General features: G+C 38.9%; 2 protein-coding genes across 3 annotated transcripts; both read left to right on the plus strand.

Moving 5' to 3' along the window:
* Nucleotides 1-5,289: 5,289 nt before the first annotated feature.
* On the plus strand, nt 5,290-32,621 carry LOC311069478 (cytosolic 5'-nucleotidase 1A-like; the record flags this gene model as incomplete). The annotated part of the gene is made up of 7 exons (XM_084092657.1): nt 5,290-5,496; nt 22,037-22,100; nt 22,256-22,350; nt 22,643-22,769; nt 23,197-23,310; nt 24,276-24,463; nt 31,650-32,621. 7 exons carry the CDS (start codon nt 5,290-5,292, stop codon nt 31,968-31,970), a joined length of 1,116 nt encoding a protein of 371 aa, XP_083948783.1. The 3' UTR covers nt 31,971-32,621.
* A 4,685-nt stretch (nt 32,622-37,306) lies between these two features.
* On the plus strand, nt 37,307-45,705 carry LOC311069949 (cytosolic 5'-nucleotidase 1A-like). 2 transcript variants are annotated; one of them, XM_084093569.1, is made up of 6 exons: nt 37,307-37,528; nt 37,803-37,970; nt 38,729-38,858; nt 39,252-39,374; nt 39,510-39,694; nt 41,682-42,987. In XM_084093569.1, the coding sequence occupies exons 1-6, from the start codon at nt 37,406-37,408 to the stop codon at nt 42,054-42,056; spliced, it is 1,104 nt and encodes a 367-aa protein (XP_083949695.1). In that variant the 5' UTR covers nt 37,307-37,405; the 3' UTR covers nt 42,057-42,987. The 2 variants fall into 2 exon arrangements, with proteins under 2 accessions (XP_083949695.1, XP_083949696.1); XM_084093570.1 differs by lacking the exon at nt 41,682-42,987 and adding an exon at nt 45,002-45,705 and having other exon boundaries at nt 37,325-37,528.
* The last annotated feature ends 26,384 nt before the right edge of the window (nt 45,706-72,089 follow it).

A 72,089-nucleotide genomic window follows, 5' to 3' on the forward strand; every position in this document is an offset into this window, starting at 1 on the left:
TGGAGGTTTCTCTTGAAATCTTTTATCCTTCATCTTTTAAATAAAGCCCAGACAAGCAAAAAATGTATGCTGCAGCTCAATCCTTTCATATCCCATGATGAGAGGAAAGCAAGGAAAAGCAAAGAATTAAGTCCCTGGATTCATCATGATACTGTTTCTACATATGGTCATTTGTTCTATCTGCAATTGACCCTTTGCAGGGAGTTTGATTGACAGGCGATCTGACCAATCATAATCCACCATGCGCCATTTTTGTCGTTGGAGAATTTGCACTTGAGTCTTTCCACGGTTAAAACAACATTCCTTCTTATGTTCATTCATGTTTATTTGATGTTATAAATTAACTAGAAGGAAGAGAGTTCACAAGCAGCTTTAACTGAGGCTCTATGGCGATCTGTCAGACACATTAAAGAGCCACAAAACGGTATTTATTGTCTAAATTTCTTTAAAAAATGACCAAATTTGAAAAATTTGAACTTTGTTTCATATCAAAACCTGCTCTGTCCTGTCTTTCAGCGCATTGTCAGTGTCCTCTCTCCTCCGCAATGTATTTTTCACTGTGTGAGAACATGGAGTGGCGTGAGAGCGGCGTAGCTTGTCGGACATAGCAACAGTAACTAAAGGTGGCGGGTCTTTGCGAACGGTCAATTGCGACAGAACAATACATGATGGGTAAAGACCACTGTCAGTTCTCAGTCAGCTTCACCTGAGATTCTGAAGTGCAATGAGCCGAAGCCAGTGCTTCTCAAAGTGTGGGATGACCCAGCTCTTAAATCTTGTTCACTTTCTCATTTTCAAATGTGTCACATTGACAATAAACTTTGCTTTATTCATGCATCTGTAACAAGAGCTCCCTCACTCCCCTGGCATCAAGAGGCATGCTAGGGACTGACGCTAGAGGTTGCGATCTTTAGTGTTATTTTTATCGTGGCCACCTCCCATGCCAGAAACGTTGGTTTGAATCCCGCTCAGAGTGGTGCGAGTACAATCGGAGGGGTTACATTGGTGCTGTGAATCGGATGGGAGTGAGGTTTAGGGGGGTGTAACGGAGGCCAGCTAGTAAGAGCTGTGTGAGTAAACCTCACTCCCCTGGCCTCAAGAGGCTACAGCCTGTGGCTTTAGTGTCCTTGTCAGCGCGCCTGCCTCCCATGTCCAGTCGAATCCTGCTTGGAGCAGCATGAGTAGAACTGGAAGGGGTTCCACATTTATTTTTAAATACTTAAAAAAAAAAATAATAATAATTCTATAATTAAAACATTTTTCAACTCGCATTGTTTGATTTAGGTTTCCTCAGTGAAGAACAGTGAAAACTGCACATTTATTCCAACCTCATCACATGAGAAAATTACATTTTTACAAGGTGGCATTTTCGTATGAACTCAAAATATGATTTTTAGAAAAGGGGGGGGGGGGGCATGAAGGTAAACCCTAAACTAATGGAACATTTACAGTTTTCACTGTCACTTTAAAATACATTTATTCAGGGAAAAACAAAGCCAAATGAAAAAAAAAACAATCACAGCTGTTTTTTTTTTGTTTTTTTTTAATAAAATCATTTAACAATTTCAAATACTGAGAATTTGTTAAATTGCTTGTGTTTTTCTTCCTTTTACATCGCTTTAGACAAAGACATTGTAATTATGTTTTTCCCATCATTAATTTAACATTTGGCAATACTGATTAAGGTGGTGACAAAATCTGAGAATCCACCTCCATCTTGCATAAAACTTAAATTCTGGAACGTTCTGCCCAATAATCTACTTCCAACTGCCCTTTCCGGAAAAAAGCTACCAAGTGCTGAACACGCTCTGTGGTTTAAACTCTATTTCTGTATGTCTTCAGCTGACCAACACATCAGCGTAACACCTGTACAACAACTCAGACTGAATAAACAGTCCCAAAATGGTTGTTTTAGACTTTGCGCCATTAAACCATGTACTTAATTCCTCTAAAAGTTTGGCAAGGAGAATGACATGGAACGTGAATGAGCATTTGTCAGAGTTAAATGCACGGGTCCTGCTCCAAAGAAAACAAATGCAAAGCAAGGTGAATCTACTCACAGCAAAATAGAGGAGGGGAAATGTCCGTGTCTGCATATTTCACCTCAGAAATCCTCTGAGCCTGGGCGTCTACCCAAAAATCTCATGAAGACATGGTGAAAACTAACTCTGAATTCAGATTGGGCACCTACTTGACCATCTGTCCATCATAAGGGCTTAAATCTGTTACTTAATGCAACCATTCAGAGTTATTGAGTAGTCATTCTTGACTAAATATTAAATATGAAGACTAATATCAATTTAAAAATGTTTTTCCGGAATACTCTAACTGAGCTCTTATATGCAAAAATGATATAACCCAACTGAGCCCAATGGCATGGATCTGATCCGGTCTTTCCAAAGGAAAATCCTTTAATGAAATTCTGAGGTAAGCTGTACTGCACTACATCATACTGTCAATTACATAATTTAACCACAGAAACCACCACCAACATCGCATTTGCTTCTTACACAAGCAGTTTAACAAATACAGTTTTCTTTAAAAAAAGCAACTCGCCGGTCAGAAGTCAGACATAAAAATAAATGGTGTGGTCACATGTAATCAATTAGATTGCATAAAAGGCAGTGATAGGTGCTTGGGGCCTGTTGAAGGCCGTGGGGTTAAGAGAAGCAAAACCCAACCGGAAAACCCCAAGTCTCGCGGCCTGCCAGCATCAGGACAGGATTATGGAAGGTTTGGTTACTCTTTGGCTCGTCTTTCTTATTTCATCAACTAACCTTGTCAATTCTCTCTCTCCTACTTGATCTCACACTTTCCGTTGGAATTTCCATTTGCTAATCTGACACATTACTACCGAGATCACCGGGCCTGACCGCCAGTACTTTTCCCCGCCTCACGAAGCCATGGCAGATTTAGTTTGTGCCACACTTTCAATCACTGAAATGCCTAGTAAAAGAGCATACTGTATACGCTAGATGGATAAACATGTACTGCTCAGTTTTAGATGTTTTCTGCGTATTTGTAATGTTTCAGATGCAGTTTTTTGAAGCTGACAGGGAGAGTGCTCCGTGAGGAGGGGGTCGGTCTTAAACAGGAAATGCTAGTGCATGGCAGCTGTATTTGACATGGATGAATCACAGAAGTGTGTAGAGGAAAAGGGTTATTTCTGTTTGTCCAGCCCTTCTTCTTGTTATGAAAGATTTTATTGCTGGTATGATATTTGTATATATAAGTTGACTTCATGTATAACTAACAGAAAACGTTATTTTAAAAAATGTCCTTAAGACAATGCCACAGAGAGTATTTTGCTTTATTCAATGGGATTTGATGTCCACATGACGTTCAAGTTACAATTATTAACATAGGACGTCTATAATTTCATGTTGTGAGCTTTACATATAGTAGGCTTCCATTAAGAACAAAATAAGCCAAGCAACATGATGAACTCTGCAATGATAAAAAAACTATATTATTAAAGCTGCAGTCGGCAAGATTTTTTTTATCATATTCACTGAAACCGACCCTATGCTCCAACAGAACAACATAAATCAGCCGGTTTTAGAACAAAACACGCGCTTCTACCTCCACCTAGAGCCTGTTATTTGTTTTGCAAAAATCCATCGCTCTCGGTTCTTCTGGTCCAATCAGCGCAGGGCTGTGTGAGATCTTACTTTCAATCACAGTTCATGCACACGCCACAGATCCCCCCTCCCCCCTAGCGCACGTTACAATATCACATGCACTTGCTGAAGTTCGCAGGTGTGTTGGGTTGTACGAAGCGTGATGGCGGAGAGAAAATCTATTAACAAGCTTCCAATTCCTCGGTTACTGCTATCTATGGGTAGATTAGCCAGGGCAGAGTCGTAAACATTAAAAACTTTGGCTAAGTCCCCTCAATCTGCCAGACTTGCCGACTGCAGCTTTAATATGAAGCTAAGATCAGGTTATCACAACCATGTACAGATTGATGGAGGGTGTGGACCAATGACAAGATGAGTACACCAAAGTCCAGGGGTCTCATTTATAAAACTGTGCGTAGGAACCTTACTAAAAGTGTACGTGCGCCCGAAAGCCAAAAATGGCGTACGCAAAAAAATATTCAGACTTATAAAACCATTCGTACGCCAGAAACTGCGCAGAATTCACTTTATAAATCCCAGTCAGCGGAAGATTGTGCGCAGATGCGTCTCCACCCCGAAATAACCATATATGGAGCTTACAACGCCTAGTTTTACTATGCAGATCCTCATCTGCATATCATTTGCATATGATTATTCATCCACGTGATAACGTTTAACAGTACAAGACACATTACATTAATAAAAATCATGTAGTTGTCTATCCTTGCCTTGTTTTTGAATACATAAATCAAATAGTGTATAAAATACATTTCAGAGAAAGTTTTTCTCAATCTTTTCCACTGGCCGAATTGTATTTTTAATTGATTTATATTTTTAATGGAAACAGATAGGCCTTGGGCATTATTTGCACGAAACTATTTTCTCAGAAATTTGTGTTCAAAAACATCGCATCCACAACAAATATTTCTATTGATTGAATTTGAATATAAAAAATGTTGTAACTTCAGTAATGATTTCATGTTTAAGTGTTTAACTCCATTAATTTGAATGGCATATTTAATCTAAATGTTTATATTAGAAGTAAAACATAGTTTAAATCATTATTTTATTTATTTAAACTGTTATTTGCGTCAGTTTCACTAAACGGCCCCACGCGCTCACTGGCGCGGACATTTAAGAAGGGATGGATATTTGCTTCAGGTGACAGGCTTGGTGAGTGAAATTATATTTGTATTATCTTTCTGTATATGTTTAATTTTCTTTAGATTTTCTGTCTAAAAGTGACCAAAAAGACACTTAACTCCAGCTCACCATCGGTGTCGCCAAACTGCTCCATCTCCAAAACGTTCGTACGCATGGGTCAGAGTTTGCGTGCAGGTGCGCAAATTTTCTCGTCAAGTTTGTTTTTATAAATCACAACATATGCGTCGGAAGGGGCGTACGCACATTTTCAGCCCCGTTTTGTGCGTACACCACATTTATAAATGAGACCCCAGGTCTACAAGGCTTGTGTGGAGAGCAAGCTCTTCTACGGCAGCGAGTCATGGACTCTGCATACTCAACAAGAAAGTAGACAAAACACCTTTCACTTGCTTTGCCCTTATCCTGGGCATTACCTGGCAAGATTCTCAACTGCACCGTCCTTGAGGGAGCAGGGATCTTTTTCATGTTCACCCTTCTCAAGCAATGGCAGGGTCATGTTGTACGAATGGATGCTGTCCGAATGGATCTCTTGTATGGCGAGCCATCACAAGGAACGCGACCAACAGGCAGACCCCACCTGAAGTACAAAGAAGTTTGCAAAAGAGATCTCAAAGCCTTTGGAATTGACCCAGATTCTTGGGAAGCTACCGCCTCAGACAGACCTCAGTGGAGACTCTCCAACTTCGATGAGACCTTTAATCACCAGTCTGAGGCAAAGCAACTACGGAGGAAAGCCAGGAGCCAAACTATCCAACCTGCCTCAGAGTTCACCTGTTAGGTTCTGCGGCAGAGACTGCCACTCCCAAATTGGACTTTCAAGTCACAACCGACGTTGCACCAGTGACCCTCATCCGACGTGATCCATGGTCTCCCAAAACTGGCGGGTGCCTTAGGTCTGAAGAGCTCCAAAGCAATTTTTTCTGCAATCGCAGTAAGATCAATAATATTTAGAAAATAGATATAATTTATTTTTAATATAAATATTTTTAACTAATGTTAATGCTTCTAACCATATTGTTAAATAGATGTTAAATCACAAAGTCTGTGAATTTCTTTTTTTTCCTATACAAATAGATATTTCTGTCCACACCATCTACTGAATGTATATCATCTATTATTCATCTATGATGTTTGAGTTTGTCTATCTTCTATGGGGAATGAAAGAGTCTTGTCTTTTTAAACATGTGAGGTATGCATGTAATTTCTGTCATGGGTGTGCAGTGGTTTGGGTCCGCTGGCTGACAGGCCTCCACGTGTCTCTTGTATGACTGAATGTTTAATTTGGTTCGTATACATCCTTGAAACATCTACTTCAGTGTTTCCCGTCTCAAATATAATCCAGGTGCTGTGCCATACCAGGAGAGCACAACAACCCTGCACTCATTCACCAACATAACCAACTCTCATGCTCCTCGCACACACACGCAAGCAGCTGCAGATGGGTCAGGGGGTGGAGGCTAAAAGATAAAACATTTAGTGTTTATTATGAGAAGAGAGATGGAGAGCGGGAGAAGGAAAAGACGAGAGGGCAAGATAAAAGATGTGAGGATTGACAACAGAGAAAACGCTCACTTTGAGGTTTTAGAATGTATAGGGAATGAGCAATGGTGAAAAGACATAAATGTACAGTAGGGTAAATAAAGTTCCCTGTACACTAAGTCCGAAATTCTCGTCCGATATTTTCGCACATTAAAAAATAAATACAACCTCACATTGTGTCAATCACGTTTACACACTGCCTCCGAATCTTTCGTCCGTCATTAAAAAATTCTGATAGGGTTCGATTTTCTGCGTTTTTTTTTAATTGTAAATACTTTAGGGTTTTTTTATATTAATTATTAAAATATTAATATTAAAAGTTGTTTTTAATATTTAAATGTGTTTGCTTTCAAAACAGCATTGAGCTGCATGAAGTTTGTGTAAAACCTGATGATCATGTTATGCAGCATGATTTGAGAATGTGGAGTTCACATGGTCATGGTCACCTTGTTTACAATTTGTCAAAACCAAAACTCAATCAAAATCAATTCAAACTCAGAATGTGAAACGTTTCAAATTTTTGTTTATTGTCAGGTTTAAATTAGATTTTTAAGATGTTCAATGTGGCCTCAGATTTTGGAGCCCACTGTATATGTGTGTGAGAGACCAATCTGGAAAAGAAAAGAGCAGAAAGAAAGAGGCAAACAATCTGTGAAGTGTCTGTCGAGAGACAGATGGTGTAAAGCAATGTCTTATTTCTGACCTCTGACCTCTAAGCCTCTGCTGTACCCTACTGACGTGAATCTCTTAATTATAACACTCCTGTACTCAATTGAGCCTTTGACCTCAGCAGATCTGTTATCTTTCATCATGCACATGCATCTTTACATATGCTAGCACAATAATAAAAACTATAATTCATCTCACTCCATTACCAAATAGCACAGTGATGACGTAGGTTAATCTTGATCAACAAGCCACTGAGCAAGTGCTTACAGAGGAAATGACGCTCTGAAGTTGATAGACCTTCTAACAACTAACAGATTTCCTACAGCAGAGCCAGACATTAATTAAACCTTCACTTTGATATTAAATCATGTTACCCAGTTTGCTTGCCTGCTGTTCAGTCCAGATTTACCGTGTTTTGCATCCGCTTAAGTCTTCATCGGAAAAAGAACAAAAAACAATGTTGGCAGACAAGCTTCGACTGTTTGGTTTTACTGGTTTAGCAGCATATTCCAACAGTAGACCATCACCAAACCAGCATAAACCTAATGGAACAATCATGAAAATTCATGCTGGTCTAAGATGGTCTCCTTAGTAAAGTTGTAACTGCGTCTAAAGACTTTTTTTCCCTTTCTCCTGCCACCTTGTGCATACCAACACAAATGTAGAGTTTGTCGCCCCTCAGTGGCCAAATATAAGAATTACCAGCTACCAGAAGGTTCATGTACACCTAAACATTTTTCTTTTCTTTTTTTTTTTAATGTCTTTGAGATTGAGTTATGCTGATTAGAATAACGCAGCAAGTATAAATACAACATTTTCCAGCAAGGTCTGAGGATAAGCAAACTAGATTTCCCAACTAGTATTGCCAGAAAGCTTTTTGGTAGTATAGGGCCATGAATGTTTTCCCTCTAACTTACGTAGCTGCTCAGATTGCTTACATCACTGTTTTGGCTGTAGTTTGCACAGTAGGGGATCATGGGATGGTGAGAATGTGGCTACATCATGCCTGCCTAAATCCATCTCTCTTTCTCTTGTTCTCTCCCTCATTCTTCAACACAAACAGTTAGAGTAAGGCACACCACACTCGTTACCTCAAGCCTTGTTGCCAGAGAGGGGAAATAAACAGACGAAATCTGGACTGCTTGGAGTGAAATAAGATGAGCGAGAATCAGATTCAGTGCTGCTACGTCAAGTTCCCCAGCGCTGCTCCGCTTGGATCATCTATTAAACCCACTAAAGCTGGAAAAATAGAGGGATGTTGATGTTGGAGAGCGAGGAAGAGAGCAGAGTGTGCAGGTGTAGCATTATGTCAGAAATACAGAAAAATGAGAGAAGCAGAAGCATGTGATTGAGATGAGATTCTTTTTCCCACAATTACTCATTCACACATTCTCACAGTCAAACACACACACACTCCTTTTCCACATTTGACTTAAACACACCGGAATCCCTCAATTTTTTACTGTCAAATGTTATCCTTCCACTGTTGGTTTCAAGAAAGAAATGTAACTACCCTCCAAACATTTGGAAATACACTAGGTTTCAAATTGAGGTTATGGACAATATCAGCATAAATCTTTATAACTTCTTGGCGTAAATGCATTAATGTAACTTGAAATTGTCATTGAAGACAAGCAATAATAATTTTCTTTCTGAGCACATAATAATGGCTATATATATATATATATATATAGAGAGAGAGAGAGAGAGAGAGAGAGAGAGAGAGAGAGAGAGAGAGAGAGAGAGAGAGAGAGAGAGAGAGAGAGATAGATAGATAGATAGATAGATAGATAGATAGATAGATAGATAGATAGATAGATAGATAGATAGATAGATAGATAGATAGATAGATAGATAGATAGATAGATATTTATGTCTATATATATATATATATATATATATATATATATATTTATATGTTTACATGTCACAGTCAGACAAGCCCCTTTGGAAGCTGTGATGCCTGATTACTGAATTAAACAGGCCACAGTTTATTTTTTGAAGATTATTGGTACAGCACATCTTAACACTGCAGCTATTTTTCTCTGTTCTAAAAATTTCCATTGTGCTTCTATTGCGGTATTCACACATCACATCAAGACTCAGTTCTTTTGGTGTGTAAAATTTGATTGCAATGGTCATTAATCGGCTGTCGGTGAACGTCAACTAACGATCAAAGACTCCAAAGACTTTGCAAAATTCCTAGTCTTTGATTGTTAGTTTGACATGTTCACCGACAGCTGATTAATGACCATTGCAATCAAATTTTACCTCAGACGAAATTGTAGTCAATAATTTTATCCCTTAAAACTCATCTTTGATCACCAAAATTAAATATTTAAACATTTAAAAAAAAAAAAAAAATGTCATGCCTTAAAATAGCTTGAATGTAGCCTAACTACACCCTTGCCTCATTTAGTAAACGCTGTTCTATGAATATGCAAATTAGCCCCACCTCCACTCACTCACCAGCTCAGAGATCCACTCGTTGAGGATCGCATTGACGTGATTGGTTACAAGGTAGTTTGAGACGTCAGAAACACCATTTCAAAACACGTTTTTGAGACTGTCTTTGGTTCACTGCAGTTTTAAGGAAAAATAGTCAGCAATGGTGTTGAATTCTGAATTTGCACATGGTTTGTCTTAAAGCACATTAAAAACACCACATATAAACAACATTAAAAGCTTGATCTTCACCACAGGGGGACTTTACGACAGGCAATGACCAAAATTAACGTTAGAGGTTTCTTTGTAGCCACCATTTCAATCCCGCGTGTAAAGTAGTTCACTGGCACTGAACGCGTCAATGATTGATGGACTAGTTTTCTTGTGTGCGTCCGTTTTTAACGCATCTTGACTGTTGTACAGCCTGACATTAATGACAAGTAAGATCTTACAGTGTGACATGGCTTACAGCAAGGATCATGTTCAGAAGCTTGACAAGCAACAATCGTAAAGGACTATTATAAATCCTACAGTGTGCACCCGGCTTTAGAGCAAGAAAACTATCTTACTGCATGATCACTGAAACACAGACTCATGGATGAACATTTTTCCACTTCTTTCCCCCAGACCTCCACGCTTTCAGGAAAAGCAGTGCAGTTCTGCATGGTCACCTGCATGATTCCATCTGCAGATATGATTCAATCTCCGAATCATATTGATTTAAACACATACACACACTGAAGTAGGTTGTTGCTATGGCCTCAGAGTCCCATAGAAGCTGATGAGCTCCTGGCAGGATCTTCTCAGTAAAGACGCCAAGGGGCAATCAGCAGAACAGACCATGAAACACTGAGCGGAGATTCCCAAGGCCTCCCACAAACACTCACTGACACATGCGTCACAGGGTTAACTTGTCAATTTAAACGATTAATTAAATGTGTAATGCAACAGCTTAACATTTAGCAAATTCAATATTATTACTCTTTGTGTTCTGTGCTTTCGAAACACTGGGTAAAAGCAATTATTCTATTGACAGCCTTGGTTCTGAACTGTAAGAAATAAAAACAACTGCATGTATGTGCAGTGGTAAAAAAAAAAAATTCTATCTTACTAATTTTAGGTGCAATTTTCAAATTAGTAATTGTGCTAACTGCTACATACAAATAAATACATTTTAATTTACTTGAATTAAAAATGTTTAAGGTGGATAGAAAAGATATTCAACTATATACAAAGTAAATAATTACTATATAACATTTTAATTATAAAATGGGGAACATTCTGCATGTAATGTAATAATTGCACACTACTGTTAAAAAAAAAAATCTTACCAATCCTTACCAACTCCAGGCCTTCAAAAAGGTTAATTTTGTAAGGCTGCATTTCGCCAGTACTATAAACCATTGAACAATCAACACTAGGCCTACAGTCTCCAGCGGACATTAAAGACAACAGAGGACTGAGTGCTAACAGGGTCACTGTTGATCCTCATCAGTACTGGGCTCATATCTGTCAAGCATCCCCTCTGGATCTAGAATCAGCTCCCAGTTGTCTATGTTTGTCAGGACACAAACTGAAAAATCTAATGCCAGACCAGCACTCTTCACCCTGAGAACTTAAATAGGAGCACAAGAAGTGAGGAGAGGGTTAGAAAACCACCATACACCATCATTAATCACAGCTCAACTCCGGCCAGAGTCACTGACAGTCCATGACCACTTCAGTCAACCAGCCCATTTGTTAACTCCGCTAAAGCTGTTTTTTATTAGCTACATGACAAACCGACTTCTAACTGTTTTATGTATCCGGGTTCTTCATCCTCATGAGAGAGCACTGGGTGGATCGTGGGAATCATGCAGATTTCAAGGTGGTTCTTTAAATGTTATGAATGTTCAGTTCAGTTGATCGAAATGATCACAATTTAGTTCAAAGACGATGAAGGGTGAAAACACTACAAAGGTTTTCCACAAATTCTGATGAAGACCAGCTACATGCTCTGAATATGATCTCAAAGGCAGCCGCTTGTGACTTGGATGGGACTTTGAAATCTTACACACTGTAAAAGAGTAAAGACATTAGTGATTTTGGCTTCCACTGGCCGGTTAATACAATAAGTTGTCAACTCCACTTATTCTGAGAAGGTCAGAGTTTAAATTGAATGTGTCCCTTTGACCTTCCCAGAAATGACTCCAATGGTTTTAAACAATTTTGATGCCAAGGATCATCAAAAATTATTACCCTTCCTAAAATATAAAGACAACTTTATATTATATAAATTATATATATATTTCCTATAAACACCCATTTATACAGTGTGAGAAGAAATACAGCGTTAAAAAAAAATTAACAGCCTTTATTATGTTATTGTTTAACTGTATTGAAGCCAAAAGCAAATTATTAAATTATCTTATGTTAAAATATTTTTGAAATATTGACTATATTTTATATATTGATTGTATTTTCTCTTCTAGCCACTATCAGAGTATTTTTAGATGCAGTGTTATTTTAGTATTATTTATACTTTATATAATATGAATTAATATTTTGAATTAGCTTTTATTTTTATATTGTCAGTTTTCATTTTGGTTTAAGTTTGTTATATAGTTTAGCTATTTAGATTAAATTTATGTGTATTTCAGTTTTATTTGTACAAATGTAGTAACTTCAAATTACAGTACTTTATTTCAGTTAGTTGCCAAGGCAACATTTCTAATTTGAAGTCTAAACTTTTCATCTAAAATTTAAATATAATTTCTGCTTTATTTTGATTAACAAACTATAGTCAATAGTTTTAGTAATGAAACTGGTTCCTGTAGATGTATATGACTAAAAATAAATATTTTAAATTCTAATTTTCTTGTATAATAGGTTTCACAATAAATATCGTTTCACTGCAATTTTCCAGTAAACTTTGACAGCTTTCTCTCAAATTTTCCCCAGACTTGTACAGTAACTTGTTTCATCTGTTTAATTAAGCCCACAAAGAGTCTTTTGTCACATGATCATACAAAGAAAATATTAAAATGTTCCCTCCAAATGTCACTCTGTGACATCACGTTCCATCTTAATTATCCAGTGTTAATAAAAATAAAAGTCATTCTCAGCCTCATTCCCAAGTCAACTTGTAGAACAGCCCTTTTCTCTCTACATCCACTACAACCTTCATTTCTATGGCCTTAGTCACAAGTTAAATAAACGGCAGCTGCTGGCCGCACCACAGAGGGTGTTATGTAGCGGGAAACAGAATGAGGACTGATGACAGAAATCAGACCCCATTTATGTGTAAGAGACTCCCAGGTGTGCCTCAATGTGTAAGTGAGTGCTAGTGTGTGTGTGAAGTGAGAGATACCCCACAGGATTATGGGTAATTACATCATTGTTCTGAGTCTGAGAAAGCAGTGAGGTGAGAGCTCTCATTTTTAACAGAGAGTATGCTTAAATTCCCTCTAAGAAAGAGTATGTGTTTTGTGTGGAAACGCACTTACAGTAAGCACACACTCAATATCAAAAGCCAAAGATGCAATACAGTCCCTTTACATGTTCTGACGATATTAAACAGATGTGAGCTTACTGGCACTTTAAGTTATTAACAACGTATAATAACTCTACAAATGCACACATACATACACACTTACTTTGACAAGAAAAGCACCAGCACTGGGGTCCAGTGTGACAGCTAAATTTTGGGTATGTTTTGGTTGGCCATCAAGAGGCTACAAAGTGCTCTGTTTGTTTTTAGTATGATCAGACTGCTAAAATAGAAAAAGGTTGATGTTTAGGGCTGCTACAAATGATTTTTTTTATGTATTAATTGAAATAAGTCAATTAATTTTAAATGTTCATTTTTTCTTCAGGAATATCTCCCAACTAATACTGTAATATGCAGTGATAGTGCAGTGAAAAAGTTCACAAAAAAGGCCAGTAAAATACCATTTATATTATTTACTGTTAACTACTGTAATATGCACTGCATTGTGGGTATTTTTTATTAAATTTACAGTACATTATTGTATATGAATTTGCAGTACTTTACTGTTTACACAAAAGCAGTAGTGCTACTGTAAATGAAGAAGACAGATTTCAGAAGTGTGTATGCTTCTGTTGACAAGGACTGCATCTCTGCAGTATATATGAATGGGCATATATGCCAAGCACTATTACATACAATTAAGTTGTAATCATTGCCTTATAATTCACGGGATGACTGCACTTCTCTTCATTGTGTACACTCATAGGTCTATGCATATTGTTTTTGTTTTAGGCCTATTAAAATGTCATATGATAATTTTTTTTTATTTTTTTTTATTTTTCATCTTTTTCTGCGGATGAAAATCATGAATCTGCATTCTCCTGTATAAGCTATGCACACGCTGGATACTTAAAAGTTAAATAAATAAAAAAACACGTGGATGGAAGGATTTGAAATGAGTTCTTAGTGAGAGACCAGAGTAATTTTTATATTAGCATTTTCTCCAAAAAAAAAAAAAAAAAAAAAAAAATCCAGAACTGGTTCCCATACAGGCAATCATTTTATTTATTTATTTATTATTTATTTTATGTCAGGTAAAAACACCACATGACATAAGTGTATTTTTTAAAATAATAATATACATATACATATACTGTACATATACATATACATATACATATATACATATACATATACATATACATATACATATACATATACATATATTTTCTTTTTTACGACCAGTTATGGCATATTTTACTGGTCATTTAAATAAATACCATTAAATGTGTTTGACGTTAGGCTATTTGAAGTAAGTTAGGCCTAGCGCGTTTTTTCAAAGGCACTCTCTCATGCTCGCTCTATCCCACAGGCCCGGTTCTAAACGCAAGCAAGAGCACCCTCAACTAATACTGTAATATTATATTGACAATTTGATTGTGCTGCATACACACAGATACATTCAGGAGCACAGAAACTTATCAACGCTGCCCTGCGACTTTTAGCAACAAAATACCTTCCCTACTGAATCGCTACAATATATTTCTCAGCAACGAGGGGGTTACATCGCTATTTTGGAGTAATTAAACTCACAGCTTCATTGGTAATAAAGAGAGACGCTGAAAAGATGCAGGTACGCATATCTCATCTGTCAAATTAAATTCTATAATTAATTCATCAAATAAATAATCTTACATGTTATCTTAAATGTAATCTTGATTACTTTTGGGGGGGGGGCTCGATTTTTTTGTGATTTTAATATGCAAATTACACATTTCTGAGCGCTTTATTATACAGAAATTTGCTGTTGGTGTATTAGCCTAAAACAACACGCTCGCCAGATTGTTTATCTAAATGTTGTTAGAAATTACTGTTCACCAGGTATGTGGCGCATCCCATGCAACAAGAGATTAACACCAGGGCTCCAGACTAACTTTTCCACTGGTTGCACTGGTGCTACCAACTTTCTCAGTTGGTTGCACCAGCATATGATTTGGTTGCACCTTTTTTTTTTTGCTACATGCCATGGGATTAATCAATGCATGCTGATGAATAGTGGTCTTAATCTGCATACCCTAGTTTTGCACTGATGTAAAAAGACTGACAGTGACACAATAAGACATGTTAGCAAAATGTTTTAATCTTTTAACTCTAAAAAAAAAAAAACTATTAAAAAAACATGTATGTTCTTTAATGTTTGATTATAATTTTACTCTCTTCACATAGGGATGGGAATTGATAAGACTTTATCAATAATAATGCTACTGACGATTCTGATTATCGATCCGATTCTTTAACGATCCTCTTATCGATTCTTGATAGCACTGTATGGAAAAACGTAGTCATATGCTTTTCAAAAAAACAAGTGGTTTTATTTATTTTAAAGCTTAAGCTTGAGTAAGCAAACTGAACTTTTTATGTAATTTATGTAATAAATAGAACCTTAATGTAAAGTGTTACTGATTAATTATACACCCATTCAGATTTCTCCTGAGTTCACTGTTGGAAAGATTAGTTGTTTTAACCATTCATTAAAATGAATCGGTTCAAAGGAGTCATTAGTTCGCGAATTGGACGTGTCATGCGCGTTGTGCGATTATCCCAGCATTTAGGACATGGACATCCAAGATTTCTGTCAATACAGAAAACATTTCATCACTGGATAGTTTTTTTTTTTTCGTTTAATTAAAGTGTTGTTTTATGTCAGCTGAATGTCCGGAACGTTTTTCAGAGAAGATAAGGCAACTTATTTAGCACAATTCACACCAGCGGTAATTCAGGAAAAAAAAATCTCCGAATGCTCCACATGAAACTTTTGGTCTTCCGACCTTTTACCACCGTGTCGATTTATTTTGATTAATATGTGCGAGGGAGAGAGAGCAAGACAGCGCTTAGTTTGGAGACGGTGAAGTCTTGTTTACACAGAGAGTGTGCGCGCACGACCGGCTCTCTCTCTCTCTCTCTGCTAGTTCTTTCAGTTAAACATGCGCCCTGTCACAGGCGCAGCAGTTCATCTACATTACTCACCGATCAAATAAGACTTTGGCGGGACAAAAATTCACTTTGGCGGGCGCTAAAACAAGTTCAGTGCAGGAAAATTCATGCGTGAGTTTCCATTAGACTCGCACGGTAGCCAGGCGTCTCATCCAATGGCGAGCTCAGTTGACGCTGTGTGGCCAAGAGAAAAAGTGCTAAGATTCCGAATCAAAAACAATAACTATTCTATTCATTTATTACTTGAATAAAAGTGAATCTTGTGCACTACTTTATCTCTGTGTATGATTTAAAGTGGGCAGAATGCTGGATCTAACGAGCCATAACTGACAAAAGTAACCGTCAATTTGACCCTTTCGGTCAAATATTGCGCTGCAAACATCAACAACAGTTTTAAGTTGTCAGTGCTGGCAAATTACCATGGTACATAAGCAGGATAATCCACGGTTGTGCATGAAATGATTTTAATGCACTTTGCGGAGGCAACCACCCTCCGCTTCGTTTCGGGTGGTTCTTTGCCTCCTCAACGTGCTTTAAAATCGATTAATGCACAGCTAGCCATGGATTATCCCTTGCATGCATGCGTGGGTTGGTGGGTGTTTGGTTCACTGTATAAACAAAGTTAGTGCTTGTTTTCATGGGGAAAAAATTATATTATTTATATTGAGAAAAATAAAGGGCCGCTTTTAAAGAGGACTACTGTATGTGTTCATATGAAAATTTAAGACCTGTGTTTGTTTTAAGATTCTTGGTAAGGATCAACCCTGAAGAGGGCACCAAGTGCACGGCCAAAATTGTCACAAGTCACAAGAGGTATTGTCCAGAGAAAGGTGCCATCAGCTCCCGGGTAGCAGCGTTTCTCCAGAGGCTCACTGAGTTCGAGTGGAAAACTTCAAATTAGGTAAGCTTTCTTATGCAGGGCTGGACTGGGCCAAAAAAATTGGCCCAGACAGGCCATCACAATCAGTCAGACACCAAACACCAGTACAGTGCCATTAAATATTTGTCCCTACTCAGGGCTGGACTGGCCATCGGGCAGACCGGGCAATTTCCTGGTGGGCCAACGTGCTTTTTGGGCCAATACATCTCGTACTTAAAAAAAAATAAAAAATAATTGGTTTATTTATTTATTTATTTAATTAATTAACTCGTACATTGGTGACCCATTCGTTTAGTTTTGTTTTGCTTAAAGGTGCTCTAAGTGATGTTGGGTGACGTCACTTCTTGTTGACGTTTAAAGTACTGTCAAACAAAACGGAGGCTAGCTAGACCCTCCCTCCTCCTCATCCGCGCACTAACCCCCCAAATCCTTCTTGTCGGTTATTGGCTGGAACAGTTTGTTATGTTTCGTGGTGCGGGTTAGCCCAGTTTGTTTTTCTTGCCGTTTGTGGAGCCTGGACTGTCTACAGAGACTGCGTTTTTTTACAGTGTGTTCAGGGGATAGGTAGCTAGCGGATGGTGAGGAGATGTTTGCTGTATGTGACAAAAAATGTTTTGGTCTAAAAAACGCATGCCATCGCTTAGAGCACCTTTAATTGGCAGCGCTGGAATCTTTGTGCCGGTGAAATACATTGGCCCATTCTTTTGATTCTTTTCTTGATTGACACTGTACTGGGCTGGTCCAATCACATCTTTAAACACCTTCCTCTCTGGGCTCTGAGTGAGCGTGCAGTGTCAGTGTTTATCTGTCAAAATAGTCAGAGAGATGGAATGTGCAGAGAAACAGTGTGAAAAAAAGAAACAGGCCCTTCAAGTGGCTGATGAGGATAGTAAGGAGGATAAGGAGAGAAATGAGTGAGTGTAGAGAACTGCGGTAAGCAGAACTAGGCTACTTTCAGAACACTTAGGCTATGAGTGTAGGAATCCATTACCCAGTTCCGCATTATTTCCACATTTGCATATTTGACGATTACACATTTTACTAGAATTGTAATGAGACACGTTTGTAAACCATGTTTTCCGTCAAAATAAAAGCTCAAAGCAGTTTCCGTCAAAATAAAAGATCATGTGTTTATCTCTTTCGTATAGAAATTAGTAGGCTACAAAACGAATTATAAAAGTTTATTTTATTTTTCAGTGCATTTGTTTTACAACATATGGCTATTACTGCCATGGGATTAATATTATAACTATTATTATGTAGTAGTGTAATGTAGACAGACACTGTATCACAACTAAAAGAGTTTTGAGTTTTTATTTGTTCAATTTGCACTCTCTTTGTTTTAATTTTGAACCCTCAAAGTGCACCAGATTGATGAATTTAACATTAAAAAGCACACAATGTTCTTACGTGGGAGCATACCCCCCAACCCCCCTAGAGGGACAGAGGTCCCCTCACCACAGGTTTACCAAAAATCCTGTGGGAAACACTGGTATTGCAATGCCAATGCAGCTTATAACTTGTTTTTGGATTCATCACTGTGGAGTATAGTTCAATTGTATTTTACAATTAGTAGTTATTTCATCTGTTAACTCTTACTCATTCCTACTCACTCATTACATGGCATTTGTTTTAAGGAATAGGAGTTGGTATACATTTGGTATACAAGGTACTCAAGGGCGTGCAAAGATCGGTTGTGTTTATGATCATATGTAGGCCTTAATTACCATTAAAATGTCTTAAATCCATGTTTCAAAGGTCTTAAAAACCGAACAGTCACCGCAGAGGTGATTTACATTTTATTTTCACTTGTTGCTTTCTGAAATGTTAAATCCATGTCAATGTGTTGTGCCATGACTTCTTAAAGTAACTGATGCATTTGAGAGATAAAGAAACGTGGGTAAATGAGAAATAAAAGGCAAAATGTGTTTTAATAAGTTATTAAAATTGCAATAAACGTTTTTTGTTTTGTTTTGTTTTGTTTTGTTTTGTTTTTGAATGAATGAATGAAATTAATACTTTTATTCAGCAAGGATGCAATTGTCCAAAAGTGACAGTAAAAACATTTGTAATGTTACAAAAGCTTTCTATTTCAGGTTTAAGTTTGAAGGGCCATAAAGTTACACATTGTACGCTTAATGTAATTGTACAGCAGTGTTGTTTTTGGCAGCCCTTTTAGTTTTAGTCTTATGGACGAAAATGCTTTTTAGTTTTAGTCACATTTTAGTCACTTATAAACTTGATAGTTTTAGTCAAGTTTTAGTCAACGAAAATGCAAAAAGGTTTTAGTCAAGTTTTAGTCAATTTTAAGTCAATTTTAGTAAAAAAATAAATAAATAAAAATAAAATAGTATTTAACAAATTAATAGGTTAAAAAGTATTGGAAATGGGCTTAGGTTTGACAGGTTGTAGCAAAATGAGTTTCTGTTTCAGTTTAGGGATAACATTTTCAGTTTAGGGATACAATATAGTTTTGTTTTGTTGTTTTAAACCGAGGTCCACTCCAGACATTAAAGCAAAAAGATGTTTCAACCATCCCTTGTCACCCCTACTTCTAGGTGTAAAAAATTAAAGTGTTAATGTTAGTGTTATACAACATGATTTACAAGTTTTAAAACTTGTTCTTCATTATCAACTGCCAGCAGAACAAAGCACTCACACAAATAAGCAATCTGACACACTTCTAGCTAGGGATGCACCGATCCGATCGGCTCCGATACTGCCATTTTTGCCGGATCGGGTATCGGGTCAGACGAGGCCGATCCAAATCCGATACGTGCGTAGGCCTATACTATTCTGTGTTATTGTTAAGCCCCACAAAAGGCACACAAACATTATAAAGCACCATAAGTTTTCGTGCACAATATTATAAGTGTTCCGAAGCCATTATATAGTAGCCTATAATGTGAGATATAAATGAATATTTAAGTCGTTAAATTCAAGATCACATAAACGTTTCCCTCAGCTGCGGCTGTCAATCATTCTTCATTCAAACAGCGCGTTGCGTTCGGTTACCACAGTTAACATGATGAAACTCTCTCCAAGATGATTCAATGTTACTATTATACTTGATCTGTAGATAAAGGTCTATGGTTTCGCATAAAACAACTTTATCTTGCTGGACTTTATTGCTGTACCTTAATCATGTTACTTTCTACCGGGTGTCTGTTAGATCACAACACTGGAGTAAAGTCAGAGCACTTTGTTCTTCACGCGCACAGTAACTGAAATTTAAAACTGTTAAAAGAAAATGCTGAATAGACTATTGCATAGATAGATACTGTATAATACACTACGCATCAATATGTATTTTCTTTGTGCTTTAAAATGTTCAATGCGGACTCGACGCGCTGCGCGCTGTGACTCATGTTGCTTCAAGCGCATCATTCTGCGCTCGGGATGCGCATAAGCGCTTTGTGCCGCACTGTATTGGAGCCTTTCATATCAAAATACAGTGACGCAATGAAAGATTATTAATAGCCGTTCTTGTTCTGTCCTATCTATCATATGTTGCTACCTCATTAAACAGCTGTGCTATACATTTAAAAAATGTCTCAATTTTATAGTATGCTATATATAAAATAATTGCTATTTTTTATTTTGATCTTGTTTTTCATGAATGCATTTTACAACAATACAAAGAGCAATGTGTAAAGTTTTACCAGATTTAGTGTTACACTTATTGTCTCTAATTTGTTCCCCACTAAACATTTTTTTTCACAAAATGTTCAGATTTTATACAATTATTGTGCACTCGTGATTTTTCTAGACTAAATTTTACTGCTGAATTATCCACTAACCTAGTTTATAAAAGCATTTATGTCAGATTATGATCATATATTTTTTGTTGTTGTTGTTTTTCTTTTTTTCAGTTCTTATTATCAGTTCAACACAGAGTTATAGAAATTCTACTTGATTAAAAAAAACTGTGCTGGTATCGGTACGGATCGGTATCGGCCGATACTCAGAATTTTTGGTATCGGATCGGATCGATTCTGAAAAAATGGTATCGTTGCATCCCTACTTCTAGCACTTTCATACACAAGCCACCTTGGCATGCATTTACAGTTTTCTGCATACCATTCTACAGCCCTCAAGCACGGGTGTAAATTTAAAGCATCAACTGCTGTTGTGGCAAAACAATTATCATAAAATAATTTGTAATTAATATAATAATTCATAAATTGACCAAATACATTTTGGACATTCACAGCATGCTCAGAAAATAAGAATTTGAGTTACATTTATGCATTCTAAAGCAAGTTAAAGCAAAATCAAGGTATACATTTTTAACATTACTTCATGAAGTCATGTCAAGCATATATACTGTAGCTGAACAGTGACGTGCCGGGCTGGATAGCTTTAGGCTCACATGAGTTAAAAATGTTTTGGTAACACTTTACAATAAGGTCTTGTTTGTTAACATTAGTTAATTTATTAACTAAAATTAACTAGCATTACACTTTTTCAGTACTTATTAATCTTTAATATTAGTTAATAAAAATGCAGTTGTTTATTGGTTGTTCATGTTAGTTCACAGTGTATTAATGTTAACAAACACTATTTTATATCATAATTATTACTATTATATTATAATAATATATTAGTAGATGTTGAAATGAACATTCAGATTAATAAATGCTGGAGAAGTATTGTACATTCTTAGTTCATGTTAACTAAAACAGTTAACCATGTTAACTAATGAAACCTTACATTGGTGTTACCAATGTCTTTTTACTAAAAAGGGAAAAAAAGAATTTTCAAAAAATAAACTGAGTTTATAAAAACAAGCAGTAAGAATAAATATTGTAGCACAATTAAAAGACAATGCAAATAATGTAATCTTACAAAACAAGATTAACTAAACTGACCAAACGTGAATTCTTTTAACGAAACGCCTACTGTGTGAGTATTTAGAAGCATTGTTCCACGGTCTATAAATACTGTAGATGCGTGAGTTAAACACCATGTAAAATGAGCAATTTAAAGGTAAGCTTCTAATATCTGTCACTCAAATGTCATGTTTGTGTCTTTGTGTCTGTTTTTTAAACATTTGATTTGTTTGAATGCTTTCATGTGTTCATGTCTATTTCTTACAAGATCAATGTTCATTCTTTAACTTGAGGAAAATCAGTAACATATCCTTAAAAAAATCATGGATTATACATGAATAGTTCTGACCTACCAAAAGTAAAGCTTTTATGAAATAACTACTAATTTAGAGCATGGAATAATTGTTTTGCTGTCCACACACAGAGAAAACGTCGATCAGGCACTGAAAGCAGGAAACACAAAATTACAACAAACTCTGAGTTCACAAGTATGTTCAAGTTTCCTTACATCTAAGAAAATATGGTTGTCTCTCATTATCTAAAATCTATTTTAGATTATCTAAATCTATCTATTATTTCACACTTAACCATTGATTAAATATTTCTGGTCCTTATTTAACCTTTCTGTATGTTTGTTTTTCAGTGACATCATTCACCATTGCAGTGTCATCATGTGCATTATTCAGACATGAGACAGGGGATAGCTACTTTAAAGGAGTTGCTTTTCCATTTGTCAAGGTAATAGAATTTCAGTGAAAATGTATGTTCCTCTATATTAACAGCTTTTTTTCTCTGCGTTAATCAATAATGCATTTACCTGTAAACCCTGTTTGGAAATGAAAAGGTCTTTTGGAATTCACTAATATTAAACATTTAGCAGAGCATAAGTTTTTTGTATCTATGTGCATATATTTTCACTAAGAAATCAGTACTTTAACTTGGTTATAACTAGCTATCCTCAAAGATTAAGTAATTTGTTTAATTTGACATAGGTGTTAGTATTTAGTGTATTTTGATTATTCTGCACTAGGCTCTTACAATGGTGAATCAACGTTTGACTGAGCTGCGGCCAGCCATTGAAGAGCGGTGTGTAATAATGGTGATACCTGCCGACAGACAGGACATGAATCACCTCAACAGCAACATCACACAATACAGTAAGAGTAGATGAGTGTTTCTCTCTTTTTTATTTTATAATTCTGAAGAAAGCTCTTTCCCATACAATAAATCCATGCAGTGAAACTAGAAACAGCATTTCAGCCTGATATTCGCATTAAAATATCACATGGCTACTTATAACACTTACTGTAAAGTAAAGCATCAGTCGTATTGACTACCTGTCTGCTTTCATTATATGGAAAACAACAGAGTGAACATTCTACAAAACTTTTTGTTGTGGTCCATGCAAAAAAAAAAAAAAAAAAGTGACAATGACATTTTGATTAAATGATGAATGTTCTTTTTTATGAACTATCCCTTACTGCAGACCCTAAAGCACCTAATTTCAGTATCAACATATATAAAAAAGATGTCATGTTATTTACATGTTATACTAAACACAATGTTGTGATGCTGTCTGTGCAGATCTGAACTGTAAGATCACTGGTGAAAAACCCCTCCTTGATCATCTTAATGAGATCAAGCCTGTTCTCTACCTGTCCACAAACCCACAGGATGTGAGAGATGCCATCACTGCAGGTGATGCATCAAGTTTTTTCATTTATTTTTTCTTCATTTATGTCAGAGCAGTTTCAACTAGGCTATATACAGGTTTGCATCCATTACTCACAGCAACATATATTACCTATATCGCTGCAATATTAAAGAATTTACCAACAATATATTCACTTTTGTAAAAAAAATTAACAAAAACAAAAGTTCTATTTTTGGCAAATGTAAAGGCCCTTTCTCACCAAACGTGAAATGAATGGAAAAATTAAGGAAATGCAAATTCAACAAAGTACATTAGATGACACAGCTCTTCTCAGCTGTGCTGCCATTCTGGATTGCAGAAAAATAGGACGCCTGAAAGGGTTAATAAAGTGGTTAATAAAATTAGATTAAATACATAGAGGATATTAGTGTTATTTAACATATTAACATATTTAAACATATTACTTCAGGTTTGTAATATTTTGAGTTTGCATTTCACTGTTTTTATTCATTTTGAGGAATACTAAATCTGTTTTTATGCAAGTGAGATGAGCATATGCCTGTTCACATTTAGTCTAGAACTACTAAACCCATCATGATCACACAACGCACACAACGCCTCTGCACTTACTCATGATTTCTCTCAACATGGGGACAGGAGAGGTGTCAGTCAACAAATGAGAAAGCAAAGTAAATTGTGTTACTTATTTGAAAGTAACTCAGATATTTTGTTGTAAATTTAAAAGTAATGCATAGTTACTTGGAAAAAAAGTAATCTGATTACATAGCTGCCGTTACTTGTAATGCGTTACCCCCAAAACACCTTGTAAACAGTCTAAAACTGGCTTTTTCTGCATCTTCTAAGCTGAGTTTGGGGGGAAATCTGTGGAATGAGGTAAAAGAGAGCATTATATAAATCCAGTGCTGCAGTGAAAAAGTGGGCATTTGCTGCATGCAGGTACATATAGTTTACAGTAACACTTTTAAATGGTGATGGCAATGTTTTTCAGGATATGGTGCAGCCACCATGTTCCTGCAGAGAGATTACCACGAGCACAGTGATGAAGAAGTGTTACGTGTGGCCTTTGATGGTGATGGAGTCCTGTTTTCAGATGAGTCAGAGAGAGAATTCATAGAGGAAGGGATAAAAGGTTTCTTGGATCATGAATGTAAAAACGAGGACAACGCTTTGAAACTGGTGAGAATGTTGGTCCGAAACCAACATGTTAGTACTGCTGAATCTCAGATGGCTCAGTTAACCCATGTTATATTTTAGATTCACAAGGTACACGTCACACAGCCTTGTTATTTAAAGTGATATATAAAGGAACTTTCTACTGAAACAAAACAGTCAATATTGCATCTAAAATGTACTGTAAGTGACTTAACTGTAACTGTTTATTGAACTGTTGTATGAAATCAATGTCACATTTTCAATTGTGATGGTATTCAGGAAAACAGCACTCGTCGTGTGAGGTTGCTTAACTGTATCATATGTTAAAAATATAAAAACTCCACATTTGGAATTTGTATAGGCAGTATGTTGTTAACTGAGTTTCTCTGTGTGAGCTGCGCTCATTTGTATAGATTTCTCCTCGAGAGGCTGCGCAAGCCTCAACAGCAACCTTGTTACCGTCAGTAGGCCTAATACATTTATTATCCACTATCGATCGCAACTTACAATAAATGTAATGAAATCAGAATCATTCTCTCGTTTTAGTGATTCCCTAGTTATTTTTTGTTATTGACGTTCTATTCAGGCTACTTGTCCGGTCGGGCAAGTAAAGTAGTAGGGCGGTTAAACGGAAAAATCGATCACTTTGCGATAAAAGCATCAAATTTGGTAGGAAGGCTCACAAAGGGGGTCTGATCAGATTTCAGATTTTTCAAAATGGCCACCAAATATGGATTTCGTAATGGGAAAATGGATTAAAAGCTGCCAGAAACATAAAATGCAATAACATATTTCACCATAAATGCATGTAAATATGAGCACACTTTCACAAAGAAGGTCTTTAAACTTTAAAATATAAGATATGTTTTAAAATTTGCTCCTGTAATACTAAATATTACTATACATGGGTTAATGAATTATCTGTAAATTCATGTTATGTGATCAAAATTAGACATCACAGTGACAAGTGATTAAGAGCTGATCTTTGTCTGGTCTCTACCAAAGCAATTCACCAATGGTGATACAAAAAGGTCAACTGTTTTTAAACAGCTGACATGGAAAGAGACACGCAAGCTAATCCACCACAGCAAGGTGCCAGCTCATTAGGATTAGGGTTTTTTTTTTTTTTTTTTTTGTCTTTTTAATGTAGGCCTGCATAACAAGAAACAGAACAAAGAACCAGTAGTTCAACTCTTCAGCAGTTGAGCTTTGAATATTAACACAAGATTTAATTAATAACATATAAGATTATAAAATTCCATGCTGAATTCAATGACCACTTTTATCTTGGTCAAGAAGCAAAACAATTATTAACACAGCTTTACACACTCTGACATTTTCCCTCACATAAACTTAAAGCAGTACACTGCAGTGATGCTGCTCTGCATTTGCATTGCTTAATACAGCCTTTTGTACATTTGCAGGCAATAAGTTCATAGCAGGCTTTAGATGCTTCAGCAAGTGAGGTCCAGTATGGACTGGCACAAAAAAGATTAAATCGATTTACTAATGGTGGTAATCATGCTAATCGTGCTAATTTACGTTTTTCTTGTGAGGAAAACTCGGTCTACAATGTGATGTGTAGGCCTACCTACTAAACCACTTGCAAATAATCCAGCAGGACTCAACAGTTCTTACAATTAATATTTCTAGTCAAGGTGAGAGCAAAGAATTGACTGAGATTAGCTTTGGGTGGTATAAACTAGCCGTACAAGAGCACAGAGTTACAATGAAATAAATAGGATGAATTGCAGCTAGTTTAGATAACCAGCCTAAATGAAATTCTGTGGAAATGTACACCTACTTTATTTTCACAGAATCCTAACTCTAAATTCCTGCAGACTAAAATCTATTTTATGTTATATTTGCCTGTCTGAGTTATGTTTGCTTGCTTGCAGTATTAGCCTTCTGTCAGGTTTGGTATAGACGAAGCAGACAGAATGGTAAGTTAAATGCTTTAATTTGCAGAATGGATCAGTACAGCGTAACAGGTGAGTAAACAGTAACTTGAATATCAGATGATAGCTTAACTGAAGTGTAACCAAGTCTCTCTCTCTCTTTCTCTTGCAGATGATGATGAAGGAGTTCCTTAGAAGACGGAATGATGACTGGCTGAGAAGATAGGGATCGTAGGTAGGAATACAGGTAAGTATGGCAGAGAGTCTGTATCATGTGTAGACGAGATCAGACAATGACCACACCTTCTGACCAGGTTGATATTGGGGTGTATCGGCTCGTAGACGATCCGCTTGATCCTTGTGCCTCCGCACTGCCTGTTGTAGATGCACATGAGCTGAGTCCCATACCCCCTCGCTCTGATGGAACCAAAAGTCGACAGCTGGAACCTCCGAGGGTTCACCCGACCAAGGGAAGAGAGGTGGCTGGTATCCGAGGAAGCACTCCGCCAAGGGGAGGTATCGGTTCCAGCTGTCTTGGTACTGGTGGCAATAAGTTCGCAGATAACGTCCAATCTCCTGAATCTTCCGCTCAGTCTGGCCGTTGGTCTGCGGATGATATCCTGATGAGAGGCTGACAGTGACCCCGAGGAGCTTGAAGAAGGCGTGCCACACCCGGGAGATGAATTGGGGTCCCCTGTCCGAAACGATGTCTTCTGGAATGCCGAAATTTCTGAATACGTGATGAAACAATGCTTCAGCTGTTTCTAAAGCCGTGGGTATACCAGGTAAAGGTATCAGCTTGCAGCCTTTGGAAAATCTATCCACAACGACGAGCACACAGGTAAATCCACCGGATCTAGGAAGGTCAGTCATGAAGTCCACTCCGATGTGTGACCAAGGGAGTCTGGGTATAGGTAGTGGCACAAGTTTACCCTCAGGTAGTTTTCTGGAAGTGTTGGTGATGGCGCAGACTGAGCAGCCGCGGACGAACCTGGAGACATCTTCGGAGATGGACGGCCACCAGTACCGCTGACTGAGGAGCGAGAGGGTACGCTTGCTACCTGGATGTCCAGAGCCCGGAACCGTGTGAGCAGAGTCCAGAAGGGGAGTACGAAGATGTTGAGGTACGAAAGTACGCCCTTCTGGACCTCCCGGCGGAGCAGGATGGCGAGAATTTTCCTGAGAGATTTGCTGGTCGATGTCCCAGAGAATGGGACTGAGGATTAAGGCTGGAGGGAGGATGGTTTCAGTACTGAGGTCCTCTGAAGATGAATGATGGAGTCTGGAAAGAGCGTCTGCCTTGCAATTCTTACTTCCTGGACGGTAAGTAACAACGAAGTTGAATCGAGTGAAGAAGAGTGCCCAGCGGGCCTGGCGAGGATTCAATCTTCTTGCCTCACAAAGATATTCCAAGTTGCGATGATCTGTAATTACTTCAAACTGGTGATTTGCTCCCTCCAGCCAATGTCTCCATTCTTCTAAAGCCAGTTTTATGGCTAGCAGTTCCCGGTTGCCAATGTCGTAGTTTTGCTCCGCCGGGGACAGCTTTTTGGAAAAGAAGGCACATGGATGGAGTCTGGGAGGCTCACCCTGCCGCTGTGACAGCACCGCTCCAACCCCAGTGGAAGACGCATCGACCTCAACGATGAAAGGAAGTTCAGGATTGGGATGGATGAGGATTGGTGCTGTCGTGAAGACTTCTTTGAGGCGATGGAAGGCTTGGATAGCAGTGGGATTCAAGGACAGAGACTTGGGTCGATTCTTTAATGAAGATGTGAGAGGAGCACTGATGAGACTGCAGTTCTTGATGAATCTTCTGTAGAAATTTGCAAAACTGAGGAATCTTTGAAGTTCTTTGACAGATGTGGGTAATGGCCAGTCTTGGATTGTTTCCACCTTCCTCTGGTCCATCTGGATACCATGCTGATCTATGATGTAACCCAGGAACTGAACAGAGGTGATATGGAACTCACACTTCTCCAATTTCAGGTAAAGCTTGTGTTCTCTCAGTTTCTCTAGTACTTGAATGACATGACGATGGTGTTCAGCAATTGAAGATGAATAGATGAGGATATCGTCAATGTAGACAATCACAAAGCGTTTGAGGTACTCACGGAACACTTCGTTATGTACCCCTGGAAGACCGCTGGAGCGTTTGACAGCCCGAAGGGCATAACCTGATATTCATAATGGCCAGATGGGGTGACGAACACTGTCTTCAACTCATCTCCATGCCGTATACGGATCAAGTTGTATGCACTCCGAAGGTCTAGTTTAGAAAATATGCGAGCCCCACGCACCTGCACCAAGGCAGCTGGGACCAGAGGAAGGGGATAACTGTATTTGACAGTTTGAGAGTTGAGATGACGATAATCGATGCAGGGCCTCAAGCCTCCGTCCTTCTTACCCACAAAGAAGAAACTTGAAGCGGCAGGGGAGGTCGATGTGCGGATGAACTGTTGTTGTAAAGCCTCCTCCACATACTCCTCCATGGCCTTCTGCTCCGGGATGGACAGTGGATAGATACGAACTTTAGGTAGAGTGGCTCCAGGTAGCAAGTCGATTGCGCAGTCCCATGGCCGATGAGGTGGTAGTTTAGTAGCCAGTTTCTTGCTGAATACATCCTGGTACGCCTGGTACTCCACTGGAATCTCTACTTGATGCTGTACTTCAGGGCTCTCAACCGAGGTGGAGCAAACAGGAACTTTGGACCTCTTCTGAGGCGTCGATGATGATGAAGGTATTTTCTTGATGGATGATAGACAGGACAAATGACAGGACTCACCCCAACGCAATACTTCACCAGATTAGATTTCCAGTGGAGCATCGGCTGATGTTGAACTAACCAGGGGCGTCCCAGGATGAGCTCAGCGGTGGACTCCTCCAGCACCATAAAAGAAATCTCCTCTGAATGAAGACAACCAACGCGCAGCGTCAGAGTAGGTGAACAGTAACGAATTCGACCTCGACCCAGCGGTTTTCCCTGGATGGTTTGTACATGGAGGTCTTGAGAACTGCGATGTTTGCGGATGTTCAATTTTTGGAGAAGCTGGGTGGAGATGAAATTCCCCGCCGAACCAGAGTCAATAAGGGCTTGCACTGAAACACAAATACGAGAAGTTAATACATGCACTGTGGTGCGATTTAAAGCTTCAATTTTAGGTGAGACTTGAATTGTGCTTACCGCTGGGCATGGAGGTCGAACAGGGCAAGTGCTGAGAAGATGATTATCAGATGCACAATAGAGACAGAGTTTATGAAGAATTTGTCGTTGACGCTCTGAAGCTGGGCGATGGGCGGAGCCGAGATCCATAGGCTCTGGTGCTGGAGGAGTGACTGATGGAACCGTGGGCGGAGGACATACAGTGGGAGTCGGAGAATCACAGGCTAATAGTCTTTGCGAAACTCGAATGGATTTTTGAATTTATTTCTCAATTCCCAGACTGTCGTCATAAACCACCATCAACTGACGAATGTTAGGGTTCAAACCATGACGAAAAGCTGTGATCAATGCTGCCTCATTCCATCCACTGGATGCCGCTAAGGTGCGGAATCGTAAGGAGAAAGTACTCACGGAAGATTGGCCTTGACGAAGATTGTAGAGTTGATCATGTACTGAAAGAACAGCAGCTGTTTGACCGAAAACTTCTTTGAAGTGTTGTATGAAACTGGAGAGGGATTTGACGACTTCCGAATTCGAATAGTGAAATGATGAAAGCAACACAAGCTGAATCGTTAATGAATTGATGTTCTTGCATGGAGAAATACAAAGATACCTGAAGTAGAAACCCACTGCAGTCCTCCGCCTCACCGGAGAATGTCGCTGGTCGGGCCATGGGACACGCTGAGGCAGTGAACGAAGCAACGGGCGCTTGAGGAAGTGAAGCTGAAGAGCTGGGTTGATGAATGGCGATCGGATTGACAGGTGGATTCGCCGTGGATCCCGATGGATTCTGCATGGTGGTCTGATCTTCTGTCAGGTTTGGTATAGACGAAGCAGACAGAATGGTAAGTTAAATGCTTTAATTTGCAGAATGGATCGGTACAGCGTAACAGGTGAGTAAACAGTAACTTGAATATCAGATGATAGCTTAACTGAAGTGTAACCAAGTCTCTCTCTCTCTTTCTCTTGCAGATGATGATGAAAGAGTTCCTTAGAAGACGGAATGATGACTGGCTGAGAAGATAGGGATCGTAGGTAGGAATACAGGTAAGTATGGCAGAGAGTCTGTATCATGTGTAGACGAGATCAGACAATGACTGAATGTTCGTAGCAGGTATATATGGGTGAACTGATGATGAGGTCCAGGTGACGGTGATTAGTAATCAGGTGACAATGAGCGTGTGAATGACTGAGTGGGCAGAGTGAGGGAATGAGTGGAAGGAGATGGTGATGGAATCCTGACAGTTACACTATTTTTACTGAGTAACAGTGAGAAACACATTCAACTGACTTTGCCTTTATCTCACTTGTAGTAAAGAGTAAGACATCCCACCAGTTCCCTAGATTTTAAAGAGAATAATATTCAACTGTGGCCACCACAAGATGAAACCTACTGACTGAATAAGGAGGAGTCACTGACAAACTACCAAGTAAAAATGATGTGTATTAGTATATGCACACAATTGAATATTAAATATTTAAATATACATTTAAAAAGTACATAATTTCTGATATCATAACCTCTTTTCCTTTTTGTTTAAAAATGAACTAGATTGATTAATGATCAAATGTGCAACTTTTTTAATTGTTAATTTGTGTCGTCTATCCATTATGACATTATGAAATCCATATTTGGTGGCCATTTTCAATTTTTTTAAAAACATATCTTATATTTTAAAGTTTAAAGACCTTCTATGTGAAAGTGTGCTCATATTTACATGTATTTATGGTGAAATGTGTTATTTCATTTTATGTTTCTGGCAGCTTTTAATTCATTTTCCCATTACGAAATCCATATTTGAAAAATGGCCGACATGGCCCCCAGGGGCCAAATTTTGAGTGCCTACGGTCCTAAATCTGATCAGACCCCCTTTGTGAGCCTTCCTACCAAATTTCATGCTTTTATCACTAAGTGATCGTCGATTCTGATGAAAATCTGTGCTTAGCCGCCCCACTAAAGTCTCTTTCACTTGTCCCTTCAAAAAATCCACTTGTCCCCCAGACAAGCGCTTATGTCAAGCCCTGTATTCTGTATAGATATTAGGTTGAAACTTTTAGTTAACATTCAGCACACTACAATTTAATGTAATAATTAATTAACTCTCTCTGAAAAATGGCAATAATGTGTTTGTGTGTAATTATTTTGCAGGGCCCACTAAGTGAGTTTTTTCAAGCATTGGTACATCTCCAGCAGAAGTTTGCTGAATTATATCCGAAAAATCGTCCAATTCGTACCTACTTGGTAACATCACGTGGCACAACAGCTGATGGATTAAGAGTCCTGAAGACTCTTCGGGAGAACAGGCTGGAGATAGATGAGGCATACTTTCTGTGTGGTGCCCAAAAAGGGTCTGTGCTGAAAGCAATCAAACCTCACATTTTCTTTGATGACCAGATGCGACACATTGAGGGAGCCCTTCAAAATGGTGTTTTTGTTGCTCATGTACCTTATGGTGTGTGCAATGAGTGAGAATAAAATCAATATGATTTGTAAAGGAGTGACATGCACTGCCCTGCAGGTGGTGGAGCACAATCCTTTCTTCTATTATGTGATTTATAAAGTCAGAACAGATAAATTTGGTGTTTGTTTGTGATATTGTTAAAGGTTCAAAGTATAAATTAAATTAAGGCAAAAGCTGATTTTAAGGTTTTAATGGTGAAATTAATCAAATCATTACCTATTTTTTTTTTTCCATTTTCCTGCATGGGGCCTGGATAAGTATAAAGAAAACTTCCAAGAATGACATAATTGTAGTCTTATTCCTAGACCAAAGGATAAGTGTAATTCATAAAGGTTCATATGTGTTAGGACTATAGGTCTCAGCTTCTAAATTACTTAGAGTGCTGGAGAGTTTTAGTGCTTTAGAGAGTTTAGTTATACTTTATTGTCCTTTTCAGGAAATTTGTCTTGTATGTTGTGTACTATTGCAGCTTTGAGTCCAACACACGACAACAACATTAAAGGGGAAAAAACATTTAAAAAATGTAAAAAGAATAATAACGATTACTATGCCATTCTATTTAATTATGAATAGTTACAGGTATAAATTATTTTTTGTAACAGTTGCTTTTGCATAGTGGAAATATAACGCTTCCCTGATGGCAGTAGTTGATACATTGGAAATAAAACATGGCTTGAATCACTCCCTATTGTCTGCATTCGTAAGAACCAACGACTCATAAATTAATTGAAGTGATATATATTCTCTTACACCCATGACTGTCATTGCAGTTTGAGCAAGACGTGCAAGCTGTGATTTTGATTGGACTGAAAGATTGCCATACCAAGCTTGCATCCCATCATTTAACAAACTACCTAAAACTGCTTGATAAAACAATTGCATAATTCTCTTTGATTTACTCCAAACAACTTAAGTCTTAATTTTTACAGCATTTACAATAATATGATTTACATTACACCACTGCACAAAATTCCCAATTTCAGACTGATACTCTGATATATCCTGTTTTTAGACTTCGTATTACAGTATCATCAGAGTATTTAATAATATAATTATTCTTATTTCTACTACTAGAGTAAACAGAATGGGAGAACATACGCAACCTTAAGGGGCACCAATACTAATAGATTTGACATCAGAAAGTGTATTATTTACTTTAACATATTGAGTATGATTGGTTAAGTCAAGTCATGTCACCTTCATTTATATAGCGCTTTTAACAATATAGATTGTTTCAAAGCAGCTTTACAGTGATAATAGGACATTACAGTAACAGAGATTGTTTTGGCTTTACAGCAGCTCTAGAATAAAGTTATTGTCCAGCTAAAGTTAGTTTTGATAGATTGATTCACTTCCGTTGCAAAGATCATTAGTTATTAACTTAGTGCTAAAACATTAAGTTAAGTCTTCGTCGTCGGTTAGGAACCTGGGTGTGCTCTTTGATACGAATCTTTCATTTGAAAGTCACGTGTCTAGTATCTGTAAAACGGCATTTTTCCATCTTAAAAATATATCTAAATTACGCCATATGCTCTCATTGACAAATGCGGAACAATTAGTTCATGCGTTCATGACCTCAAGGCTAGATTATTGTAATGCTCTACTGGGTGGTTGCCCTGCACGCTTAATAAACAAGTCGAGTAACTTTTTTGACATTTGGGTATAAAGTGTTTTAATTCTACAATATATGGTGTAAAAATGTCTGAGTGCTGCCCTCTTCAGGTTGAACGGTGGCTACTGCAGTTGAATTTTCCTATTGGATGTTTGCGGTACTATGTGACGTAAGCAGTACTACGTGGCATAAGCAGGTTCCAGCTCACCACGCCCCTTGGTACGAGCTCACCACGCCCTTGGTACGAGCTAGCGTAGATTTATCTGTATTTAGTACAGTGGTCAGGAGGGTACATAGGTGTAGTGTTGCTGGTTGCAACAGCACTGCTGGACTGCATAGCTTTCCAGCAGACTTGGAAATTAGGCGCCAGTGGTTGCATGCACTTGGCCTGGAAGACCGTGAGTTCCTGCCTAGAGCTCAAGTGTGCAACCTGCATTTTACGCGGGATTGCTTCTCCAACGCAATAGAGGTGGAAATGGGCTTCTCCACACAGCTCGCGCTGAAAAGCGACACAGTCCCAAACGCTGCTCCTCCTGCACGGACTCCACCACCGCAGCAGATGATGTGAGTGATAATATATATTTTAATCATAATTTATGGTTGGGCTAAAGTTAATCCTCTGGGGTCGCTATTGACATCAACTCAATAAAACTCATCAGATGTATGTACTTTACGTCGTCTTGCGACCCTGTGAGTCACTCTCCATTTTAGAGTCTGACAGCAGGTCTCAGGTGCACGCCCCCCCGCTCAGCCCCGCCCTCGGTTCGTCCCCTCTATCTCCGCTGGGGTCTGCCCACATTTCTAGCATTTTTTAAATATTGCCAGTGGGTGGAGTCAGGCTCTGACCAGGGGTTTAGTTACCCTTTAAACATTGTATAAATTTTTAAATATTGCTGATTACTTACAAAGCACTAAATGGTTTAGCTCCGCAGTACTTGAGCGAGCTCTTAACGCATTATAGTCCTTCACGTCTATTGCGATCTCAAAATTCCGGCCAGTTGATTATACCTAAAATATCAAAATCGACTGCTGGCGGTAGATCCTTCTCCTATTTAGCACCAAAACTTTGGAACAGTCTTCCTACCATTGTCCGGGAAGCAGACACACTCTGTCAGTTCAAAGCTAGACTAAAAACACATCTCTTTGACCTAGCATACACATAACACATTATAGACTTCTATAGTTCTATAGTCTATAGTAGACTTCTATATTCTTCCCCCGGACCACGGTCCGGACCAAACAGGCGAAATTTGGTCCGACGAAAAGAGGTAGTCTCGGTCCGGATCAAACTGAACAAAGGTTTGGTTTGTTTCTAGTGTGAAAGCATTTTCTGTATGGTTCGGACTTTCAGACCATTTACAGGAAGTTCCGGTGGTTCCCGCGTAGCCTAAACAACTGAAGAAGAATATTTATGTGCAGATCTGTCAGTCCTGCCCACAGCGTTTCTTCCAGCTGATTCACGCGTGTGCACGCACACACACACACACACACACACACACTTTTCCTGCGTCCTGCCAGCGATGATAAAATGTTTGCACAACGAGGACGTTCATTTGGCGGATTTGAACTAGCCTAGAATATAGTTGGTGCTGCAGGGAGTAATGCCGTAATAATAAAAGTATAGTGGCAACGATATGCATCTGTTCATTCATTCTTGTCAAAGCTACCGCCGAATTGACAACACGCTGACATCAGACACATGTCCGTTTACAAACCAATCAATGTCAAGATGCAGCCCCCATAGATGATAATAATAATAATTCGTTACATTTATATAGCGCTTTTCTAGGCACTCAAAGCGCTTTACATAGAAGGGGGAATCTCCTCAACCACCACCAATGTGCAGCATCCACTTGGATGATGCGACGGCAGCCATATTGCGCCAGAACGCCCACCACACACCAGCTTACTGGTGGAGAGGAGACAGTGATGAAGCCAATCAGTATATGGGGATGATTAGGAGGCCATGATGGACAGGGGCCAAGGGGCAAATTTGGCCAGGATGCCGGGGTTACACCCCTACTCTTTTCGAAGGACATCCTGGGATTTTTAATGACCACAGAGAGTCAGGACCTCGGTTTAACGTCTCATCCGAAGGACGGAATGATGACGACAGGACGCAAGTACGTCATGTAAAGTCCTTGACATCATTGTAGTCCTTAGCTCACAACACTTCAGTTACAGTTAAGAGTCAGTCTTAGACTTTGCTGAAAGTTGCTTTTAGATTCTTTATATAGTTCCTACTTTTATACAAGTTTTTGGGGTTTTTTTATACCTAGCGTTTTTTTTTTTATACCTAGCGGGAACTAGGTGTGCTGAGGGTGCTGCAGCACCACCTGACGACAGCTGTTTCACTACATTGGAATTTAAGATGACATGACTTTTAAATAACTTTTTGTTTTTCAACCTGTTTTTTAAGAACACCTTCAACCTTTATAAAATTACTCTAAAGATTATTTCATTTTTATATGTTGTCGAATAAGGTTTTATGACTCTAAAAGAAATGAATTTATCATAAGGCAATAAGCCGACCTCGCATGGAGTGAGTGACGTGACGTGATCTCAGAACTGATTTGACACTCATTTAATGCATGTGAAAAAACTAAATATAGATGTATTGATTAGCATTCATCGGCATTAGGGGCTGTTCACACAGAACGTCAACCATTCCTCTCTGCTACTTTTCCATTGTTTTTCAGTGTGACCGCACTACTCGTGTTTAACTGTTGTGCTCGCGTCTCGCGCATGACACAGCATTCTCAAAACGCAGCACTCAAGTTAAAATAAGTTCAACTAAAACGCGCCTCGAGACCTTGCGTTTTCTCCCCGTTCCACTGCCCGCATTTGGCGTCTTGCGTTTTCGCTTTGAAAGATTATGCTTTCTGTGTGAACCGGCACTCCTGAGTGACTATCATAAGGTAATATGCAGATTTGTGTGCTGTGCTTTTTAAAATGTATCATTAGTTCTGAGCGTTCTCACAACTCTTTACTCATTCATTTGGATGTTCATCTTTTTGTTTGGGCTGTTTAATATTAGGATTTTGTTTAAAAAAAAACTCTACCATAGCACCACCCCGCAATATCAAGCCCCGCCCATTTACCCAGCACCCCCCAGGTAAAATATGTTCCCGCGGCTATGCCTCCAGATTTATCCAGATAACACCTGCCTGTGTTGAATGTGTGACTGAGGCTAATTGTCACAAGGATTTCTCAGTACATAAGTCAAAAATACAATTAAATACCATTATGGTCCTCTAAACTAAAACTACCTAACTGAAACACTATCATGAGAATAACATTTTAACGAACACAGTAAAACCAGACAAGTGTCAACTCTGTAATGCGGGTATTATTAAGCATGTAACTTAAGCTGAACTTTGTTCTCAGGAAAAGGATTTTTTGATGCAAAGATAAAAAAATTAGGTTATTGTTCACCATAATAATACATAGGCTACATTATCTCTACACAATTATATCTCCAGATGAATGAGCATCTAATCTATAGCTCATTATAAAGGATATTTGTGATGTGCCAGTAAATGTAGCTAACTAAAACAAAACAAGTGTAAAGTGTAATGCTTTACCAACAACAACAAAGAAATTAGTATGCGGTGCATTTACGAAGACGCTTATCATTTTTATTATTTATTCATTTTGTTTTTATGATTGAAAGTGACTGAAAAAAGATTAAATGTAAATCGTCATGCGAGACACTTGCCCAGGGCTGGTGACGTCACTGCGTCGTGCTGATGCTGAGAGGAACTCAACTACCCTAGAGAAGGGACGCAGGACACAACCAGTCAGTCTCCCGGTCCCTGCCGCAACAACAATATGAGTAAACATGAAGACACTGAGAGAGGAGGACAGTCCAACCCCGACAACAGCGAAGAAAAAGACTGGGCAGCTGTCAAAGCATTATTTGACAACGCGAAAACAGCGAAGAAGCCCCGTCCGGTAAGCGATTGTTAGTGTAAACAAGCTGCGAATGACAGCAGCGTCTCCCCCATCCGATACCCAATCTACAGTGATAGCGACGCGAAAAACTAGACAACACATATATTATAATCGAAGAAAGCCGTCTACACTGAAAGCGAGTTCTCCTGCAGTGTAGACGGTGCGTCATTACGCCAGTGACAGCAGCGCTGCACATATCTGACCGAATGGAACAGGTTGTTTGTCGTCCACGGACCACTGCTGTTGTAAACATTTATCTGCTTTTGATTTGCAGCCCAAACCCAGCAGCGCAGTGACCATTGCGGTGTCCTCGCGCACGCTGTTTAACATGGTGAAGGAGAGGAAGGTGTTTGAAGAAGAGGGGCTGGAGAGGTACGTCGCGCACCAGCTGGAGCTGGAGGATCAGCTTTTTACCCCAGGGGTCTCGTTTCCTTTCGTTAAGGTAACAACAACAGAAAACAATGCATACTGACCATACTACTAGATTTCAAAACTGTCTGATCATAACACTCGCCTTACCCTCGCCAGCACCGTCAGGAACATGATGCCATTAATAACTGGATTGCACTTTATAACAGCACCTGGCAACACACCTCTGTTCACCTAAGCCTATGTATATTACTCCAGAAATGTCATTTGGTATTGGTTACAAATGACATGACTAAAACTGTATTTAATAATATATTACTTTTAGGTAATCTAAATCTAACTGAATTACCTTTTATCTAACTCCTTTATTTCGTCCACAAAAAACTCATTTATTTCGTCAACATTAAATGTATTAAACATCAGTCAAGAAGTTAAGACTAGCAACCTAGTAAACTAATAAACATTTAGATTAGCAAACACAGACCAGAATTTACATTATGTGACACAATATTAGCAGATTATACAAATTAAAATGGCAAGCATGTAAATCACATGGAAATATGTAGAGCAGCATGCTGGAAAATAAACGTGTGCTATCACTTCTGTTCATGGAGGGACTTTGGTCCTTTTTATTGCAGGGCAGGACTGAAACACAGAGCATTACTGTGTCTTCTACAAGGAACTCTGTGTAATTGATTATATCCTTTATGGTTTTACATCACATATTATTGCACTAAACAACTATAAATCAGAGTATTGTTGACTTACATGGATATTCTTAGGCATCCAAAGTCACACCTTTAATAGTTACTATGTTTTTCTAATCAACAGGCACTAATGAACGTAAATGCTCGTTTGAGGGAACTATACCCAGACAGCGAGGAGCTGTTTGATATTGTGCTGATGACTAATAACCACGCCCAGGTCGGAGTTCGTCTCATCAACAGCATCAATCACTACGGTATAGAAAGAAAACAGAGACTCAGATGTCCTGTACAGGATTGTCTAAAGCTACTATTCAACCAAACAACATATATTAGCCTACAATTTAGCCTTTGATAGTGATCAACATCATATTCTTTAAAAATATTATTCTACACAGACCTAGATCAACAGGAAATATGTCAGTGCAGGCAGACAGAACAGAATTTGGCTAAAGACCTGTCTGGAAAAACTGTCCAGTGATTTACATAATGTTTTTTTTTAGGGTTTACAGCACACCTGACAGGAAAAAAACATATTTACTGCTTAAAAAAAAGCATAAAAAGCATATTCACTGCATACTATACAAACAACAATTGCATGAATTCTCTTCTCTCTCTCTCTCTCTCTCTCTCTCTCTCTCTCTCTCCAGATCTAAATATAGAGAGATTTTGCATGACGGGTGGAGAGAGTCCAATTGGTTACCTAAAGGCCTACATGACCAACCTCTACCTGTCCAAAGATTCAAAGAAGGTACAGGAAGCTATCGAAGAAGGTATTTAAAAAAAATATATATATATGAATGCATTGTGATATAACTGGGATTTTAATTTCAATTTAGAAAAAAAACAATCTTGCTTTAAATGAGTTGTGTCAAAGATACATTTGTGTTAAATGGCCATTTCTACAGGAATCGCCGCTGCCACAATGTTCACCTGTGACAGTGAGAACGAGCTCAGTGACACGCAGCTACGGGTAGCCTTCGACGGGGATGCTGTTTTGTTTTCTGACGAGTCTGAGATTATCGTGAAGGAACACGGATTGGACACCTTTTTTAAGCATGAGAAAGAGTTTGAGAACAAGCCTCTTGCTCAGGTAAACTAAGACTGGTTGACAGGGTTCCCACGGGTCCTTGAAATCCTTGAAAGTTTGTGAATCTGAAAAAATGTTTTCAAGGCCCTGGAAAGTTTTTGAAAATAAACATACATAGAGACAGGTGCTTGAAAGTGCTTGAATTTATTTTGTGCAAGAAGTTTTCTGGAAATAATTCCATATTCACTCCAGTCCCCTAATGTGTTATTTCGCCAACACTTCATGGCCTTTGCATACTAGCTTGCTTGATTTGCACTAGTTAAGCGCATTTACGCGTTACGTTACCAGGGTTTTTCCTGCATAGAGAATTATGAGGCGGCCGCCTCCGTCTCTCGACAATAAAAAATAACTAGGGAATCACCGAAAACGTGAGGATGATTCTGTTTTATTTCATTTAAAGTAAGTGGTGATTGATAGCCTATGGTTGATAATAATATAGTCCTACCTAATGTACTGACGGTAACAATGTAGCGCTGTTGAGGCTCGTGCAGTTATTTATAACATATTGAAGTTAAGAAACAATATATAGCCTAGGCTACACGCGACCAGAGAGCTGTTTGCCTGAATGCCATCAAGATTGAAACCGAGACTGATTTCATAACAGTTCAATAAACAAATAGTTAAAATTAAGTCACTTACATTTTAGACGCAATGACTGTTTTTGTTCTGTTTCAGCAGCGAAAATAGTTCCAAACAAAGATCACCGCAGAACCATCGCGCATGGCATGCAACAGTTGTTGCATTACTGAATGATTCAGCGTTTTGAAAGAATCGGTTGAGTCAAAGATTCAATTACCCATTCATAAACTGCCTCATTCTGAATAAATCAGCCTTTTGAACGAATCGTTTGAATGAATAACTCAATGACTTGCTCATTAAGACGGTCGCCTGCCGCCTCCTACTGGCGGTTTAGTTTCATAAAGTATCATTCTTTTCAACATTCCTTATTTGTATATTCAAAAATATTTAAAAGAATCTAATTTAATACAGTTATTATTTTTCAATGTAAATTATTTAATTGAATTGGTAACAGCCTAGTGTCTTATTATTTTAATTTAATATATTGATCAAATTTAAGAATTTGAAATGAAAGATGGAGCATACATTTAATAAAATTATGGGAAAAATGCCCTTTATAAAAGGTACAAAAAAGTAGTGTATTCAAACAGTAATGTAATGAAAGATTGAAACAACAATGAAATTAAACAATTTAAGTTTGAAGGGAGTAAAGCCTCTGTTTAGGCTATTAAGGAATTATGTAATTTTGCCAAAAGAAGAACTTTTATTTTAAATAAATGTTCATTTTAAATCAGCCTACTTCAGTGTGATATGTTACCATACTATCATGCTTAACAGTTAGAATCTGAATAATTGTAATGTGATGATAAGATGCAGATATCTAATTCAGAGAATATAGGCGGTTTGCGGGTGGATTATCTATTTTTAACAGTGGATTTGGGTGACTCAAAGTGCACCAGATTAATGAATTTATCTTTAAAATGTACACATTTTTCTTACGGGGGGGCATGCCCCCGTACCCCCCTAGAGGTACCATGCTCTACCCACAAAAACAATGTGGGAAACACAATAGGCTATGTGATGATCTACAAAAAAAACAATTTTTATTATCTTATTATTAAAATACATTAATAGGATTTTACCACCTCCGCCTCATTTTGAGCCAGGAAAAACCCTGAGTTATGTTAAGTGTTTCCCGCATGAGGTACTTGCCATGAAGTTCACGTGCGCATGAAACTACGATGGTACCTCATCGTTTGTTGTTGGACACAACAAATGTGTCCCCGCATTAAGTCCTTGAATTTGAGGGTATTGGACCTGGAAAGTCCTTGAAAGGTCCTTGAATTTGAAGTCAACCAAGGTGTGGGAACCCTGCTACTAATGTTCATTATCAATTCTGATTCTAACATTTTATCCATCTTGTCATGTTTGGTGCATGCAAAGTCCTTTTCATCCTTGATTTGTCTCCTAGGGCCCCCTAAAATGTTTCCTGGAAGCATTGGGGAAACTCCAGCGTAAGTTCTATGCAAAAGACCAAAGAATCAACTGCCCAATTCGCACTTACTTGGTCACAGCTCGAAGTGCTGCCAGCGCTGGGGCCCGCGTCCTGAAGACCCTACGGAGCTGGGGGTTGGAGGTAGACGAGGCCCTCTTTTTGGCTGGGGCTCCTAAGGGGCCTCTCCTTCATAAGATAAGGCCACACATCTTCTTTGATGATCAGATGTTTCACATCGAGGGTGCCCAGGAGCTCGGGACAATCGCTGCTCATGTGCCCTATGGAATTGGACAGAAATATCATAAGGGGAAACGGATAGAAACAAGTGGTGCAGAGGAAAAATTTAAATGATTTGATGATTATCAAAAGTCCCATCTCTTTAGGTCCCTCAAGTTAATTTTATTTATTTATTTTTGGTTGCTTCTGAGAATATTTTGAACCTTGATCTGTACAGATGGTTTAAGTTAAATGGATTGCTGGAAATATAAATATAAATACAAAGAAGCTACTGTGCTCATAATGACAAACATATTATGTACTGTACTAATCTGACAGCACTGTAAGGTTAAACTTCAAACTTCAGCCCTTTCTTTTTCTTTATATAAGATAATAATGTGCAATTAGAAGTGTTTACCAGCCATTATGCCTTGATCATTTCAGTTTTATATTATGTTTAATCAAGAGTTTAATATAGAATATTTATATATTCAGGGAACATATATTGCAACTGTATTTGATTTATAGTGTGAGATTTATATACTCAGGGAACATATATTGTAACTGTATTTGATTTATAGTGTGAGATTTTATTATCCAATGTAAATGTAACAGTTTTATCTAGATGTTGTATGTCAATACCTGAACTCAATCCTCAGGCAGTTTCCCTCACTATCAGTGTGTGGCCTGCCACCAGTGTTCCTGACAGATCTTGCCTCAATAATACACAAACTGTGTCCCGAGTAAATGAAGAAATGAGGATAAGCATGTGGAGAAACAGTTGATATATTGTATTTAGAATATATTACCCCTTTGTGTTTACCATAAAGTGTAAATGTCTCAAGTATATTTAATTTTCCATAAAACAAAACAAAAATGTGTTAATCACTGTTATAAATGCTGGATTTATTCATTATGATGCTAAATTAAATGAGTGATCTTATTTGGATTGTGGTTTATGTTTTGTGCCTAAATAAAGCTGTTCAGTTTGTAGTTCTAAAACATGGATTTGACTAGAAACATGGGTTTCTAGGCCTAGATAGACAAATAAAGGCTGGAACTACCCATAAAGATGTGCGTTTACATACTTGACCAATTAGACAAATGTTTTAATAAATTAAGTTATAAGTGGTCATTCTCTCTTTAAACATAATATAACTGTTCTTTAATAAAGGCTATACCTTACCTTCAGGTCTATTTATGTTAATGAAAATAAATAGTAGTTAGTAGGAGGAATTGTACAAATTCTTTTGAAGAATTATGGGGAATTTTTTTTTTTGGGGGGGGGGGGGGGGGGTTCATAGAATTTAATTCAATAAAATGTACGATTATTTTTTATTAGCTAGAATATATTTAAATATAGAATATATTATGAATGCAATTAAAGAGAAGGAGTTAGAATATTTACTTACAATCTTAAACTGTAAGCCCTGTTCATCTGTGTAGGGATGCTTGTGGTTTGTATTTTTATTGCTTATAAATAAATAAATAAAATAAAAAAGCAATACACATGTATTGCGTTTGAACCCGCGACGATTTCTGGGTAATGTAGTTCAATAACATTCCGGATACTTCCCACATGCGTGATTGTTTACGCCTACAAACCTGTTCATGAACTGGACGTTGTTGATGGCCCCAGAAGGATCAGCAGTGAAGCAGATATTACCTATAATAAACCTTTTGACGAAGTTATCGATATGCTGCGCGGCAAAACTATTATCGTGACCGGGGCAAACAGTGGCATTGGAAAAGCCACGGCTGCGGAGCTGCTGCGGCGTCAGGGCCGGGTGATCATGGCATGTAGAAACCGAGAACGGGCGGAGAAAGCAGCCCAGGAGATCAAGCAGGAGGCCGGACCAGAGCAAGGGGAACTAGTGATAAAACTCTTGGACTTGGCGTCGCTTAAATCGGTCCGTATTTTTAGCGAAGAGATAATCAAGGTACTGTACCAAACCAAGCACAGTGTTTGTTACTCTTGTGTAGTAAATATATACAGGGCACGCATAACATGTTACGACTGAATTATTTTCGACAAGAAACAGGTGCAATACTGACAAAGGGAGTGCAAGCGTCATGCGCTTTTGTGAACTACAGCACACTCGAGAAGTTTGGGATGGAAATGCACGTGACTGCGCGGCGTGCGCGCGCATGAAACGCATTTCAAATGATTGGGGGCGGGGGGGATGCCTGGCCTTTGCAACTTTGTCTATCAAAATAACTATAAAGTGAAGACCGGGCATAGTTAATCATTTCTTAAGGTGTTTATTTTTGAAAGTCAATTTATTGAATATTGTAAATAATACATTTATAATTAAAAGCAGTCCGTAATTTCCTTTGTATGTTCAAAATGTAGGATAAGATGTAGGATAAGATAAAATGTAATAAGTCCATTTTCCATCACTACGGTAGGTAATCCTACAATAAGTGTATTGACTATTTTAGACTGGTACGGGTCGTCCCACTGCGGAGTAGCCCAGTACCTGCAAGACTCATCATAGACTTAAACAGAGAGAAGTAGCTCCTACTTCAATGTTTGGCAAGACGCATGCAGTTCTGTTTATTAACTGATAGAGCGCCAAAAGTTACAGACTGCAGCTTTAAAATATAGTAATATTTATATAGTATAGTTTTATATAATACAAAATTCACTCAATTCATGATGGCTAAACACCAGGAGTATGAAACTAATGTACAAAACCACTACTAGACAAAGCACATTTATGTAAATGGACTTGTTACAACTTCTATTTTTAACTAGCCCTGTCTACCCTATATATTTGTTATGGCATATAAACTAGGGCTTAATGTTCTTCCTCTGATGTTCTCTAATGTTCTTCCTCTAATGGCCCATTTCAGTTTATGTTCAATGTAAATGTTTAATTGTGTATTTCTGTTTTATCTATAGTCCATTTGTTTTAAAACCTTGTGCATAAAGAAGAATAGGCAAAGAAAGGAGAGAAGGGTATTTAAATTAGAGTAGAATAAAGTTTTAGCGATTGCTATTTTGTCTTGTCATTCTTGTATTCTGAAATACTGCATACATTAACAATTTGGCATATCTGTTGTTGTATCTGAAACAGGAAGAGTCAAGAATTGACATCCTGATCAACAATGCTGGAATCTACCAGTGTCCTTACACCAAATCAGAAGATGGGTTCGAGATGCAGTTTGCTGTCAATCATCTAGGTCACTTCCTGCTCACGAACCTCCTGTTGGACCTCCTGAAACGTTCCGCTCCTAGTCGCATCATTGTGGTGTCTTCCAAACTCTACAAGTATGGCGAAATAAACTTTGATGACCTGAACAGTGAGCAGAGCTACGATAAAGCTTTCGCTTATGCACGGAGTAAACTAGCCAACCTTCTCTTCACATTGGAGCTCTCGCACAGACTTGAGGACACAGGAGTGACGGTAAACGCTCTCACCCCAGGGATCGTGAGGACTAACCTGGGCAGACATGTCCACATCCCACTGCTGGTGAAGCCTCTGTTTAACCTGGCTTCACGGGCCTTCTTCAAGTCCCCCGAGGAGGGTGCGCAGACTTCTATCTATCTGACCTGCTCTGAAGATGTGGACGGCGTTCAAGGGAAGTGCTTTGCTAACTGTCTTGAGGAACAGCTGTTAGCTAAGGCCACAGATGAGGAGGTGGCCAAGAAACTGTGGGACATCAGTGAAGTGATGGTGGGCATCACAACCTGAATCTTACAGACTTAAGAATTTAAATCACATGTCCATGATTATTTCAGATCTGGCAGAAAATAAAACTTACAGATTTTTACCATCAAGTATTTTGGAAAGACTTTGTCTTGAAAAAAAAACGTGCAAAATGTACTCATGCTAAATCCACAGGAGGGAGCTGTTTTTGCCATTCATATTCACTTTGCATTTGAAATAATAACTGTACAGTTGCAACTGGCAGATTGTTAGTTCTGCTACAACAATAACAATACTGTGTGTGTGTGTGTGTGTGTGTGTGTGTGTGTGTGTGTGTGTGTGTGTGTGTGTGTGTGTGTGTGTTTATATATTTTAAATTATATATAAACTATCTATATTAATATTTTAACTTATTCTCATCTTTAGGTATCCTGTTCCACATTCCAGTTCTCATGTTTTCCTGATTTAACATCCTGGTAGACAGTTTCAAAGATTTCAAACCTAGTTAACCTACACATGATCACATGTTGGTTAAGACTAGATGCAACTGTCTTTTAGCTTGTGTGCACATAGTACTGAACATTTCTGCCCAAATTTTGCTCTATTGTTTCACCTGTCTGCTGTTAGAAGTGAAATAATTAACAATAACATTGTTATAAAATAAAATTTGATTTTCACATCTCTTATGGAAGATCAGTGGAAAGGCATTCTCAGTTACAGTACTTAATAAAGATGCATTAAACAAAGCAAAATTATAGTAGTATCTCTATTTTGAATATGCACTATATTGTTTAAACAAAATATAAAAATGTTTTGTTTTTGTGGCACGATGATGATGATGATCAGTGTCACCGCACAAAGAAAAAGCTTATAAGCTCAGGCCTATTTTTTTTTATGTGTGCACAGTTTAAAGTCGGAAGTTGCGATAGTCTTTTCTTCCCTATTGAGATGTATCCAAGTGAAGTGGAACAAGAAATTGAAAAAAAAAATGAAGGGTGGGACTTGATTTTGTCCTCAGGAATTCATTGATTGGATGATAGGAATTTGGGTGTTGCTAACTAAATGGACACAGAAATGAATGGCAGGTTGCAGTCAGTTGTGGAGAATATTTAGTCCCACCCTTCTCAGAGACATACGTCATGAAGAGAACAGATGTCATTTCGAGGGGGAGGGGAGATTAACGTTTTTTGATTAAAGATTACGAGAGCATTTGAATAAAAAAAAAAAAAGATTTGCACGGATAAATAAACTGATATTATGATTTATAATAAACACCGTAATTCTGTAAAAAAATAAAAATAAATAAGAATTGTCCATGGTGAACTTAAGTCATTGTCTTTTACCCATTGAATATAAAACAAAATATTATCTATAATTTATATTATTATTATTTATTTATTTTTATTATTATTATTTTGTTCATAAAGTTAAATGCTTATGCATTTTGACAGTATTTCTGATCTACTGTATATAACTAAGTGTGTGGTACTGCCAATTATAAACTGTTTTCCTGTTAAATATTCTTAATTATGTGTGTTTATCATGGTAATTTTGCAGTACTTTTTTTATCTTTTAAAAAGGAAATGCTTTTGGGAGCCTTCTTGGTCTAATAAATAAATATTGCACTGTATACAAATGATATAGTTCAGATTTTAACTACAGCTCAATCGGGTTTATGTAATTGAAAAGTAGTCTGATGGTTGTTTTTGCGAGGCTCATTAGCAGAACAATTTTGGAATCAGAGCAATAGCCCGCTCTGCTTTCAGAGTTCACTTACCGTCTAATTAACCGTTCTAGGAGTTGTTACAGTACAATTCAACTGCTTTCCTTCACAAAGAAAGTACACACTCCTCTCACCCAGCATCTCTTTCCCTCTTCATCATGATTGCCTTGAATGTTTTCTTTTAGCGCTAGCTGTCTCTGTGAGAATGGTAGCAGCCCTGATGGGCTCGTAATGCTTTTCCCACCTGTGTTTGCTATTAGGGCTTTTTCAGGATCATTTAGAATATGTTCCGATCAGCCAGAAAGCCCCTAAGATATCCCAGCATTCATCTGATAGCTCCCTGTGAAACAGGAGGTCTCGGAGTGCTTGGCCATAGAACCTGGAGACTGTTTGTATTTGAAATAAAGAAAATTGGGGAAATTACGAAAGTTAATGGCTTTAATGATGCGTTTCGAAACGGTGCCACATCAGCGACAGAATGCCAAGCTGGTAAACAAAGTGATGCTTTGATTACAATCACATTAAGTTGTTTCACCTCGATTTTTTTTCTATTTTGCCCTGTTTTTCCTCCTCCAGATGACAAAATATCACTCAACAAGCACCCAAAGGTATATAAAGATTCATGGCAAAGCCCTTGTATCTTATCTTGTGGTTTGGCTTTAGCTAAAGCATTTCTCCGGTTGTGCTGCTTTGCTCACCTCAGTTCTGCTCGGAGTACAGACCTGCAGCAGCCAGCATCCTTTCCCACCGTTTGTGCTAGACATCCCGTCCAACTTAAACACAGAACTCCTCTCTCGTTTATTATTCTGCGTGTTTGTTTTCTGTGATGGGGGAAGGAAGGGAGATACGAATGCACGTTATTTTTCACAGTAAAGAGAGTTTCCAGCCTCGTGATTGTTGAGCAACGGAAAGCCTTGCCAGGTTGATGGCACCAGAATGTCTAAAACATTCAAAACAATCATGTAATTTGATTCCTCAACTTTCCACTTTTTCACAAAGCACTACTGCATTAAAAACAGACCTTATGATATAAAGAATACTAGGCTATATAATAAAGTTTAATAAATTCCATTAGATGAAGAGGTTAGCTAACTGGCTTGTCTGTTTTATAAAAAGTACGGGTTAAAAACGCACATTAAAACATTAAGCGGTTCACCCAAAAATGAAAATTCTGTCAATTACTCACCCTTATGTCATTCCAAACCCGTAAGACTTCCGTTCATCTTCGGAACACAAATGAAGTTCTTTTTGACTGAATCTGAGAGCTTTCTGCCCCAACATAACTGTCACACTGACAGATGCTTCAAAAAAATCATAAAGAGATGTAAAACTGAATCTTTTATTCACATTTAAACATTGATCAGCGAACATAAAAAGAAGCTCAACCGAACCTTCTTGATGCGGAAAACAAACCTCAAACATGCTGCATAACACGACAATGAACCTTGGTTCTTGCTGAAGTTCAAACCTGCAGCATAACATGAGACTCTTTGGTTCTCGCACGTCAAGCTAACACGCTTGAGCTTCCTTTAACCACAACTTATTTGTGAGATGATGAATGTTTAAGTCAATAAAAGCCTAAATTCAATATGCTCATCATATGAAGTCTCATCAGAAAATCTGCACTAAAGCGCTACATTCATATGGATTAGTTTTGCTATCTCTTTATGAACTTTTTGAAGTGTCAAAAAAACACCTTTTTGTCAGTTGTATTGCTGTCTATGGAGGGACAGGAAGCTCTCAGATTTAATCTAAAAGATCTTAATTTTTGTTCTGAGATGAACGAAAGTCTTACGGGTTTGGAACGACATGAGGGTGAGTAATTCATTCAAAGAATTTTCATTTTTGGGTGAACTATCTCTTTAAGAAAAGTAGCCTACATTATGTGCTTTACGTTTGGTTTTGGGAAAAAGCGCGCGCAGACGTGAAGGATTCTTACGAACCAGTTCTTTCGAGTCCGTGAAAAACATTTACTAAACAACCCATTTACTAAACATTAATTTGAAAATAATAATTTATGTCCACATTTTCTCTTAATCATAAGCCGACTATCTGCGTTAATGTTTCTTGTCTCGTCACATTCAATTATGAATTAGCCTACCTACATGAACCACTTAGGCCTATTTTCAATTAGAAACGGTTAAATTTGACAAAGGAGGTCGAGCAGTTTCCATCACTCGATATTACTGTCAGATATTAGGCTACATATCGTAATGCATTTCTAAAATATGAAATGTTTAGCTACTTACATTACTATAAATGTTCACTGTTCACAACTTCTAGTGTAGTTCAGCACGCTCCTATTCAGTTTTGACTTCAGGCCACGCCTTCTTTGATTTGATTGGCCAATCATATTTACAAGCTCTGTTAAACATCTGAAGCAGACCATCCTAAAAGGATCTTTTAAAACTTTTTGTCACCATGTAGGCTTAATTAAATATACATATTCACAACAGAGTTTTGTATAAATTAATAATGATATTGTGAGAAAAAAAAATTAACAACAACAATATAACCAGTTACTTTAAGATCCATAACATATGAGGCCCACTGTAAGACAATTGACTGTAAGGGAAACTTTGTTTGGGTGACATGTTGTAACTATAATTAACACAACATTGTATTTTATTTCTTTTTTTACCTCTTAACTCATTTGGCTCCTAAATGTTTCATGCATTAGGCCTATGTTACAGTAAATGAGTGTCCTGAAAAAATGATGACACAAGTGCAACAGCAGGCTCAGGCTGCCTGGTTTGGACTATGAGAATAAGTGTCTTGCTAAATGATACAAAATAGCACAATGAAAACAGAAAGCCTGTGATTCTGGTATTCCCCCACATTCTTGGATAACCCCTACCGCAGATCAAACCTGCAACCTTTGTGTTTTCAGCCCAGCCTGAACCGTTCCTCCAACCGACTGCACATGAGCTTTCAAAGCTTGAGAGAAAACACTTTCAACGGAACAAATACAGATCTGCTGGCACAGAAGCTGAGTGAGCAGTGAACGAAAACATCTTTTCAAACTATTTATTATTCTTTATTTTACCAGGTAATTTGATTGATTGCTTGGTCTTCTGGAGCAGTGACCTGGCCGTGGGCTCTGTGTGTACAGACGTATGGTAAAGTCTTTCCCCTGAGGTGGAGCCCTGTGTTTTGACACACTCTTCAAAACAAAAAGAGTTTTTCTCTGGGTTTGGAGAAATATTTTGGTATGTAGCAGGATAAGGAAAACATTTCAGCATTATTCGGTCACATTATTCACACATGGAAATGATTCCTGAGGTGTAAATCTTTTCATGGGAAATGTGTAGATTTCCTGAAGCCAAACTTAAACTGATAACTCAAGACATTTCGCAGATTGTACTAGCAGTGCATTTTGGATGATTTCCTGGGGCCTGAGTGTGGATTTATATGCTGACCAGACTGGTAAATCCAAAGATTCTTGACTAAAAGAACAATGTAACATTCAAAAGCTCCCTTAGGGAGGGGGAGAGGGAGAGGGAGGGAGAGGGAGAGGGAGGGGGAGGGGGAGGGAGGGGGAGGGGGAGGGAGGGGGAGGGGGAGGGGGGGGGGCAGCTGAAATTAAACAACATTATTTAAAATGCAGCTCCTGAATAATGTCATCCATTTGACTTTAGCATGATATATTGAGATGTCATTCACTATATAAAAGGCATATTTGTTGTCTTAACAGGTCACAGTGAAAATCAGGAGCGAAATATGCTTTTTCATGCATATGATAAAACCTGACTTTAGAATTACATCAGATTAAATAAAATATAAATCACCACTGATGGTGTGACGTGAGTCTATAATGTCTGGACTCAAAGCAGAAAATAATAAAAAATGTAGCAAATCATGAATAATCATATATTATATATGACCTCTGAGAGACCTGTCATCTTTCTTACTTTCTAATGCTTGTCATCATCCAAAACTCTCATCAGAACAGATGGGAGATCATTATAATCCAGCACGGTAGATGAAATGTCATAGAAGCAGATCTCTGAGCTGAGAGCGTGTGGGAAAAAAACAGTCAAGGATCCAAACATCATTTTACAGGAAACTCTTAATATCGCTCGATCAAGTGCTCTAAAGTGAGACCCTAGCCATTAATGTGAACTCTGGGGCTCCATTTTGTCATGATTTACAAATTCTGAATATTGCCGCAGATAGAAATGTGGAAGGCAGGAGGGGTGTTTTCTGTCCAAGTGCTTGTGAAAGTAAAAACATACGAAGCTTCCAAAACAAGCACAACTTAAGTTTTAAATCTCAGTCTGAGAATGGCTCAAGCAGTCCATGCGAATGAATTTCGGATTCTCTGTGTGGTTTTGGTTGATTGCATGACCAGGATGATGATAGTACAGATAAGAGAAGAGTCATATTTTAGGGAGCCCCAGGACTTTTCAGGGTGGCCCGGTCAACATATTGGCAGGCTGCCGAAACCAAATTTATGTAATGCAAATACACAAAAAGAATTCAAGGGAGAAAAGGGTTGTACAGTGCCGAGTCTTGGGAGAGTCAAGAAACATAGGGAACATTCACTATAGAGTTGCCCATACAGGATTCATAAAGGTCAAGTTAATCAAGTCAGTCAAATTATAAAATAAATGCAATTAAAGGAACCTTACAATTTAGTTTAATGGAAATTATAAGCTACTAAAGCTTTTTATTGCATGTTTATTGTAAAATAGTTTCAGTCCCCAAATCTGTATAAGCGGTGGTGGGTATTTTTCAATGACTCTATGTGCAGGGTATCGTTACGCCAGTAGGTAGTGAAATTGAATTTAAGAGTGAGTTTCCATTACCCTTCAAATAACGCAAGTTGAAATTGCGAATTGAAAATACTGCCAATGGAAACACGTAAATTTCGCAAAAACTCCCATAAATTGCAAAAACTTTTTTACGCTCGCATGAGGTGGTTTTTCAGACAATTCCAAAAAGGAATATTTCGCAAAACGGCAATGGAAATTTTTCGCATTTTCAGGTCACATGGCGTACGTAGAAGTTGATCATTCTTTAAAGATGAAGCACTATGTTTGGACAGAAGACTCATAAAAGACAAAATTACTATGGGAAAACTGGATTCTTCTCGATTCATTCATTCAACCGATTTGTTCAAAAAGCTCTGATTCATTCAGAAACTAAATGAGTGCAGTTTAATCGTTCATTTAATTGATTAATTAACAGAGATGGACACGCACAAGCGGCAGCTATTGTATAAGTCCACAAGATGGAAAAGTGCATATGAAGTGTGCCATTTGGGACAGAGCCTGTGTGTTGCTTAGAGAATTATCTCATAAATGCAATATCACTCTCACAAGTGTGCTGTTTTTCCAAATACCACAGAAGTGATTGCCTGCAGTTCTCCCATCATCCCTTTAGGGTACAGAAACCAAACAAGGCCCATACCTCATCACTTTCCTACATCACTGTTAGTGGCTGCGACATCTTGGGTCAAAGTGGCAGATGACATCAGGCATGAGCGTCTTCGGGCATGTGGTCTGACTGCAGCGAACTTTACTCATCCTGAGAATGCCGATGCAAACTGTCTCTCAATAGGACACAAAACAGAGACACTTCAAACCCAAGCGGGTTCCTGGGCTTAGCCGCAGCTGCTGTGGGAATGAGGTCTGACATGGGATAATTACAGAATGGTGATGAAAAGAATGCTGCTTATTGCACGATTTGAAGCACACCATATGAAAGTAGGCCTGAGAGTCCCACGTACCCTACACAGAAAAAAACTGTCTGCACTTTTTATGTCATGTCAAGATTTTAATTAAAATTAATAGATTTATTTTATATATACAGTATATAATGAAATTATTTGAAACATATGCCTTCTTCTTTTATTTTATTTCCTCGTGACTTTTATTAATAGATTTTTTTTACCCTTGCCCTCTTGCCCAGACTACATCTTATACACTATGAATATTACATTTCAAAACTGATAATCTAAACTAAGCAAAATCTAACCATAATTATAGAAGTCATTTTCACGTTGTACAAAAAAGTGAAAATATTATGTCTATAAAATTAGCCCTACCAAGACAAAAGAGGGTTTTAAGATTTTTATTACAAAATTGTTACAAATTTAATTTCTACCAAAACATATACTTCATTTCCGATGTGGTGGAGGTACATATTAGTATTTTACTTCTAAATTGCATCAACACAGTGCAGAAGGTGCAGCCAAGCCAGCAATTGATTCATGAATTATTTCTTATTTTCCAAGATTTGTGGATTCACAGTCATCGCTGTGGCCAGGATTCCCCCTTTTGCGGAACAAGAGGTTAGGACCATAATATAGCAGTTCAGTATCTCAAAATAACTCCATGGACTCATAGACCAACAGGCTCCTATGAAAACCACAAATAGTCTTTAAAAAGAAGCAATATCTGAAAGCAGCCCAATGCGTGTGGCTTATCACACTGTGAGCTGCTGCGTTCTGCCAGACAGAATCCACGTTCCACTGAAATCATGAATTACACCAGCAGAAAAGCCAGAGGTGGTCAGGGCTGAAGATTAGGAGCAAAATTGGTAGCAGGTTTAAGGAAACGCTCCCAAACACCAGCTGTGGGTGGTCTTGTGTTTCTCTGTTGAGTTTCACTGCACTACCTCAAATTCCTTGCATTGCATTGTGAACTGTTTAGTGTTCAAAACTGTCAGATATTGCCTTAAAAAGAACTCGTTTGTTGTTGTTTCCGGCTTCTGTTGTCTTGGTTGGAGCAGATCTCCATTATTCTGTATAGAAGAATCTGTCATCTGCCTCATTCGTGCCTTTTCTTACTTTCATTTCTCTACTGACTTGTTTGGCCTCTCTCTCTTTCTATGATTAATGTTCTGGTTATTTATCTCTGTCTGTCATCATCTCTCTTAATGTGTCCTGGCATTAAGCCAGATCCACCTCGAGAAGCGCTATAGAGAGACAGGCGAGCATGTTTAGTTTGGCCCCTTGTCGTCCTCTCATCCACCATCTCTCTCCGGAACGCCCAGAAGATTCTCCCGTCTGAACCCCTCGACCTTTGGCCGTGTTCACGACAAATTACCCCTCTCTGCCGTTTCTCATGTCCTTATTGCAGCTCGGTGTTGGGTGGCCATTAATAAAAGAGAGGGTTAAAGTGGACCCCTCGTTGAGTGATAGGAGCGCTAAAGCTCAGATCAGCTCGGAGAGGAGTACTCCACATCCTACAGATGAACGCAGACACAAGCATACACACACACAAACTCCCCATTCACACAGATGAGATGCACACAACCACAACCATCCCAGAGAAATCAAAGGTGTGCCACAGGAAAGTGAAAAAGTGCTTTCAAAAACGTTCACACACTTGATTGAACCGAAAGTTGCGAATGTGAAAGTCTTACAGAGTACAGAGTTGTTTTTGTTTTTCACTTTTTGCTCATTTATTTTTGCACGTTTTTATTCAATTTATGAAGGTGCTGAATTGTTATATGTTCTAGCGTAATTGTACAATAAAATCCTATTTCGTACAAATTTGAAAAAGAAAAGGTAGCTAATTTTATACATTTCAACAAAATGTACAGATAACTACAGATTTTGCATTGATTATGCCTGACTTGTTTTCTTATTGACATGCTCCCAACACAAAAAAAAAAAAAAATCCATTATTTCACAACCTGCAAATATGATCTTTCTGACATGATTAAAATACACAATTTTTACTGCATTTGGAAACAAAAACAAGCTGTGATTGATCACTTTACATGTCAGTCAAGCAGTCGTTTCCTGTGGCCGATTATTGACAAATGTGGGTTTCAAGGTCTAGCCGACTGGTATGTTCTTTAGGCCCTGTCCCAAACGGCACATGTGCACTTGTGGGCTGCGTCACAAATCGCATACTCTCTTGAGTAGGTGCTTATTTTGAATAAGGGTGTATTCACACCAGGAAAGTCCGCTAGTTCACTTGCTTTAGTCCCGGACCAAATACAATGATTTTTTTTGTTTGGTGTGGTTCGCTTTCACACTGCCCTTTTTGCAAGTGAACCAAAAATTTTGAACAAAACCACACGTGTGCTAAGGTCATCCATTCATTGGACATAAATTCTCAAGCAGGAAGAAAAAACAGGAAATTTATGGAGATCTTTCATAGTGCAATCTTTTACTGATTTGGTGTTATCAGCTACTAACGCAATATGAAAAAACTTATGAGCAATGTCATCTATACAATGTTGTAATTGGGATTTTGTGAAGATGAAGATGTGCTGCAAGACGGTTGCGGCGGAGAGAGCATGCTCTTAACTGATACAGTTCAAACATTATTAAAAACAAGTGAACAGTCTAATAAAATAAGAATAAATACACAAATTACAAGCAGAGATGAATAGCCTACTAAATAACAAAGTTATAAACTCTAACTATTATTCGGGTAGGCCTACAGAAATGAATAATTAAGCCTAAATGTAAAATAACACTATTTGTTCACTGTAGAAATTAAATATAGTTTCATCTTTGTTAAAGCTGTATTTTGTTGTTTTCTTAACATTAATGAAACAGACAACAGTAGGAATATTGGGTGTCTACTGTCACTTTAAGACCGAATGCACGGACCGGAAAAAATGACAAACATCTGGTTTCTTTCTAAAATATGACATAGCCGAGAGAATACTTACAGGTATTTAGACGTTAGTATTATTCAAGCGCTATCTGAAACGCTATCTGAAACACAAATAGCCTATTTTTGATTAAATCTGAGAGCTGGCTCACTCCTTCATAGGCTGCTAGGTAATCGTTAAAATAGTCCAAGTGAGTTCAGCGCTTCTGGGTTGTACGTCAGAACGTAGGCTCACTATTGGCAGACGCTGGTCATGTGTGTGATGCTGGCCAATAGTGAGCCTACGTTCTGACGTACAACCCTGAAGTGCTGCGCTGTTACACTACGTGAACTCACTCAGAGGCCTGTTAGTTTTTCTGTGTGAATTACTGACAGAATTTAAATTTTTGGGTGAACTAACCCTTTAAACAAACCGTACCAGAGTTCGTTTGGAACCGGAGCGTGACCACCTCTTCAGGACCACCTGTTTGGTCCGCACCCGAGTGTGATTGCTGTATTCACACCTGCCCAAAAGATCCGCACCAAGGGGGGAAACGAACGTGAGTTCGATTCAATCGAACCAAACAAGACAGGTGTGAATACAGACACTCTAAGTAACTACTTCACAACCACTAAAAAAGTACGCTATATGAATGTGTGGAGTATGAATGTAATCTGGACATAGGCTACATTCACCATGCTGTCATTATCATGCTCATATCATGTGATTTAAAAAAAAAGCCTCGCTTCACCGCCATTCACAAATCCTCTCCTGTGGACTCACGGAATAGTAAAGTGTCCATCTTATGCACACTTCAGAATCTTGCTAAAATACTCTGTCATCCGGGTACTTTTTGCCTACATTTTATGAGTACTGTGAATTCGGACATACTTCTTTTGTCACTAGCTACTGTTTTTCACCTACTCTAGGGAAGTTTGTTATTTCGGATGCAGCCTCTGTCTTGTGGACTTACAATGGTCGCAGCAGGGCATGTCTATTAAAAACAGTAGGGTAACCATTTGTCATTTTAGGTTTTAGAAGGGTGCTCAGAAGCGCCACCTTTGCGGTCGATATGCACCCTCGATGCACTCTTTTACAGAGCCCACAAGCCCATTGCTGACTTCTGTCCTGACAAAGCCGCATTACATCTACGAAGATGTGGACTCGGCAGAAGATCGTGAGGGCTTAGGGTTCCATTTGGGACAGGTCATTAAACGATGCAAAACAATCACATATTAAAATGAGCAATGCAGAACATATCAACATTATATATCGATTATTGGCAAACATATATAAATTCTTTAATTGTTCATGCTCATTTTCTCTATTTCTACATTTAGACAACCTTTTCTGTCATCCCAGCTCTGTTAAAGTTAATCTTTAAAAACGTTGTGAATGTGATACCTAAAATCACTTAAAATTGTTTTATTTTTCTAATTTAAAAAAATTAATACAGAATTTGAATATCAGTTTTCCTTATCATCCACATTTTCTATTCTATCCTCTCCTGTTTTTTTTAAAGGGTATATCATGCATGCATTTATCCTGAAACACACACTTACACATTTATTATACTGCTGTCTTTTGCACTCTCCAGAAACACATACACACATTAATCTTCGTCTGCCTGCTGAAAGGTCTCCTCACCATCCTGATGAACCGAAGCAGGGATAATGTTTAAAAGAAGAACAGAGGAAAGACCAAGTCTCATTCGCAGATCACTGGAATTAATCAGCATGAGGAAACAGAAAGCAGAAAACACAGAGAGCCTCTGGGAACAGAACAACAGACCAGATGTCATCAGAGTCACTTATGATGGGACTCAGAGGATCTGAGAACAGCAGTACGGGAGAATGTGTTTTTGTGTGTGTGTGTGTGTGTGTGTGTGTGCGTGCGTGCGTGCGTGTGTGTGTGTTTGAAGAAGGATGAGGGAGTCTTTGATCCCTGACATCAACAGCTTCAAGCACTGGAACACTGCAGTATCAGTCTGTCAGTGTCTTTGTACACTAAATCCACAGGATAAACTGGTTGTTTTGCCCCTTAGGGAGCAGGACACAGCTGTTAGCTGCATGTATCACTGTATCAAACTGAGCCGCACTCACTGCTTATTTATCAATAATACTCAAACTTCATCCTCTCTGTCACACTGAGCATCACTGAACTGTATTTATTATTAGTCACAGTTAGATTCGGTCTGTCAGGGGGCCTGACTTCACTAAACCACAGCAGCCTGTTTAGTGTCTCTGTCCCCAGAACATTGCACAGAAGAGCCAGAGCTCCATACATCACAGAAGACAGATGAGCGAGGAGGGATGAGTGCTCTCTTTAAATGTTTAACCAACAGTAAATGTGCATCTGTTTGGTGCTTTCTTTGTACTTTTGGTTTACGTTTCTGAATACACAGCATTGTAGACCCAAATGTATTTGGACACTTAAATCACACTTAAAAGGATAGTTCATCCAAAAATTCATCCAAAAATTCTGTCATTATCTACCCATCTCATTGTAACGGTCACCAGCTGGAGTGCCCTTGAGAGCCACCAGAGGGCACTCCACATCAGACACTCACGTTCACTCTCAGACTACAATTCCCATACTCACTGCCCGGACTCATCATCTCTGATCACTCATCACATTCACCTGTACCTCATTATCACTGATTGCATTCACCTGTGTCCCATCATCCTGTTAGTCTCAGTCTATTTATACCATGTTCATTCATTCACTCACCGCGAAGTCTTGTTAAGTGTTACACTGCATTTCTGAGCGTTTCCCTGGTTTTCTTGTTTCTTGGTTTTTGATATCTTGCCCTGTTCCCTGGATTACTCTCTTGCCTCTGGTCCCTGGATTACTCTCTTGCCTCTGGTCCCTGCTTGTTTTGTTTGTTTTGTTTGTTTCTTTGTTTTGACTACCTGCCTGTGTATGACCCTAGCCTGTTCTTTGGATTACTCTGTTTATTAAAAGCTGCATTTGGATCCCAACCTTCAAGTCTCGGAGCAGTCCGTAACAGAAGACTTCGCCACATCAAGATCCAGCAGCGATGCAAACCATGGACCCAGTAATCCGTCTCTTCCGTCTCAGCCAAGGTGACCGCCCGATTGAGAACTATGTGGAGGAGTTTTGTGAGCTCTGCCATGGGGTGGACCTCAACGATGCGGTCTTAAAGGACATGTTCCGCTATGGGCTTGAGGACATGTTAGAGTACCTCATGCCTGACAACACCCCTCAATGGACTTTCATACAATATGTCGACCTCGCTCTTCGGATAAGCGGCTCGTCGTTTACTGTGGGCTTTGTGGATGAGGGGTCCCACAATCTCACAGCATCCCCTGAGCCTGCACTTCACGTCAGTCCAGCCGAGCCCGCACTTCACGCCAGATCTGCCGAAGCCAAGGCAGTATGCGTCATGCCCGCCGCCCCTGAGACTGAGAGCGTCATGCCGCGCCAAGCTAGAGCCTTCACCGCTGGTCCCGTCCAGCATAGAGCCCTCTTCACCGCTGGTCCCATCCAGTACAGAGCCCTCTTCACCGCTGGTCCCGTCCAGCACAGAGCCTTCTTCACCGCTGGTCTCGTCCAACACAGAGCCTTCTTCACCGCTGGTCTCGTCCAACACAGAGCCCTCTTCGCCGCTGGTCCTGTCCAGCCCAGAGCCCTCTTCGCCGCTGGTCCTGTCCAGCTCAGAGCCCTCTTCATCGCTGGTCCTGCCCAGCTCAGAGTCCTCTTCGCCGCTGGTCCTACCCAGCTCAAAGCCCTCGCCGCCGCTGGTCCCATCAAGCTCAGAGCACGCTGATCCTGATCCAGAGACTGTTCACGTCACTTCTGCCGATCCAGAGACTGTTCACGTCACTTCTGCCGATCCAGAGACTGTTCACGTCACGTCTGCCGACCCAGAGACTGAGCTTCACGTCACTTCTGCCGACCCAGAGACTGAGCTTCACGTCACTTCTGCCGACCCAGAGACTGTTCACGTCACTTCTGCCGACCCAGAGACTGTTCACGTCACTTCTGCCGACCCAGAGACTGTTCACGTCACTTCTGCCGACCCAGAGACTGAGCTTCACGTCACTTCTGCCGACCCAGAGACTGAGCTTCACGTCACGTCAGCCGATCCAGAGCCAGAGCTTCACGTCAGTCCTGCCGAGCCAGAGCCAGAGCTTCACGTCAGTCCTGCCGAGCCAGAGCCAGAGCCAGAGCTTCAGGTCACGTCTGCCCGTCCAGAGTCTCGTCCCGCCGAGACTGAAATTGTTCCTGAGCCTGAATCTGATCCTGATACAGATCCTGAGCCTGAATCTGTTCCTCTTCCTCTTTCCACGCCTGTGTCTTCGGACAAGATGGCCGACTCCACGCCTGTGTCTTCGGACAAGATGGCCGACTCCACGCCTGTGTCTTCGGACAAGATGGCCGACTCCACGCCTGTGTCTTCGGATAAGATGGCCGACTCCACGCCTGTGTCTTCGGACAAGATGGCCGACTCCACGCCTGTGTCTTCGGACAAGATGGCCGACTCCACGCCTGTGTCTTCGGACAAGATGGCCGACTCCACGCCTGTGTCTTCGGACAAGATGGCCGACTCCACGCCTGTGTCTTCGGACAAGATGGCCGACTCCACGCCTGTGTCTTCGGACAAGATGGCCGACTCCACGCCTGTGTCTTCGGACAAGATGGCCGACTCCACGCCTGTGTCTTCGGACAAGATGGCCGACTCCACGCCTCTGTCTTCGGACAAGATGGCCACCGCATCCCCTGAGCCCGTTCCTGTTCTTGAGCCCGTTCATGTTCCTGAACCGTTGGATCCGCCAGAAGGGTCGTCTCCGCCCCGGCCACCTGAAGGGTCGTCTCCGCCCCGGCCGCCTGCTCAGCCTTCTCCACCCCGGCCGCCTGCACTGCCTGCTCCGCCACGGCCGCCTGCACTGCCTGCTCCGCCCTGGCCGCCTGCACTGCCTGCTCCGCCCTGGCCGCCTGCACAGCCTGATCCGCCCTGGTCGCCTGCACAGCCTGATCCGCCCTGGTCGCCTGCACAGCCTGCTCCGCCCTGGCCTTCCGCCCTGCCGGAGTCTTCAGGTCCTCTTCCGCTGCACGGGCCTGGCCCTCCATCCCGCCCCCGGGTCCGCCTCCGCTCCACCACCCTCCTGGACAATTTAGGAGCGTCTGGAATCCGCTCCTTAAAGGGGGGGCTATGTAACGGTCACCAGCTGGAGTGCCCTTGAGAGCCACCAGAGGGCACTCCACATCAGACACTCACGTTCACTCTCAGACTACAATTCCCATACTCACTGCCCGGACTCATCATCTCTGATCACTCATCACATTCACCTGTACCTCATTATCACTGATTGCATTCACCTGTGTCCCATCATCCTGTTAGTCTCAGTCTATTTATACCATGTTCATTCATTCACTCACCGCGAAGTCTTGTTAAGTGTTACACTGCATTTCTGAGCGTTTCCCTGGTTTTCTTGTTTCTTGGTTTTTGATATCTTGCCCTGTTCCCTGGATTACTCTCTTGCCTCTGGTCCCTGGATTACTCTCTTGCCTCTGGTCCCTGCTTGTTTTGTTTGTTTTGTTTGTTTCTTTGTTTTGACTACCTGCCTGTGTATGACCCTAGCCTGTTCTTTGGATTACTCTGTTTATTAAAAGCTGCATTTGGATCCCAACCTTCAAGTCTCGGAGCAGTCCGTAACACTCATCATATAATCATTCCATCCAAAACTGTATGAATTTATTTCTTCTGTGGAGCATTTCTTTCTTCTCAAAAAGCGTGACCACTTTTTGGTTACCAACAATCTTCAGAATAGCTATCTTCTTGTGTTTTGCAGAACGACGAAGCCATGCAGTTTTGTATCAAAATGAAAGTGAGTTAAATCCTTTTTGGGTGCACAATGCCTTTAAAATGTCTGAATGTCACTGCATTAGATTAGACCACCTGTTGAAGCCCTTACACTATTAAAAAGCTCAAAGTTTTGACTGAGGTCGGCACCAATAGCCTCGTGGGAGGGTGCGCCGATATGTAGCGCAGTTGTGCTTCGGGCGACCCGAGTTTGAGTCCCGGCTCGTGGACCTTTCCTGACCCCGTCCCCCTCTCTCTCTCTCTCTCTCTCTCTCCCACCTTGCTTCCTGTCTAGTTACTGTCCTGTCCAATAAATGGCAAAAACGCCAAAAATAAATCTTTAAAAAAAAAAGGTTTGACTGACAGCGTCAAACAGTGTCTACACCAGACGCAAATGCCGCAGCGCGACAAAATCAAATAGAAGCTATAATCAGTGATAATGTCTACACTGGACGTGGCGCACTATGAGACCGACAGTAAACTAATTTCTGTTTCTGACGTACTCCACATGTGCATTCAGAACTTTCACTGTTCAGTGTTGACAGCTTTAAACTTACAGCAGATGACTAAATGTTCAAAGAATGTATTGCTAACATTTCCATTAAGTTAAATACTCAAAACACCAGTTTAAATGTTTTCAGAATGTTCCGTCTTGGTTAAAGGCACACTATGTAATTTTTCACCACTAGAGGTAGCTTAGCTTCAAAACAAAGGCAGAGCTTGATGACGCCCATTTTTCTCAGAATCATGGGAGTTGTTGTCTTCACCTCTACAGCCGGTGGAGAATAAGACGGGACTCGGGCAAAAATCATATTCATGGATGACTGGTAATGTATTAAAGATTTATTAACGTTACGAAAGCCATTGGAGCGGAACAAGGCCGCTTGAGCGATTGCTTATGAGAGACAAGCACGACACACAGCTCGAGAGCAATTGGAGCATTTATTATGTCACATAAGCTTCCGCTTCTTCAGGTCATGCGTATGTGGGGTAACGCAGCGCTGTTTTATCATAATTGGATACATTTGAGTGTGTTGAAAGTTGTTATAATGCTACTCTGTGCGTTTGCTCGGTGGCTACTATATGAGACACTTGTTGCACACTGCAGTGAACTATCGATATTAGGCATGGTAAAACATGGTACTCACAGTAAATCAAGAAAACGAGATTTAAACAAAAGACTAACTGTGTTGAGCTGTATAACAATGATTCGTTTTCTGTCGATTTTGTTTTCTGTTTTCTGCCAAAAAATGGCTCACCTGTCGAATAAAACACATAATATAATCGAAATCGAGGTTAACACGGCTATGTCATTGACGCATGGACACGGTCCGTGTCCTGGTTAAAACTGCTTATTTCTCTGTATTTAAACCTTAAATACAGGTATCTTAGAAACATTTGGGATAATGTAAGTACACAAATCAACATTGTTCTAGTGGTTTTTGGATATTTTAATCCAAAAATCTTACATAGTGTGCCTATAAGCAAATGTTAGAGAAGGAGCGTTCCAGTTAGTAACTAAAACATTTCAGAAAAATTTATAAATATAGTTTTGTGAATGATATTAAAGACCAGATATCAATTTTACTGGAAGACCGTTTGTTCAAGAAAACCTTGTAAGAAAGTGCTGAGAATGTCTGTGGCATTATTAAATATAAATTATAGATAATTTAATAAACAATCAATGGCTGATCTCTTTGAAATGACAGATTGTGCTTGCTGGAGTGTTGCTTTCTCTACCGGTGGGGTTTGAAAAAGGTTAAAAAGGTTTACGCAGAGCTTTTCAGGAGACCTTCAAACATTTAACGATTTCAGTCTCGCCAAACTGAGCTGAAATGTGTTTGTTACTCACGGTCCATATACAACGATATATGGCTAAGTCTGAGAGTCTGAGAGTCGTGGTTTCGCTGTGGAAACATAAACAAATGGCTAATAAACCCTCAGCTACAGGGTGTAAAAGGCTAACTTTTCTCTTAAACACTCCTAGCTTGCAAAATCCTTGATGCAATGAATTAAAAAAAAATCCAAATAAATCAAAGGCTTGACTAAAATCTCAACTGCATCGAACCTTGATTATCTTGAGAATGTGATTAATGTTTCAGTGGAGAATTTACCTACAGACCAAGCTTAATTTATTGCCATAGTTTATCAAGATCTGAATGGATAAATTGCTGGTAATCAAAATCTACAGTAATTTTTAACCCGCAATCACCACATTTAATCCTCCAAATCACTCTTATTGACAGCTGTGTATCCTAAATCACAGATACCTCAGTTCAAGGTAAGCACCTTTCCTCTACAAACACATTGGATCAAGTTACAGCCAAAGTAAATGAGGTCTAACCACTTACAAAACGAGTAGCGAGGCATGGCAGTGAGAGGAACCTCTCTTCTCATTTTGCTTATCTTAAAAGATTGATATAGTCCCCCCCCCCCTGTAACGCTTCTCTGTTGACTCCTGCAGATGTTTTCAGTTTACGGAGCAGAGGGTGGGCACAGTGTCGGGCAGCAGGCTGACCTCCCACCTGCAGCTCTGACCTTTGCCCTCCACGAACCGGAACACCTGATGACCCGACCTCTTTGCGAGCAGCGTGACGTCATGATTGCGGTAGAAGCTGGAGGGAGCAGCTAAAGTCAATTTGATGTCTGAGAAAATTTACTGTACGTACACACACACACACACACACACACACTGCTTTTCTGCACAAAGATAGGCATGTGGCTCCCCCTGCAGGTAAAAGAAATAAGCAGAATGAATCTAAAATGCAAACAGTGTTATAACAGTATTTCAATCAATTTTAATAAATATATTGGGGATGGAGAGAACAAATGCATTCAGTTCAATTCATTTTTTTAAAGGTGACAAAAAAGACAAAGAGAAACAAGGACAATGTTATAATGGTAAAAAGTAAAGTAAAAAGAGTGAGTGACAAAAAAACGAGAAGTCAAAATAAAGAATAATGATTCAGCATGAGTGAAATTGAATTATGTTTACTACATATTGATCCATTCATTTATATGAGTAATATGAGAGACAAGAAATATTTCATAAGAAATATACTTTAGATTTATATTATATTTGGATAGAAAAACAATTATAAAATGTATTTTATAATACATTTAAATGAAGTTAAACCATTTTTAGAAAATCCAGACCTTTTTCTTTCATCAAAAGAAAAATATAAAAGGCTAAAAGCAATTAAACAACAATTAAGATAAGGGATGTGTAGAATCCCACATTTAAACATAAATTTAAAAGTAAAAAAAAAAAACTAATCACAAGCATTTATACTAGGCCCATTTAACGTAATTTATTATGTTGAATTTATTACACGGAATTTCCCTACAAAATCAGCACAGAAAAAAAAACAAAAAAAAAACTATTCCATCTGGGTCTGTTTATGTTTAAAACCAAAGACTGAGAATGTCTGTATTAATACAGATAATCCTGTTCACACACACAACTGGCAATAAAAACAGAGCACATCTTACCTTTTATCCAGACCTTGAGGGATTATAAGAACAACCTCTGTTCTGCCTAAGGAATGAAAATCAGATCGTGCAGATGGAAAGAAACACCTCATTTTTTCCATGAAATCATCACTCACGGACGTGCCAGAGAATTTTGATTATTTGTTTATGACATGAACAAGTAAAAGACCCCAAAAAAGGTTTTTTGGCATGTTGTTGAGTAAATATGTGGTCTAATAAAGAACAGAATGACTCTTGAATGTGAGTTGAGCTGCAGTGGCATGTCTGCTGGTCTGACAACAGTTTAACTGTGTGATGTCATGGTAAATATTCAGATTTCAGCAGGAGGAACTGGTCCTAGAGCAGTGTAAACATGGTTTCTGTCTCTCCTAACAGGTTGGGATGGGCTCCAGGCCAATAGTATTAGCATTAAAGTGGCTGTAAAAGAACATGCTAGTCTAATGACCTGGATTTGGACCAGTGCACCTGCAAAACAGCATAAAATACAGACAAACACACTTACATATAATTAAACTCACTAAACCTGCAAACACCCTTTGAGACGTGTTCTATTAGGCTGAGGTATGTACTAGCGTAACATGTGTGTTTTTCTTCTTGCAGTGTTGCAACAGAACTACCATTCATGCCAATGTCAGTGACACATTTATTGTTTTTTGAGCAGTGTCCTGTCAGCAAAATACAGTGTGTGTTGTACAGTTTTATTGCTCCAAAAAATGGTTTCACACCACAACTGGCCGTCTATCAGTATCATTCTCTCTCCCTTTCCGTGTCTGATTTATTTTCTGTTTTCATAAGCTTAAAAACTGGACCATCAGTTGTTACACTCTTCTACTGCCAAACATTTAAACTCACAACATATGCAGCTAAATAGCTCTTCCCTTTACTGTAAATACTATGGACACAAGTACGCACACATGTGCATCCCTGCACTAACATGCAGTCTTGGACATATAAGCACTCACTCACACAAATACTCAAATATGAACATACACACACACATACTCTCTGAAAAAGCATAAATAAATAAAGATATTTCCTGCGTGTCATCAGGCAGGATATGATTTCACAATAAGCCAGTAATTATTATAATGCTGATTAATTATGATTGTTATAGATCAAAACAAATATATATATACAGTGAGGAAAATAAGTATTTGAACACCCTGCTATTTTGCAAGTTCTCCCACTTAGAAATCATGGAGGGGTCTGAAACTGTCATCATAGGTGCATGTCCACTGTGAGAGACATAATCTAAAAAAAAAAATCCAGAAATCACAATGTATTAACTATTTATTTGTATGATACAGCTGCAAATAAGTATTTGAACACCTGAGAAAATCAATGTTAATATTTGGTACAGTAGCCTTTGTTTGCAATTACAGAGGTCAAACGTTTCCTGTAGTTTTTCACCAGGTTTGCACAGACTGCAGGAGGGATTTTGGCCCACTCCTCCACACAGATCTTCTCTAGATCAGTCAGGTTTCTGGGCTGTCGCTGAGAAACACGGAGTTTGAGCTCCCTCCAAAGATTCTCTATTGGGTTTAGGTCAGGAGACTGGCTAGGCCACGCCAGAACCTTGATATGCTTCTTACAGAGCCACTCCTTGGTTATCCTGGCTGTGTGCTTCGGGTCATTGTCATGTTGGAAGACCCAGCCTCGACCCATCTTCAATGCTCTAACTGAGGGAAGGAGGTTGTTCCCCAAAATCTCGCAATACATGGCCCCGGTAATCCTCTCCTTAATACAGTGCAGTCGCCCTGTCCCATGTGCAGAAAAACACCCCCAAAGCATGATGCTACCACCCCCATGCTTCACAGTAGGGATGGTGTTCTTGGGATGGTACTCATCATTCTTCTTCCTCCAAACACGTTTAGTGGAATTATGACCAAAAAGTTCTATTTTGGTCTCATCTGGCCACATGACTTTCTCCCATGACTCCTCTGGATCATCCAAATGGTTATTGGCAAACTTAAGACGGGCCTTGACATGTGCTGGTTTAAGCAGGGGAACCTTCCGTGCCATGCATGATTTCAAACCATGACGTCTTAGTGTATTACTAACAGCAACCTTGGAAACGGTGGTCCCAGCTCTTTTCAGGTCATTGACCAGCTCCTCCCGTGTAGTTCTGGGCTGATTTCTCACCTTTCTTAGGATCATTGAGACCCCACGAGGTGAGATCTTGCATGGAGCCCCAGTCCGAGGGAGATTGACAGTCATGTTTAGCTTCTTCCATTTTCTAATGATTGCTCCAACAGTGGACCTTTTTTCACCAAGCTGCTTGGCAATTTCCCCGTAGCCCTTTCCAGCCTTGTGGAGGTGTACAATTTTGTCTCTAGTGTCTTTGGACAGCTCTTTGGTCTTGGCCATGTTAGTAGTTGGATTCTTACTGATTGTATGGGGTGGACAGGTGTCTTTATGCAGCTAACGACCTCAAACAGGTGCATCTAATTTAGGATAATAAATGGAGTGGAGGTGGACATTTTAAAGGCAGACTAACAGGTCTTTGAGGGTCAGAATTCTAGCTGATAGACAGGTGTTCAAATACTTATTTGCAGCTGTATCATACAAATAAATAGTTAAAAAATCATATATTGTGATTTCTGGATTTTTTTTTTTTTAGATTATGTCTCTCACAGTGGACATGCACCTACAATGACAATTTCAGACCCCTCCATGATTTCCAAGTGGGAGAACTTGCAAAATAGCAGGGTGTTCAAATACTTATTTTCCTCACTGTATATATATTTAGTATATAAAGCGTATCAAATATTTATGATTTATTATTAAAATATTTAATTTATTTTACCTTCGTAGTCTGCAATATTGCAAGATAGGTCAATTTATTTTTATCAAACTTATTCTTCTGGCAAATAATCATGTAGCCAGTTAAATAACTTATAACTAAATAATTTAATATCTGTAGGTTATCGTTAAAGCTCAAGCTGACTTCAGTTTGTTTTAGACCTTTAGACAATGTTATTGTGCCTTGAAAGCCTCAAATATATTGGTGGCTCTTAAAAGTCGGCACATTTACTTCCTCTCTCAATTCCAGCAGGACAGAAAAGACAAAGAGACAATTAGAGATTAAGAGTTCACAGCAGTGCATTAGTTTCTAACTGATGGAGGTCTAGAAAGCTTTTGGCGTGTCTCTGTTCTTTATCTGACCGCACTCCTGCAGTCTGTCTGTGTTTCACAGAACTATACTGTCATCTAGTGGTAGAAGCAATAGAATGGAAAACAATATTTCTATTACATTTATACAAAAATAATAAAATAAATACAGAATTGAATAGTAAGTGCTATTATATTAAATAGTATAAACTGCTAATACATAAAAAACTAGGGTCCGAGACATGCGGTCCTGAGACTGCAGCCTCCGGTATTGCAGGAATACACTCAGTCCTCCTGGACAAGAGGATGTTGTTGATGTGTTTGACTAAATATGATCTTACCTTTAGCATATTGCTCAGGTTTCATCTAGGCTGTGGCTACTTTAAAGAAGTTATAACATAAGATGTTAGATTTTGATTTGTTAAATTTTTTGCTCAGTGGATTACTCAAATGCTTCCATTTGTATCCTTTAATTATTTTGATGATCACTGTACCTCAGTATTGATTGTACCCTGTTTGGCTACTAGCAAAGTTTTTCTGCCTTTCCTAAGTAAGCACACCACTCACCACCACTTATAGGAGCAGAAGCAATGCCTATCCCTGCCATTACAAGCACTCAGCATTATTAATCTCGCTGTGGCACAGTGCCCAACCATTTTTGGTCTAGAATCAGTGATTCGTAATGCAGGATGAATGAACCTCTTTCACTTAATTCCGCATTTGGGGGCTTGAGTTCATTAGACCACTACGATTGCCACTGTGTAGGACATTGAAAGATAAAGCTTCTGTAAAGCAGTATCATTATTTAAAAAAAAAACTGGATGTGGGCCACACTGTATTGTGGTTCTTGATATAAATAGATGAATGAATGAATGAATGAATGAATCATTAGAATGAGTCACTAGACATTAATAAATGATATCAAAGTTTTTAGTTTTAAGCATGCTATGGATTTTAAAATTTTTTAATACTATGTATCATAACGTAACCTCTACAGAACAAGTCAGAAGGACAGAAGGAACACCCGCGAGATTGATGATTCAGTTAAGTTATAATAAACTATTACCAGCTGTGACATTTACTGCTTATGAGAATTCAGACCTGCAGCCACATGAGATTCAATGTTAATGAAGCAGGAAAATTAACTGATGAACAATTTTTAAGCATAAATCTGGACTCAATCGCACAACGCAGTTTTCGTCCAGAACAGAGTGTGATGTTCTCTGAATGATTTATCACACTGTCAGCAAAACCACAAAACTCAGTCCTCAGTGCACAGATTTTTATACAGCAAAATGTGGACATACCATAGATTGGTTTTAAATATAGATAGATAGATAGATAGATAGATAGATAGATAGATAGATAGATAGATAGATAGATAGATAGATAGATAGATAGATAGATAGATAGATAGATAGATAGATAGATCGATCGATCTCTGGGATTGAGTCAGTCAGTTTTCAATCTACTTTTCCTTTCTCTTTATCCCCTCTCTCCACTGCTGTAATCTTTTTTTCTGGTGGTTAGTATGTTAAACGGCTCTCTAAAGGCATCCAGAGTCAGTCACCTGCACTACAGCATGAAGTGTAGACTCAGCATGTCTAGAAAATCTCTTTTGAATGAGAACACACCACAGAGATCAACTCATCCCTTTAAAGTAGCTCCAGGGTTCATACAGCATGAATATAATAAACTCTGAGGAAAATAGGCATCTATCGAACAACAATGCTGTTTAGGATAATTAAATGCAATTTAAAGATTACATTATAGATACGCTGAGACACAGCAGCCTTTTCCAAATACAGAGTGTGTGTTCATCTTATGAGCTGCTATTTGTCTTTCAGTATAAGAGAAATTGATGGAGAACGAGAAAGATTCTACTTATTCCATCCCTTTAATCCATGATGTGCATGTGCTCTAGTCTAGGGTTGTGTTCACTCATACATCTTTATACAGTTTTACTATGCACACCTCCTTCAGCTCCTTTCCTTCCATACTTCTTTTTAGCACCCTCTTTCTCGATTACTCTCTTTTCATTCATCTCGTCATATTCCATGACTCTCTTTTAACTCTCTCAATCCATTCCCCTCTTTCACCTCTCCCTCTATTCTTCACCCTTTTTTTCCCTTCAGCTGAGATCCTGAGGGCACTGCTCTGAAAGGAAAGTGACATATAATGCAAAGCTTTCTGGTTGATGGTTCACATTCAACTAAATGAGATTTAGTAGAAGAGCCTGAAGAAGAAGACAAAAAAGAGAAAAGCAGAGGTGTTGGGTTGAACATGAATGAGGATAGAAAGAATTTATAGATTCTAGTTCCAGTTCTGATTACATTCTTTAACAGTTCCAAAAATGCAATAATAACTGGCCATTCTAAACAACAGTACTTAAAAAAAAATGAGCTAACACATTTTAATGTTTCAGTACTGTGACTGACATGACCAATAACATTTTTTTAGAATAGGATGTTTTTACATGTTTGCATGTTTTTGATACAGTGAACAGAACCGGCTCATAAAAATCTTTGGTTCAGGAATCAGACTGGTTGCACTACATGTTTTTAAATTGCTGAAAGAACCAGCTTGCACAAGTCATTTGTTCATGAATCAGACAGGAATCTGACGATTTGGTATCAGTGTTGTGCTGTCATTGAATATTGTAGGAAAATCTGAATTTTAGTATGCATCAGTGAAAAAATGCACAAGCGAGAACATTTATGGAACCAACACCATTCATTCCGGTATTTTGTTTTTAAATGGAATAAGTTCTGAATAAAGAACCATGCAGTTCGCAGTTATTAAAACCTAAGACTATACTGTGCATTGATATATCTGCACTCACACAATCCAGTCCCTATTGAAAGATATCTTCCAAGAACACTATAAAGATTATATATTATATTGGCCATGAAGGCAGTACTGTCACCCCCGAATCGATCAGTGTGAAACACTCTTACCTGACAGATGATCATAGAGTGCAGTAGAGAGCAATAGTCATCTTTAAGGTGCCATGCATTAATGTATGTCCTGCAAACACACATACCATAGTCTCTTAAGCAATTGCTCTGTGGGCTGTGAAGGTCAAGGACACTTTGATCAATCAGAGCAAAAACGCATTAAACCATCCAACACACCTTTAATATGACCATATCCTCGTTCTCTGTGTCATTGTCTAAGATGCCCTCTGGTGTAAAATTACATTTCCATCATGGCATAATCACATATACTCAGTGGAATCCTCTTTGATCTTAATTAGTAATCTATTGCCCTCGAGTAGGTGGGACATTGGACACTCATATATTCTTCAACATTAACACAGAATATGACAGTTCAGCATCACTACTATGAAGATAGTTTTTTAGAGTGATTTCATAGTCGAATTATTTAGTGACACAAAGGGTCACTGGTAGTTCACATGGCCTTTTTGCTTGTGGTTTATAAATTGTGAGATGGTGATATATATTTAACATGTTAGACAATCCAATGTCACAATAAATTCAATTGTAAGTATGAAATATCACCTACAAGTTACTTTGAGATTAGTTTCTCAGCTTTGAGGTGTGATTGGAAAAGAATGAGAGTCCTAATATTAATTAGTAATCGTCTCATAAGGTGGCAGTAATGTCTGAAATACACTTGATATAAAATAAACATATGTACTACTAGGCCTACTTGTGCTTTGAGAGAGAATGTGAGAGAGAAAAAGATATGTTGCTTACCTAGCATAGATCTAGAGAAGGCAGACCATTAGTCAGTTCTGCTGTACTGCATTTATCCTTTAACACTTCAACACACACAAGCAA

The sequence above is a fragment of the Abramis brama genome (genome assembly GCF_963993115.1).
Source record: "Abramis brama genome assembly, chromosome: 19".
Taxonomy (NCBI): Eukaryota; Metazoa; Chordata; class Actinopteri; order Cypriniformes; family Leuciscidae; genus Abramis; species Abramis brama.

Excerpts from the sequence above, each read along its gene's own strand:
- LOC311069949 (XM_084093570.1), top strand. The coding sequence starts at position 37,406 with ATGAGTAAACATGAAGACACTGAGAGAGGAGGACAGTCCAACCCCGAC. Across the intron at positions 37,971-38,728 it reads TCTCGTTTCCTTTCGTTAAG|GCACTAATGAACGTAAATGC; the intron begins GTAACAACAACA and ends TCTAATCAACAG. Across the intron at positions 38,859-39,251 it reads CAACAGCATCAATCACTACG|ATCTAAATATAGAGAGATTT; the intron begins GTATAGAAAGAA and ends CTCTCTCTCCAG.